We start from the raw sequence: 72,089 nt of genomic DNA, 5'->3' as shown, positions 1-72,089 counted from the left end.
AGGGGCTTTAAGACTGAATATAAGAAAGATTAAAGGGTGAGTTAAACAAACAACCCAAACCATAGTTTTTAACTTGCTTCTCTGTAGCCTTGCAGAAAGTTTTGCTTTTATTTGTTGAGGTTTTGCAATATCCGTCACTGGGATTTCTGCCTCCACCATAATACAATGGAGGTGCATGGGATTTAGCTTGTGGTGCTCACATAGCTGCTGTGTGGCGATAGTGTTTGCTGCATGTTAATAATCAGCTCAAAAAGATTCAACTTAGTGTTTGGACAGATTCAACTTTGGTCACTAAAGTAAATACAGGAGTGCAGCTTCCTTTGATTTTATTACTCTTGTGTTTTTCATTAGATCAAAACCTAATTAGATGCCTCTTTGTGAGTGCAACATTTGCCCATGTCAGACCTTGTCTGTAGATGTTGATCACTCATTATCTCTTCTTCTGACTGTCAGTACTTGAGTCAGTTTAGCCTTCAGCTCTATTATCAGGCTTATTACGCTTGTCTTTCAAAGAGGTAGCAGCGCTGGGATTAAAGCTGCGGTCTAGGCGAATACATTACATTTTCATATCAAGATAACAAGATTATTAATTTGTGATCATGAGATGACAGCAAGAAAAGTCATGCATACAAAATTTGCCAACTGAAACTGAACCTTGACAAATGCCTTCATACTTTACACATAGGTCAGCTTCATTTTAAAGTTGCATTCCCTAACTTTGTGTGGCACTCAAAAAGCTGAGAGGAGATTTATGCTAATGGTATTAAACTATAACTGGTAGTAAAGAAACCAAAAATGAGAACATTTAAATGTTTCCTCTGATGGACAGATGATGTACTGAAATGTTCATAAATACTCAGTCAGGAAAGTTCATACGTTGATGCATAAAACTGTTCTTTGCTTGTCATGTGTACTCACATCCTGGTTTCCATCCTGCATTGAGAGGTTCATTGTTGAAACTTCACATGATGCAGCGAGTCCATGTTCACTACACTCCCTTTGCCAATATTCATGAGAATATCTCATCTATGTTTTCTACCTGGACTGTACTCACAAGAAAAAGCGCAATATCTTTTGATGGTTAAATGCTTAAGATGACCTGTTTTATGTTTTCTTGACAGAGGCCTTTGATTCTTTATCTGCCAAGAACAGAGGTGGAAGTACCATAATGTTATTAGCACAGCAAAACCTCTTAAGGTGTACTCAGACAGAATGCAATGCAAATCTTATTTGGTGCAAATGACTTGAATTTGATTCCATGCTCGGAAATTTGTGTTCATCCTGAGGCCTTATTAATCAACTTCATAAAGAAACAGAGGTGAGAGAAAAAAGGCTGACTGACTCAGAGGACAATAACAGGAAGAAATGGAGTCCCTGATGAGTTCTGAGATCAGTCAGAGGCTGAGGTGTCACATGAATACACACAGGAACAGGATCTGTGCTTCCTACACAGCACTGTGACTGCTCTGGTCAAGGTCTCCAATGACCTACTGCTTGCAGCCAACACTTGCTTTCACTTCATCTTAATTCTCCTCCTGCTCAGCCTTTCACACAATAAACCATAATGTCTTAATCAGCAATCTGAAGAACTACTGAATGTTGGTACCAGTGATGTGGGGCTGGATTGGTTAATTTTTTTTCTCTGTAGTGCTTGGAGATGCCTCCTGCTTTTGTGCTCCTCTATTTTTTGGGGTCCCCCAAGGACATATGTTAGGTCCCCTCTTGTTTACCATGTACATGCTCTCCCTGTGCTAAATCATGCATGTAAGTCTGATTTCCATTGCTAAGCAGATGCCACCCAGTTGTATGTCCCGATAAAGCCTGGCACAGGGGATGCAGTGTCGTGTCCTGCATTACTGAATATAAACATGAGATCACATGGCTTGTCTGATTATGTTCAGAAGAGGCCTGCAGCCATAGGTGTGATTTTTGATTCAGAATTTAGATGTTCAGGTGACTAAAGTGATGCTGTTCTGTTTGCTCAGCTGTCACAGCAAAACGCTGCTGCCAAGATTTTAACTTTGTTAAGAGAAGTAACCACATTCCACCAATCCTGGCTGCCCTTCACTGCTTACTGCGATTTTTCTGCTTGTTTTTCAAGCCCTGGATGATTTGAGTCTTGCTTATTTGTGATTTGCTGTTTTGTGTTAACTGTAATTATTTAAATTATTTTTACCTTGTTTATGTGTTAGGTTCTGGATCTTATTGACTTTTATTATATTTTTTTAATGTAAAACACTTGTCTTGGTTTTTAAAGGTGCTATATAAAATACTCATGAAACATGCAGAAACATCCACCTCTGTCAGTGCCTGTTCAGGCAGTTTTCGTGAGAGCTGCCTCTGCATCCTGACGCTGATGTCTTTAATGTCAGCTCATGTTTTAACACAGAGTGGACGTGGTTTGTGAGTTCAATCCACATCACAAGGACCCTGTGTGGAACCCTCATATTTCAGAGTGTAGCTGGCATGAAGACATTTGTTTTCATTTTTGAGGGCAAGTGTAGGAGAATTAATGTCTGCACAGTGATAATGTAAGTATTTTACCACCACTGAAAGCATTTGAGACACAAAATTACAAAACATTCCAAAAATCTGTATCCCATGCATGCTGGAAACCACAATATCTGACTTTTATCAAATATATTTCGAGATAACAACAAGCTACAGTGTAAAGAACAGCCATTTATCTCAAAATTGGACATAAAACAACAGCAAGGCTCAATGGAAAAATGTAATTAAGTGCTTTGCTAAAAAACAAAGAGAACTATGACTGATACATGTCCACAAAGAAGTCTTCTCAGGGTCCGGTCCTCAATGTGAACATAGCCACGCAAAGTGGTAACATTAATATTGTATGTGCTTACATGTGCTAGTGTGGTGCAAAAATGATTTGTCTGGTTTAACCCTTAAACTAACATTTCACACACGTGAAAGTATAGTAACTGATTTTTTCGAGGATTTCCAGTTTTTAGCAGCGTTGTAACGGACTTCTACTCCACTTCATTTCAGAGGTGTATGTAGTTCTTCTTCTACATTTATTTAACAGCTACATTTTTCCAGTTACATTGCAGATTGATATTCTACATTCAAAACACATGATGATCACGTATGGTGCAATAAGTATGGTGCATTTTTATTTTTTGGGGCTGAGACTAAAGAATATTTTCATTGTCATGCAACCTGTTGGTTATTCTCTGAATTGATTAATAGTCTGATGGAGCAAATAGTGAAAGGAAAAGGAAAAAAAAAGAGAAGAAAATTGCATCACAAGGTGACATCCTCAAATGTCTTTTTTTTGTTTTGTTTATCAGACTAACTGTAATGTCATGACTGAATTTCAAAATTGCTGTTGATCAGTTTTCTGTTGATCAACTAATAAATGAATCAACCAGTTTTTTCGTTCGAGTTGAATTTACATTAAAATGCTACTTTGCTCTTTAATTATAAAAATTCTATACAATATATAATCTAAATATAATCTGAACTCTGACAGTGAGTACTTTTGTTCTAATACTTATAATTCTGAATTTTACCCATTCACTTTACTTTAAATGCAAGACTGCGTGCTGTTCATGTACAGAAGTATATTTTTACAATGTTACTTTTACTTAAACTACTTAAACAACCTGTTAGACAGTAGATTATTAGTAACTACTCACTGTATTATTTAAGGCTTTCATTATTTCTAGGCACACTTCTTTGTCACTTCTCTTTTTTAAAATGATTGTGCAACAGCTTTTCCTTAATTTTGTTAACTGCTTAATTGCTGCAACAATTTAAAACACCATCTAGATTTAGGTTTAATGACCCCCCATGAGGAAAAGGGATCCTTGCAGTGGGAACAGTAACAGGACTCAGAAAAGAAACACTGAATGGAGAAAATGAGCTAAAATAAACAGTTCACCACTTAAAAATGTACATCATTTGAGGATTGGCAGCATTGTTATTGTGTTCAGATTAACAGAACCCGGGTGCAGGATACACAGTACAAAGCATACAGTTATGATGGAAATATAAATATAACTTAATGTTTGATTATACAGTATTACAGAAGAGAGGATGGATGGATGATGATTGATGATGATGATGATTTCCTTAACTGGATGGCAAAGTTAAGGAAAAAAAAATGTTAATTTATGGAACATGTATGTGATTACAGATTTAAAGAATGGACAATGGATGCAATGTGTAGTTCTAAAGACATGTTAAAAATCTTAAAACTAGAAATTTTAAATATAAATGACTCACCTCACAAATACATTCAGTTCTAACATTAGATTTTCATCTAGAGACTATGATGCTCCCTTGTATTTAAAACTTCTTTTTCCTCCAAAAAGTTTAAACTGTCACCACAGACTATTTTAGCATCAGAACCCTGGAATCAGGCAGGACTTGCCTGATTGTGTAATCTGGCACCTTTACAGCCTGCAGTTTGCTGTTAGGCCATGTAGAGGGTTGCACTGTATTTGTTAACTCTACTGTCTTTAGCATGTTGCTGTGGGCTGCTGAGGTAATGCCTGACGTCCACGTGCCACAGTGAGGGCAAGTACGATCCCATCTGGGATTGGTAAATCTCTGCAGTTCCCCTGGAGACTTTCTGATCTTCCCTGATTACATGTGGCAGCCTCTGACCTGAACTGAAGACCCTGTCCTGACATGGAAGATTGACGATTATCGATGCAGAAACCTTTGTTAATTCAGCACACAAGGTTAGCGCTCTCTGTAGCCAGATAACTGCTTTAACCTCACCTACTCAATCTGATGAAATTAAGTTTGTTTGGGGGTGAAAATAAATCATTATCATGGATGTGAGGTCTGATTTTTTTATCCCCCAGAATACCAGTGTTGAACTTGTATTTTTCTGATGCTGCGTGTAATTCCAGATTTAGTCCAGGGTCTGTGGAAACTGGAGCTCCTGCTTTGATTGAGTGAATCACCTGCTGTGGAAATTATAAACACTGAGCAGGAATTTACATTAGGCACCCAGTGGAAAAGTGCACTGTGCTGATGGCTTTGTCTGAACGATGGAGTAATAAAATCTCTTTTGTATACAAGACATAATTCATCAAAGTATCTGCACTTCTTCACTCCGACTCTTTAAAAGCCATTTCATCCATCTTCAAATAGAGCTGGAAGGACCAAGTGTGATGATTTGAAAACATTTTAACTGCAAGGATACTGTGCTTTTGTGCTCAAGTGAAAATTGTTCACCTTAAATCTCTTTTTTTGTCTTAATGAAGAACCGTAATGCTGTGCAGGAAATCGCATAGACACCTTGAAATACCTTCAATTAAACTATGAATGATTGTAGTCAAAATTCTACTAAGATGAGGCACAGAGGAGCATAAAGGCTGTGGGACAGAGGAGTAAAGTTACCTGTTTTTGCTGTGTAGTCATGGAAGTCTGACAGAAACGTCTTGCTCATGCCAAAGTGACTTTGCATGTTAAAACACTTAAAAATAGCAGAATCATCAGTTCTTCTAAAATCTTGAGAGCAAAAGTAGCCCACAAAAAAGGGCAGACTGAGCTTTAACTTTCTAAATAACACTTAGAAGAAACAAAGGGACAAAACTATTCGGGGGATTTTATATATTATTAGTGTGCTCTACTACGTCTGCATGCTCTTATCTTGGCCATGAGTACCAAGCAGAGACCTTTGCCTTCCTGCCTGTGTCTCAACTCATAGCGGATCAGGCTACCAAGGGGAATTCCAAGTTTGTTTTGCTGGTTGAGTTAGCCAAAAGCAACTGGGCTGCTAAAGACACCCTGGCAGTGTACAGAGCAAAAGTGTTGCAAGGTCTATGTTGAAAATCAGCGTTGGAGTTTTCCTTCACAGCCTTGAAGGCTTTATATGCTTATGTGGGTTGTCTAGGAAAACAAAACTACGCATCATTTGAGATGGCTTTTATACATCACTGATTAATTTTGTTCAAACCAACCATTCAGGTGCAACAGGGCTGCAGCCAGGATTTTCCAAATACTGAGGTCATAAGGCAAAATGTTATCTTGTGACATGAAAGTCTAAATGTAATAATGTTAATTGTGGTGAGGAAACACAAAATTATTTGTATTTTATTTTATTTGGGCTTCCTTGTGGCCTTAACTCGTGTTCAGGTACTGGCTGTTCAGGTTTGGAGACCGTTGTTGTTTCTGTAAACTGTCTAATACAGGCTGCCATCCAGCTGCCATTCAACCACCTTACAACTCTGAACAAGCCCAGCTGATTCCTGATTGTGACTTATAGGTACCAGCTAGCCAGGTCAGAAGAAGACATAATACACGATAAGACATTGCTGGAGTTTTGGGAAGTTTTTTCCTCAAAATTTGCCCGAGGATAGCTAACATAATGAAAGGTATATTCCTCAATAAGCTAAACATCCCAACCAACTGGTAAGACAGCAAACACGCCTGCTCCAAAAGGGTCAACATAGCCTGATGGAGCGTTATTGTTTGCCTTTGTTTTTCTCACATGGTAATACTAACTGTAATGTCATGACTGAATTTCAAATGGAATTTCAAATTCAAACCCTGAAGGAGGAAGTACACACTTACTATCATTTTTTGTGTTGTATTCTCATTAATATGGGATACTTATTCAGGTGATTTTTCCAATGTATACCATGTGTAAAAACGTGGTTTTCTTCTCAACATTAGCTTGTATTTGTACGCTTGGATTTGATTTTGGTTCAGTTAAATCGCCCCTCCCTAACTGTGACAAAACAAGCAAGACTCTGATGTCAGTTACTTCCTGACAGTGACTACCTGACAGTGGTAGCATCCAAAAGCCAAGTATAAAGAGCAGAACACTGGCTCACCATGCTGGCTGTGTTAGTGTTAGCTAGCATGATAAGGGGCAGTAAACAGAACACATGAGCCCACCAATGACTGTGCAACATGTAGCTTAATAGGACATTAGAGGTGACAAACAGTAATGTTCGCCAAAATAAACAGCATGGCTAAGGCTATGTCCTGACACTCCACAGACACACAACAGATAGTCTGTTATAGTAGATCTGCCAGCTCAGCTACAGCACAGGCACTCACTGGTCAGTCAGTCTCCCCCATGCCCTCTGACCCTCTGTGTCACACACTGCCATGAGGCGTCCTACCGCTGTACTCACTCTTCTGTTGCATTTGTAAATGTGCTGAGAAGGAGTGTTCTAGCAGGATTTCAGGGTGTGGTTACCCTTTCAGTGCAACACAACCAGCCGTGTCATGTAGCGTCATGTCATTTGATGCCAGTAGCACACGCTGGATGTCCAATACACATAGAAGAAATAGTCAAGATTGGTAGTTATGGCCGAGGTTAGATATCAGATTTACTGGCTGGATTGGTTGGGAATAAAATGGAATTGAAATGTTTTTCTGGAGAGTTGATGTGTGATGACAGTGGGAAACAGGACAATGGTGTACTCTGACACGTGTCATCCAGAGGTAATCCAGCTAGTGTGCAGGTTTACATAGAAAATAATGAGTGCAGATGTTTTGACATGCATCATTTGCCACCCTTACTGAAAAAAGTAACAATATTTCCTTAACATGTAGCTCAGAAAATGCTTTTCTTTTTAACACAAGATCCACATACCCTCAATCAGCTGTCCTTTTCAGCTTTACCCCAACAACATATTCACAATACCAGCTTTTCTGCAACATCTGAATTAAAAATTCATTTGTTGATACTGAGCTGTTGATCCTAGTCCAGATCCAGGATTTAGCTTCACCATTAAGGCTCAGTCTGAGCACAAGCTACAGTTGCTGGGTGTAATTCTTCAGCAGCTACCCGGCCTCAAAGTAGCACAGACATTTAAATCTACACTTGCTGTCACTTTAAGTGCACTTGAGGCCTCATTTATTGCAGAGCACTTATAAACTTTCCCATTTCCAAAAGAAGAGGATGAAAAAAGTGTGCATCTATTGAGGATGTTAAGTGTAGTTTTCCATTTATCAGTTGCTGGGGAGCAGCCAGGCAGATGTGCGCAACATCGAGCCCAGCCAGACCAGACTTTCTCTGAGGACATTAGCATGCCACAGTGAGAGAGCACTCACATCCTTAAGAATTTCAGTGATGCATTTAATTGCTAATATGCTAACCATTTTAACCAGTTCAACTTTAGGATGGTTTTGTCTGACAGAAACAGAATTCCTCAATATCTTAAGGGCAAGCATGCAAGAGGAGGCTGAGCTCAACGTAAAAATTGTTTTGAAGATACATGACGACTGTGTCTTTCACTTAGAGGGGGTACTACCCAAGGTTTCCAGTGAGATGAAGACCAGGAAAACCCTCTGAAATGTATTTCTTGGGTAGTAAATGCCCAAGAAACAAATGGGGAAAGGTAAAGGTATAATAGGCAAAGTCTGCAAAGTCTGAGTGGATTAAACAGAGGGGAGGTGAGGCAGCATGTAGTACCTCCCTGCAGTGAGAGAACACATGGGTTTGGGTCTGCTAAATGTCAACATGAGTAAGTCATGTATCACTTTGTTTCCATGATTTCTACAATTAAATCATTAAGTGTCATTAAGGGACTTGTGTAATAGCTCTCTGATGCTGGTGGAGGAATGGAGAGAAATCCTGCTCCGAGCCTGCTGCTGACTGGAAACATCAAACTATATACCATACTTGTTGATCTGCAGGTTATTACAACATAATATCTCTGTAAAAAGCCACACACTCACTTCCATTGTGGTCTTTGCCCAAAACTGAGTGAAAATCTGAACTCTGCACAATCACTAGGGAAGTATGAAGTTTTACTGTAAATGTTGCGATGGTGAGAGGAAAAAAAGGAGGAAAAAGGGGTTTAATGTTCTGCATCCACTTTGGCAAAAGACTTGAGCGCTGCTGAGCCAGGTCAACATTTTGGAAAATGAAAGAGTCATTATGAGTGGAAACACTTGTATTTAGATCATTACTTCACACAGTAATTATTACATACAGAGCGTAATGAGTCATTGCAAGAAGATTAGCTTGTTAATCTCCAGGAAACTAAGGCCCTGGAGGACACCAAGCATGCAGAAAAACATCCAGAATTATCAAATAATGTTTCATGCTTGCTATTGTAAACACAGAGTAACTGATACCTGTTCTTTATAGAAAACAAAGCAGTGCAGAGGTGAAGGCCTTCGCTTCAGACTGCGCCAAAAGCTCTGGAGAACATTCACTAAAGAGGAAATGTAAGCTATGTTCCGTCCCAGCTAATTTTGACATTAAAGACACTAACTGGAAACATTACAAGCCCAGCAACACACTGAAGTGTTATGCCTCATAGCTCTAATGAATAGATGTGCAATAACTCCAACAGGCAGCTTTCAATTACATCCTATTGGAAACAAATGGCTTTTATTCCTCGGCATACCAGTGCAGAATTATACATGTCCATGCAAATACCTTGTGTACTTGCTGCTTGGGTAACAAATTGCCATATCATGTGTTACAATTACCTCCTCAGTTTGGCCAGTCAATACATCTTCCCAGTGAAATGGGTTGAGAGCTATGAATTATGGCCATATTTCAGTCTAAAAGAAACAAACCACTAATTGCGAAGTGGCCTCTCAGTAATTTCAACAGAGAGCCCAGAAAGGCACTCTAGCATTGGGGAAATCATTTACTGCTGCTCCTACTTTATTTTGGTTTCAAATAACAGACACTACTAATTTGGTGTGGGCCTGACCCCTGCCCCCCGCCCTCCTTCTCCCCCTCATGTCCCGTGGGGAAAACTCCAATCAGCCCACATCTCCACCAACTTTTTTTTTTCCCTTTCCTCTTCTTTTGCAAGCCCTCTCCGCTACCAGTGAACTGAAGGCCGCCTTTCTGAAATGTTTCTGCTAATTCCCATTTCCTTTATAATCACAAGCTTTCATGTGAGTGGCTGGCCGGGGCTGGCTGGGGAGGGGAGTGGTAATTACTCTGGGGTCCCAGGCATTAACCCGACCAGGTGTCACTGGATGGCCTGTTTACCTCAGTGATTAATGAATGGACTGCTAGTCTCTCTCTACCCCCACCCACTGCTCTTTTATTCAGCGTGGAGCGTGCCACTGAATCAATTTGCTCAGCAGTGACAGGTCTGAGCCACATCAGGCCTCTGAGGCCAGCCCGTCCACCCCGGCCCTTCTCTTCTTACTGGGCCAACTCATCTGTTAGCAGTGCTAAGCTAATTAGGACAGAGTTTCATGAATGGCAATGCAGACAGCGTGTGCCCTGAGATAACATTTGAGTAGGGCAGTTTGTTGCAGCAATGACAGATAATCTGTTGATTTACTAGCCCTTTGCCAAGTGAATTTTCTCAATAATAACTGAAACAAATAGTATGCAGATAATGATCAGAAGGAAATGCAAAGAAAAAAAGAAAAGACAAACCTGTATATAACATTTTCTAAACTATCTTGTTTTGTAGTGGCACAGTAAAAGCTTATAAGCCACTTGAGGTTCAGGATCCAGAGCTGCACCGGTAATAAGCCTCTACCTGGCTTGCATTAAAAGATTAACTTTTCATCATTTCCTTTTTTCCCCTGGTTGTACAATAGACGAGGCCAGACCTCACCTGGTGACTCTCTGTTGAAATAGTAAATATGTTTTACCATCTCGCAGGCTGCAGCAAAGCTGTTATCCACACTGTGATGAAAAGGGGTGTGAAAGCAGAACTGTGTCGTCCCCTCATGTCTGTCAAAGAGGATATGGAGGGAGAGGAGCGCGCAGGCTTTGTGTACACAGGTGATTACCTAATCAGCATGTCCTCTCTAAGAGGGGCCAGCGAGGGTTCACGTCACTCAGCCGGCACAAGTGAACCTCCCAAAGTCAAATACAGCCTCATTGCTATGATACTGACACAATAACACATGAGAGGGAGGAGGGCAGACACAAGCAGAGGTTATTTCCAACTAATGTGCAGCTTTCTTCTCAGTGGTGGAAGCAACTAATTATACTCCGTTCACTCTCATTACTGTGACTGAGTAGCTGTTTGTGCAACAGGTTTTGGGAGTATTTTTATATTTTAACAATGAAATCCTTTTTTCAGTGTTTTCAAATGTAACTGCCAGTGATGGAAGAAGGATTGAGATCTTCTATTTAATTCCTTTACTTTGCCAATTCTTCCCTTCGCTTTCTCCCTCCTTTCCTGTCCATCTCTAATCACTGTTCTATCATAAAAGAAAATGGGAAAAAAAAAAAAAAAAAGAAATACAGAACTGAAAAATGGTTTTGTTATTGGATTGCTATTATTGCATTAACAGTTTAGCAGCATGTTAATACTGCAGCTTGTCCAGGTAGAGCTCATTTGAACAACTTTATGTAGTAGTGATTATTTTCATCTTTAAGAAATCAGCATATGTTGGAAACTTGTTTTTAATTGTTTTACAGTTAAAATTGCAATATGAAAAGTAACTGTTTGCCATAGTTGTCAATAAGAAGTATTTTGTGGCAGGAGTCAGTTTAAGTCACTCCACTGTGAAAGCACTCAGACACAGACACATCTTCACACACACACTGGATCAGAAAATGTGACATTTATTTTTTGTGCCAAAAACAATATTTTCTACAAATTTACTATGAGATCAGGATGTGTTCTATACTACATATGGAGGATCATTAAATATGGAATTTTACATGCTGAAGCATATAAGCAAAAATGCACATTTCTGCATATTCTATCAACAGACAAACTTTTTTTTTAAATGTGTACAAGTGAGAAAATGATCAGGTGTGAGAGTAAGAGCTCCAGTTAATCAATGATAGTAGCAGGAAATGCTAGTTTAGATTGCAGCCACAAGAAAAAGAAATGACAATATGCAAAATCTATTGACATGTAGACATTTTCTCCTTTGTTGTGTCAAAGAATGAATAACGACAAACATCACAGCACTGAGCGTAGTAACAACACCTGTGTGTAGAAAATAGTCTCCTACTCAACCTCACGGCCTTGTCTGCTTGAACAGGACACTACATTATGTTTTTTTCTTCTTTCTTTTTTTTTTAAAAAAGAGTTTTTTCTGCACACCAATGATTGCATTTTTAGTTTCTTCTTCTTCTATCAAAAAAACCAAAACAAAACAAAAAACTGTAAGTAAAAATTTACTTCAGTGCTGCTGACCGATGAAGAAACACTTACAGGTGTCTATTCATCTAAGTTGTCACTTCTCACTTCAAACCTTATGAGGTGCATTCAAGTGAGTCACTGAGACGTGCTAATAAAATGATCCTGTTTGCTGTAATCTGTGCATGTCAGGGCAGACCACATTCCTACTAATGTATTCAGGCTCAACTGGCGTGCAATGACATCAGTGAACATTAAGACAGGCCATTAACAAAGCTGATGAGTTACAAACTGCTGCTGCTATTATCCCGGAGCTCTTAATGGATTGCATTTTGATTGTGTCAGCCAGCACTCGAGTGACCTTTTACATGACGGTTGAAGCTCTGCCGTACACTTCCAGCAGCTGTTTTTTCCACATTGTCTGTCAAAACAACATGGCTGAGTCAAGCGGAGGTGGGTATTCGGATGGAGTATTTGGAGGGATAAATTGTTGTGACTACCGCAGGTGGGGACATGGAGAGGGAGAGGCGTGACAAGTCAAGCTGTCACTGAGGAATGCTGCAATATAGAGGAGCGACGTATCCATGTTCACAGCACAGGTGTACTGGACACTCAGATGGATTAATACAGTGTTAATGAAACAAAAACATGTCAAATTAGCCCCAGCTCAAAATAGTGTTTTAACACCTGCAGTTTTCTCTGCTGTTCTCACTTGTATGTCAGTTTATGCTGCGCTTCACAGGCCGCGGGCAGGCCAGAGGAATTACACTATCATAACATCACTGTGAAATATTACATTTCGTTCCCGATGGCTGCAAAGCACAGAATTATAATTACAAAGCGATCGCAGTGGTGATTAGTATGGAAGACAAAACATATTGTTTCAGACGCAGAGTATGCATCATATCTGTGTGTGGTCTTGTGTTATTTTGTTTTATAAACTGGAGCCTGATATTTATTCCATGACAGATGCCTCTGTGACTAACAAAGCGACATTCTGCAGAAGATACTGAAGCATGAACAAAGCTGTGACTAGATTTGACTAAACTGGGGCTCTTAACACACATAGAAATACGTTTATTTTCACTGTGCTGTTCTTTTTGTTTAAAGAGGCAGTGTCCTTAATTAATGACTTTTGTTGAATACCCTCCTTTATCTAAGTGCACTAGCTGTGATGCTAATCCCTCAGGTGTTCGAGTTGAAGACGTGGAAAATGTCTCAGTTTATGACTTTGACAGATGGTGACAAATGTCTTATTGAAAGGTATGAATTTCTGATGAATTACGCCACGATCCATTCACTGAAACTTGATGATGCAGAGCCAAACCTGACTGGATTTATATGGAAATGCCGCTTCACCATCTTGAATGAACATTAACAACTTTCAAAATTGTAACAAGAAGGGCCTCATCTCTGTGGTGGAAACATTAGAGGGTTAATGAAAAGTTTTAATGAAAAAAAATGTCATTTTCTCACTACTGTCTCCTGTTTTCCTTTCCAGAGCCTCTCAGTGATTTTCCTTCATAAGACCCAATCTGTCACACTTGCAGAACTTTTGCATGCCATTTGGCAAAAATGTGAACTTCAACTGTATCTGCAGGCCATTACTCATGAAAGTGAACCTGAACTGCTCTGTCTGCAGTAATTGAGAAGCAACAGAGCATTGCACACAAATCAGTGGTTATTAATTCCAGTATGACAGGAAGAGGTGGTTGCTTTAAGAGCTGTGGCATCTCCTTGATACCCAGTCGTCACTTTTCACTCAAAATGCAAACTGCTCTTTGAAAAACGGGAAAAATGCAGTAACTGATCTGTTATGACCTGCTGAAAATAAAATGTTCTCTGGTGGAGGGTGTTCCTAAAATGCCATCTGACCAGCTGCATACCCTGTTGCCCACTATTGTTCTCTTTGCAACACAAAATGGAAATAACTAGCGAGCAATGCTGAACAGATGATCATGAAACCAAACCATCTGAGAAGTAATGTGTGGAAGTGATGTAGAATGCTAATGCCTCGTAATGTTAGCTCGTCACTCAGTGAGGCTGCAGAGGCTCTGTGAATGAATGGGACAATGTTAGTTCTCATAGTTCGACAGTCTTGGATTAGGCTACATGGGCTGTGTTCAAATTATTTTGAACAAATTGTGTTTTTAATTTGTTTGAATAAGAGCTTTTGAAAAACTGCCTTAAAGCCCTCAGAGGGAAGTTGCTGTGTACTGAGAAGCCCAGAGGCAGCTGGGAAATCATGATTCTTGTATACAAATGTGCAACTAGAGCAATCATCAGCCACCATCCATCAGGGGCTTCCTTTGTAGGTGCAGGTAGTTTGGCAGGAGGGTCATCGGTCAGAGTCTGGTTTACACCTCTCTCACTCTGTTCCAGGCAAGAGTGGGCTGACTGGAGGGGGTCATGGTATTGATCTGGGCCTTGGATGGGAGCCCTTGACCTGTGCCTCCATTTAAAAGCTATAAAGGAAGCCCTGCTCCAATCTAATGTTTTCCACCAAGGTACCAGAGGAGGCAGCGGACACCTGCACTATGTCACTCTGTTTAGATTGGGAGCTGAGGCTGATAGGACCAGCTGGACCTCTCTATCATTAGATCCAACAACGCTTACAATAACAGAGAAGAAGGCAACACAGAAACACATTAGATTTCGCCTTATTTATGGCATTTGATGACAAGAGCACGGCTCACAATCCAACTTGGACATTAGCTGGCTAAATTGATGCAAAGCACTTACGGAGCTCATCCAGCAGTCTAGTGTCGAGTGCGAAGATGCTTGTCTGCTGTAAATATTAGGTTTGAGGAACATTTTTAGCTTGTCAAAACAAAGCCCCGCAATTGCTTTTAACATCCTTAATCTTTGGATGATTGTTCAAAACAGATTCTTGACTCACTCTGCCTTACATCTGTTCAAACTGCTCCTCTCAGTCTTTGAACCACATGGCTGTAGAGGGAAACTAAACAGACTTTCAGTTAAACTTTCCATCCCCAATCTATGGTACTTTTAATAAAAATAATAAATGTATTGTATGCAGTAAAAATTACAGAAGTTATTGGATTACCTACATTACTTTGTTTATGAAAGTCATATGACTAAAATCTTTCCATAAATGCAAATTAGCAAAGTAAAACTATCACTTACAAATTATGAGAGAAACCTGAGTGAAGTTTCCTTCTTAATTCCCACAATGCATGGCCTGTTAACATATTCATTTCATTGTGTGACTTCTGGGACTTCTTGATCCTCCAAAGTAGTCTGATGATCGATCCTGATGAGACTAATCATAGAGCTTTATATTAATGTTTCAACTTATTAAAGAATCAAGGAGCCAAGTAATTTAATAATGATTAAAAGTTGAAGAGTTTAACCAAAGACTGCAGTACTGAAATCAATATTTTTTTTCCCCAGTAATTGAGGTCACCAAAACCATGTATGTTAAAGGGCTATACCAGTTTTTTTTGGGGGGGGGGGTTTGTTTGTTTGTTTTTGCATGTTTTAACAACTACAAATCATGTAGACTTTACATTGAAATGAACTAGTTTTACATTCAGCTTTTAGCGTTTAATTCTACTGTTTCAAGCCTCCATTGGTTTCCATTAAGAATCAAAATGCAGACTCAAGAGGTCATCTCTTGATGCCCCTTCTGAAGACACAGATCTGTAATAAGTGGTCACGCATTTATCATTTCATCCAATAATAATAATAATAAAAACCTCAATACAGCTGTGCACTGCAGTTTTTAGTAAGTATGACTCAAACAGGAGGAAATGAACATGTCAGCCAGTGCAACGGTAGCACTCACTGATTTGTTTTTAATGCAGCTTTATGGCCACAGAGGAATAAGATATATCATGTTTGATAGAAAATACTCACTAGGGGGATCAATTAATTGCCGGTTTTGGCTTTTTTCTGAGATTTGATGACATTAGGAGAAATGTGCGACATCACCAGACTTTTCCTTTAAGTTGTATAATCCAGTATAATGAACATGAAGTCTGCATTCATTTCTGTGATTGTTTAATTATTGTTGTGTGGCAAAGCAGTGCAGACATTTCCCATGGATCAGTGCATTGGTTGCATTGCCACACAAAAATTATGTAACTTTAACAAGAAATAAAGAATTTGATGTTCACTGTGGTAATTTACACCCTTGAATGATTTTATATTGTATAGAAATCAGTGGCTGCCTGGAATGGAAGGAAAAATATATCCACGTTTCTCAGAGTATTATGTTTTTCTGAGGCTGAGAGGCTTTCACTCACCATGCGTGTGTGTGTGTGTGTGTGTGTGTGTGTGTGTGTGTGTGTGTGTGTGTGTGTGTGTGTGTGTGAGTGTGTGTGTGTGTGAGTGTGTGTGTGGTGGGTCCCATTGCTAAATCTAAATTGCAGCTAATTAGTGGGTTGTTTTCTATGAAACTTTTCCTTAACTGTTTCCATAAACATTAACACCTACCAAAGTACTTACTTACTTATAATGGGACAGTTCTGCTGCCTGTAACCGCAAAATTTTTATGGTGTTGTTGTCGCTTGTCTGCAGTTATCATGAGGGACATGAACTTTTATTCTTAGCCAGCACACACTTTCATTCTAAAAGAAATTAGTGTTATGGCAGTCAGTTTTTGATGGCGCTCCCAGTGCAGGGGATGCAGGAGAGAAACAGAAAAGAGGGGAAAAGAGAGAAAATGCTGTGTGGCTGAGCAGCCTTGGGCAAGGTTAGCGGAAAGGCACCCATCTGGCAGTGCAAATTTTGACTGGCACATAGTTAAACAGTGATGCAGTTTGACAAATTTCAAACAGAGCTTATGAAAAGATAACATAAACACAATAGTCACTCTGGGCTCCGCGTCCACCTGTGTGTGTCACCCCAGAGTGTGAGTTAAAGGCCACTGTTAATGAGCAGAGCTGCTTCAAGCTCTTGGATTAAGGTCTTTGTAAAGTAAATCACTGTCAGATAAAGGCACAGTGTTTATAACGTACCATTAATATTTTGATCGGTATGTTTAAGAGAGCCAGCTCCTTAATGCACACTGTCCTGGCCTTTAATGGGATGGACTGGCATATCTGCCTGTGCCCCCCAGCGTGTTAACAGGTCATGAATCTTTTGCCAATTTAAGCACCATACTGTTCGACAATGTTTTTTTTTTGGCAGAGACATGAGTCCGTGTATGGCTCGCTGAGATATTCTTGGCGGCTGCAGTGTTATTTGGTTAATCTTATGGGTGGAGGTGGGAGGGCAGTGGGTAGAAGGGGAGGGATTAGGGACATTAATGATTGAAGACCCATCTTTGATGTGACTGGAGGAAAGTAACACTAGAATAATACAAAAATGTATCAGTTTGGCATCAGTGACTTTGGAACAAAACCACTTTTTTTCATGTGACATGCCATGAGGTTAAAACTCTTGAAATGTGGTTTGGCAGCAGAATTTTCAATATCCATTCATTCATTCCTGTAGCAAAAACATTATGCTTCTGCAGGAGTCACTTGAGCAGTACTAAATTAAAGAGCAGCTAACGTACTCATGTGTTACACTATAACAGGTGAGCTTTTCTAAACCTCTAATGCAGCACAGTCTTCAGCTGCAGCCACTCATGACTTTGTGTTTCTATTAAAATTATTTATGTCACCATTAAAGGCAATTGATTATTTGAGACCAATGAAAGCGTTAGTGCTGCAGCAAATCTATCCAAAATAGCAAATCATCATATGGGCTGGATACTCTGACAGAGCCAGAAATGCTTCAGCCAGAAGAATTGAAGAAATCCAGATCATTGCAAATTGGGATATACTTTTCCTGCTTTGTCCATCATTTCTATCAGTTATGAAAACATTGTACTTATTCAGTTCATTCTTGAGATCTGGAAGCATGCTGAAACATGCATGCAAAGTCCATATGGGCAAGAAACACGAACAGTGAGACGATCATACGGGCCAACAGTCAGATTCTTTAAACAGATTTATTTAGAGGTAAAACAAAATGAGCAACAATAATCCCTAGTGGAACAGGAAAACTGTATGCACAACTATGGCAAGTGTGGTATATCAGAGTTGAACAAGGAAGTTGCTCTGTACACTGTGATGTTTATGATAACATTATTGGAACTGATAGAAATGATGATCAAAACTACAAAAGTAAGACCGATACATTACATTAATTTCGTGTAAGCTAAAGGTGCTACATGTAGGACTTTAAAAACCTCTGACACTCATCTATGTACACAGCTTCTGTGTTTAAGTTTGCACTCACGTGATGCAGCATTGGAAAGTTAAGATTCTTGTGATTTGATTGATGCAAACCATTTCATGATACAATCACAACAGCAGGTACAATTAACAGCAGCAACAATCAAGCTGCTGATTCTAAAATTGAGGTAACTTTCTGATGAAGTCTGATAGCAATCCACCAATGGATAAAAATGGTGTGATTACAGTGGCAGAGGTCCAGACAATCCAATACTGTAAAACATTTTGTACAAAACACTATAATGATCCACAGAAAGATGTTTTATCATTTCAAATAAGCCAGCAATTTTGATTGACACCTCACTTGACCAATTAGGATGTTCCATTTCCAACAGCTGACAGCCAACATTGAAAGATGTTTAATTCTCTTCCGTTGTGTAAAGAATGAGCCAGTTTCAACCAGTTGGGCAGATGACTGGCACTGTGTATCACCAATGAAATTCCAAAAACAAGGAAATGGTGCTTTAGTGGGTAATTTTCAGCCAAATCAAGGAAGGAAAAGTGCAAATTTGGATACAACACAGGCCTAGAACTTATATACTAATATAAAGATATATTGCTTAAGATATATTGCTTAAATACAAGTATGGATACCAAAAATATGAATATAGATGGACTTAATAAATATAAGATTTTAAGGCTTAGATATAGCCCTCTGCAATAAAAACCTTCATACTTCTACTTCATGCTTCAATGTGTTCACACTTCATAGTGTTGTATTTCAAAAGTGTTGTAGTGTATTGTATATTAGATCTCAGTGCTGCCTTTGATACAGTTGATCATGACATACTTCCTGACAGACTGGAAAAGTGGGTGGGACTAACTGGCACTGTACTACACTGGTTCAAATCCTATCTACAAGATAGAGACAACTTTGTGTCAATTGGTGAGCATGTGTCTGAATGAAAAAAGATGATGTGTGGGGTGCCACACTTCTTTTCAATATTTACATGTTGCCCCTAGCTCAGATTATGGAGCATCATAATATTTCTTATCATACTTACGCAGATGATACACAACTTTATATTTCTTTGTCATCACATGACTACAGTCCCTTACTTTCACTGAATGAGTGTATTCATCAAATCAATGAGTGGATGTGCCAGAATTTTCTTCAGCTTAATGCAGATATAACAGAAGTGATTGTTTTTGGTCCCAAAAATGAGAGGTCAAAGATCAGTGCTCAACTTAACTCCAGGTCACTGACAACAACAGATAAAGCCAGAAATCTTGGTGTAATTATTGATTCGGACCTGAATTTTAACAACCATTTAAAGCTGATTACCAAATCAGCCTACTACCACTTGAAAAATATAACCAGAATCAAGGGATGTCTGTCCAAAGAAGACATGGAAAAACTGGTTCATGCATTAATTTTCAGTAGGTTGGACTATTGCAATGGAGTCTTTACTGGCCTAAACAAAAAATCAATTAGGCAACTACAGCTGATCCAAAATGCTGCTGCACGAGTCCAGAAAAATGGACCATATCACACCAGTCCTCAGATCACTACATTGGCTTCCTGTGAGTCAAAGAATAGACTTTTAAATCTTACTGTTGGTCTACAAAGCATTAAATGGTCTAGGACCAAAATATATTCTAGATTTATTGACTCCATATGAAGTATCCAGACCCCTCAGGTCATCAGGGACAGGTCTATTGTGTGTTCCCAGAATGAGAACCAAACAAAGTGAAGCAGCTTTCAGTTATTATGCTCCTCACCTGTGGAACATTCTCCCTGCACACCTGAGGTCTGCACCAACTGTCAGCTCATTTAAATCAGGGTTGAAAATATTATTATTTGCTACAGCTTTTACTTAAAGTAAATGTATTTGCTCAATGGTTTTAATCATTCTAAATGCTAAATTATTGTCTTTTACTGGCTTCTGTTTTTAATTTTCCTTTAATTGTATTTTATTTTTATTTTTCTATTCTCTTCTACTTTCTTTCTTTCTTTCTTTCTTTCTTTCTTTCTTTCTTTCTTTCTTTCTTTCTTTCTTTCTTTCTTTCTTCAAAATGTGTGATTTTAATGTATTTTTATGCTTCTGTAAAGCACTTTGAATTGCCTAGTGTATGAATTGTGCTATACAAATAAATTTGCCTTTGCCTTTAGTGTTGTATTTCCAAATCCTTTAGGTATGCTTTGGATGGGTGTTTTAGGCCAATTTTGCACAAATTAAACAGTGTTGCATCATTGTGTCAAATTTAGTCTCAAAATCAATTCATTCAAATGTAGTCACAGCAAATGAAAGCCATGCAGATGAACTTCTTTGCACTACTTTGAGCTATGACTGGACCTAAGGCAAGTGGCATGGACAGCATTGATCTTGCCACTGTAAATACACAAAGTCATGCATAAGGTGATGGGCACAGTCACTCCAGGTTTATTAAAACAGACCAAATCTCAGAGCAAGTCTGTTGTTTTTCCTGCTACAGAAAGAATGTTGGCTGCCAGGCATTTTTTCCAGCTTTACTAAACAGATAAACATGTTGGAAAATAATTTTTCCATCAGCATCATGATTGCTTCCACCAGCTGCCATTGCCAGAAACTAAAAACTAAAAAAAAAAACCTAAAAAAAAAAAAAAAAAAAAACCTCTGCTGGGAAAACAATGCTGTCTTTCTGTTTTGTGGCATAAATCAATTACCATTTGTACTGTAAAGAAAATTGGGGTGGTGGTTGTGCCTGCTCTTCTCTGTGATGTCTCCTTTGGGAGTCAACCCAAAAATAAATTCCGCACTTATTTATGGCTCAAAACAAGTGGTCCAGATTTAACAACAAAGCACCTCATTGGTCAGTGCGTCCAGAATGACACATATTCTGTAAGTGGTCATCCACACCTTGCTGTTTCCCAAAATAAAACCACATTTGAAAATGGGAAAGATCATGGTTTGGATCAAAATGAGTGTTTCATTAACTATTATTGTAACCATGACATACAAGATCATGGTTACAATAATAGCAACTTGGTCAAGATTCAGATCATGGTTTTTGTTAAGGAGTTGATGTTGACTGCTGGAAGGAAATGGGACACATACAGTGGTCTCCTGTTGTTGACCAATCTAACGTCCTCCCTCTGCGGACTCTTTGGCTCTATAACATCGTCACATGACTTCCTCATTTGCTCCTGTCATAATTCTTATGGCCACTAGATGGCTTTGTCACTTGAACATGATGTTTTTGTGCATTTGCTGAAATGACTGATTGTCTTGCTTTTCTTTGGAGGACAGCCTCACTAAATGAGATGTACAGAAGAATAGATCCTAAAACTTGGACAGATAGGAGGATGGATAGGAGACGAGGACCTCCAGTTTAGTCCAAGTCGTGTCCAACATGTTTTCCATGCACATCTTTTACATCCATGTTAAGGAATCTCTTCCACGTATCTTGCCACTAGTCTTGGCTATACAATGGTGATTATAACTGTCACCTCTTGTTACTGTCTCCAAGGCTATCATAGAATTACTTACAGTTCCTGTGCCAGGAGTTTCTGATTGTTTTTACTGAAATCCACATAAGGCCTGTGAGGAAACTTCCCCAGTGATTCCAGAGCCATGTGAGACACATCTGGGAGATTACTATGGCTGTGTCTTCCAGTCGTCAAGCACCGAGGGCCTTCTGCTATTTTAATCCACACTGTATATTCCAACAGCCTGCAATCAAACCAAATGAGAGAGGATTGGACATACAACAGACGGTTGTAAAATTAAAAGCAATTGCCGGAAATTGGGGAGTATGATTGTTTTGTGTGTCTTGTTCAAATAAATATCCAGACAACATGGATTCTGAAACTGCATTGATACACATTCTTTAAGGATGTAACTCGTGCTTTATATTCCATTTAATATTCAGAAACTTATTGTCCTGACATATTGTAACACCAGAGCTCAAACAAAATTTGAAAAACATGACTGTAGCTTTCAAAAATAGCACACCAATTTTGTGCTTCCTTCATCATATTTTGTCTTTAATATTAGTTTAATTAATTAACAGTACCTCATAACTGTCATAATATCATAAAAGGTAAAAACATTCCTTGTATTTGTTTGAGATTGGGGTACGGGGAATCATTTGTCCATTCACACATCATTCCAACAACACATTTATCATCATCATGGTCGTCCATTGTTAGTGAGGAAAAACATGAAAGAGAAAAACAAACAGCGTCAAGAGATCAGTGTGAACAATCTTTCACTGCACATTCCTGTAATGCTAAAAGACATTCAGACACCAAAAAAAAGTTTCTGTTTTTGCCCTGGGTTTTGACTCTCAGGCTACATACAGACTGCTCTGTGTCTGAAATCAATATTTATCATATTGTGCAGTACATTTACTATCTGCCTTTTTATTTGTGCATCTGACTTCTGAGTGTGAAAATTCATCCACTGTGTAGTGGCCCTCAAAATTCCACAATGGAATGAAAAAAAACTATGGCCCATGTCATGTGCACAAATTTGTGCTAAAAATCCCACAATGCAAAGCTCCAAATTTTATAGAAGTGGAAATTACTGCTGTGTGACTCTACACCTGTGATGATGCAAAAATAATGATGATTACTAAATGTAAGAAATCTCAATTCACTGCTCACTATAGAACAGACTATGTAGTGTTTATTATACTAGTATGACTAGAAGAGAAAAGCAGGGATTGGTTTCAGACTGGGTGAGAGTTCTTAACATCATGTGCAGCCCAGAAGGAATACCTGCAGACAGTATTCAGCATTAAAAAGGATTCCCCGCCTTTGCCATAATTAACATGTATTACTATAACCTATAATTCTATTTACTGTTAATATTCTCCCAAAAAGACATTATGAACATCAGTTGAAGATGGCACAGAGTAAAGCACGGCAATTTGTAGCAAAGACAGAAATACATTATTTTTGACATAATGTAAACCTACACTGTTGTCAGAAGAGTCAGTCTCACATCCATGAAATATCTTAAAGTTGTGCACTGGTATTGGCTGATGTTAGAGACTGCTAAGAATTCTTTGTTTTAATGTTAATGTTGATTGGCTCATTAGCTGAAATTTAAATATCAGATTTTTATTCATTTTTTCAATTTTGTTGTGGTGGGCTGTGTTGCTCTTTTTGTGATGCCTCTCCGGAGGTCACCTGTCAGTCAAACAAATAGGAGACATTGCACACAAACAGAAAACACTGTCCTGAGATTACCTGTTCAATAATACAATCCAATGAAATATTTACCATCTGCACTTTTTTGTTGACATGAAGAAGAACACTCTTTATCTACTGCATAAATTAAAACATGTCATATCAAGATTAAGGTACATGTGTGGACTAACACAAACAGGGAAACCCTAGAAGTACCCAGGTAAGGCCTAAATGCTGCTTGTTCTCCTCACTCTGCAGTTTCAGTGAAGGAAAACTTCAGTTTCTTACAATCCAGACCTCAGCAGATAATTTGATCAGTGCAATATTAATATTACTAATAGAAGCAACTGCCAGAAGTACAAAAAAAAGAAAACCATAATTTTTCATCACTGATCAACAGCTGTAACCCTTAATACATCTAAAGTAGTGTACATTTCCAGAAACCTCAACATTGTGAAGTAAGAGAACATCATTAAATTTCCATTTCGAGGACCTGAATTCATATTCAGGACTTACTGTTTTCAGCCAATGTTGAAGTCTGGAGACCCAAATCCATGCTGAAATGAGACATTATGTCCTTTGGATGCAAACTGAACAATCAATTAAAGTGCGGTTGCAGCTTCTCAAATGTGTGAATTTTTTCCATTTGATATCATAGTAAATAGAATATCTGTTGGTGTTGGACCAAAACAAGCAACTTGATGAAACTCTGGCCTCTTGGAAGTTGTTAAGGACAGTTGCAGTCGAAACTCAAACTGCATTAAAGAGACTTAATATCTATATTGTCAGGGCCGCATGGAACAGTAACTGATTTCAGAACTAGAAAATAACCCTTCAGAGGATCAAGTGGTGCTTTGAAGCAGCTTCTTTAAGGGCTGCTGCAGATCCACCTGTTTGTACTGAGCACACCAACCTCAGCTACTAATACTTAAGATAATAACATAACCTCAGATAATAATTTCTGCTATGTTCTGCTTGGCTCTGTGAGTCACCATGAACGATAAGAATCAGGAGTCAAAAGTGCAGTAGCTCTAAAGGCTCTAATGTTTTCTCACAGTGTTTCTTTGCTGTTTCCGTTTCTTGAGTTTCATCTGTTTTCATAATCTGTATCACTTAAGACAGAGTGCCTTTACAAGGCCACTGCTTCGACCACTTAGCCGGTCCAGAAATGCGCACGATCATCAGCTACATCTTAATGAGAAGCAAAATATGAACGTAAAGCACATCAACAATGAATTATGAGGAACTCTAATGAGAAATGAGGCTGTTTCCACACAGTCGTGCCATGATAAGATGCCTGTAGTGAAGGGTCTGTCCAAACAGCTCTTGGAAAGCAGCGTGAAGAGGGCATGACAAACTGTCATGACGTTTGTATTTTGTTTAAAGTCAGTGTTGGGAAGAGGGCCTCAGAGAAATGTTGGGGGAAACTATTCAACAGTTCAAACCATTAAGCATTTAACTGGCTTTTCATGAGGGGAAGTGTTTTAGGAAATATGTTTAAGAAGTGAAAGATTTGGTTGTGTTCTGAAGAGTAAACTGCAGAGGAACCTTTCAAAATAACAATGAAAGACTGGGGAAATTCTTTAGCCATGCACCATGGGTAACATAAGTCTTGAAGTTGTTACCAAAGATAGATTGCTGCCTTGTCATGTCTTTCTTTTGAAAAGCCCTGTAAAGAGCAATTGACTTTCAAGCTGGATTTTGAAAGGGAAGGGGTTTTGTGCTGTAATTGCTATATAATGAGGGTTTCACTGACCTCCTGCCACATCTTGGCCATGTTTTTTTATTTACTCATCTAGCAAAAGGCAACGACTCCGTTAAGCAGATGGAAAAAATATGTCTCTCCAGCTCCTGCAGGAATTTGATTTCTCCCAACAGCTGTCTTGCTTTATACAAGCATGAAGTCAGGGAATCGCCCATCTCAAATCAATCACGCCGGCTGACGTTTCCTGCAAACTCTGCTCACAGAACTAACTGGAGGGGTGATGGGCTGAGAGGGGAGCATCATCACGGCGGAGGAGCTGACGGCCTGATGTGCTCTTGTTTATGTCCTCTAATGCATTCCCCCATTAGCTGCACGACTGAGAGCTGTGATCTGAGCCACAGGAAATCACCTGACACCTGCAGGAGGAAACTTTACTTTAACACGACTCCATTAGGTCTGAAAATGATTCTGTGTGCATGATGATGGACCAGTTTGCTACTATCAAAAATGTATATTTTGTTTTACTGAGGGTGGAAGGCAGCACTACCATGACTATATATTTTCAGTCTTTTACAACAAGAGAAAGTCTGACAGTGCTGTGTCTAGAAAAATAAAAGTCTAAGATTGTTGCATTTAAGCAGTTCATTTGTATTGCTATGTGTGAAAATACATAAAGACTATGGAATAGATTTTTTTTTTTCTCAGCCTATTGGTCTTTCCTGGGAAAATCTATCCAAGGTGCACAGGAAGCAGTGTGTTTGGAAATAACCCTGCATATGATTAGGAGTTGAAACTTGGGATTTCCTTCTTCAGACTAGGAAAAAAGAATAGTGGAATATAAGATCTTTCAAATGATTCTGACGCAATAAGTTCTGAAACAAATGGAAATGAAACAAACCTGGTCAACATCGCGGCGGTCTGTGCCATTGTCTCAGTGTCCGCAGGTCAGGTCCCGTGTCTTTTTGATGCCACCAGTTGATGTGTTTTTATTCGCTCAGACTTTTAGATATTCCATAAACAAAAAGCTAGACAAAAAATGAACAGCAGTTGGACTGTGAGCAGTTTCACTGAAACTACTGTCTACCGAACAAACCGCTCCGTTAAGATGAGTGAGAAAATATCTTTTCTGTTGCTGACAGCTTGCATGATCGCTGGCTGTATGATTGTTTTGTGTTGTCTACTTTGCCCTCAGCTGATTGCCATGCAACCCCCCGTCTAGCATTTCCATCACAAATATACTGAACAATGCTGTTAGTGTGTTCCTCATCAGAACACATTGTGTGTATGCTTGAGGCCTAACAAACGTGCTGAATGCATGTCCATCCACATAAAACATTTTCAAAGACAGTTTTTTTTAATATATCAAATCTTGCATTGATAACATCCTTGCTCTTCCTCCCTGCCATTGCTGGTACATTGCAGTATATCTTGGCATGTTACCGCCTCCTGGAGATCAGTGGAATGCAAATCAGAAGGAACGTGTACTGCTTCGCCTGCATGTGTGTGTGTGTGTGTCCTCATGCATGTGCACGCGACAAACAAAACTGGAACCCACTTGCAGAAAAAGTTCTGTTGTGCTACTACAGGTCAAAAACTCCAAAGAGTCCCTTTATTTTTAAAAATGCCACTTTTTAACTCTGTGAGCACAAACTACTTTTCACCAGTCAACAGTAGCAGTGGTATGTTAGAGTCACATGTCAAACCTATGTATCTGCATGGCTAAAAAAAACTGTCATCATGAGACATTAAAAAAGAAATCTATGTCATAATGTTGAGTGCAATATGGGACAGAAAAGTGATTTATGAGAAATGTCATGCACTGATGTGTGTGTGTGTGTGTGTGTGTGTGTGTGTGTGTGTGTGTATATATATATATACACACACACACACACAGTACACACACACACACACACACACACATACATATATATATATATATATATATATATGTATGTGAGATCAATAAGCGGCTGCTTATATGTACATATATATATGTACATACATACATACATATATATATATATATATATAGAGAGAGAGAGAGAGAGAGAGAGAGAGAGAGAGAGAGAGAGAGAGAGAGAGAGAGAGAGAGAGGCCATTGATCATGGACAACCCATCCACCCCTGCGCGAGACAGTAGGGGGCTTAAGCCTTCAGTAACAGACTACTGCATCCAGTGTTTAAGCAAGAACTCTACTGCAGGTCCTTCATCCCTACAGCTGTCAGACTGTTTAACTCCTGCATCATGTAATGTAGCACTGTGTTGATGCTCTTGCCCATTTCTACATCATAAACCTTTTTGCACTATTGTTATCAGTGCTAATATATGCCCACATTATCCGCTATATCTGATGCAATTTCTAATTTGTTGTATTTTTTTTCAACTGTGCAACAGTTAGTGCAAAACGCTGTATTTATTATCCATATTGACAACAGTATTTTTATAAAATGTACATATTGTACATACGTATACATAGACCCCTGCAAGTCAATGTTTCTTTCTACGCAACAGCATTTCTCAAGTACAACATATGACGTTGGTAGTTTTTTCATGAGAATATTGGCAATATTATCTTTATGGGCATTTTGCATATTCATAATCTGTATATAATGTACATAGTTGATTTTTTATTCTATATCCTGTATACTTTTTATCTTGACCTGTCTGTGCCACTGTTTTTGCTGTTTTTGTTTTCTCAATACTTGCTGGCTGTAACGACTTAATTTCCCCAGACTGGGATTAATAAAGATTTATGTTATCTTATCTTATATATACATATATATCACATGGATTGGATCATGATAATCGTAGCAGTGCAATCACTTTCATATTTCCTCTTAGCCAAATTTGCATACGTATCTGATACAGTAGGTCAAGCAGGGGTATATTTTTTGGGGGAAAGAAAAAAACAAACAAAAACAAAACATATATAAATAATATCCTGAGAAAAATAATTTTCCCTCAGATAGATATGGCAGCTTGAATGTTCATTCTGGTCATTCTGAATTAAAAAACGGGACGCTGAAGTCTGAGTACACATAGAAAAAAGTATTTATTTAAACTGCAGGCTGGGTGAGTGCCCACTCACTGGCACAAGCTGTTGTAGAGAGTGAAACAGTGAGGACTTTATTCCCTGACACTTCAAACTGCAAATGTTGCTCTGTGGTTCACTTCATGTCCCCCTCAAAGTGCTGAGAGCTCAGCCTCATAATGAATGGGAGTCACACTGAGCTATTTCTAAAGTCTAGAGCCTTTGAACTCGTCTTGGTAATGTGACTGCCGATGATTGCCACGATAATTAATTATTTTGCAAAATTGAGAATTACTCTGGAAATGAATCATCAAATTATTTTTTGTTTACAGTGCGTATTTACACCATGACTGACGGGTCATGTTCTGAAGAGAAGTGTTGGTAAATGATACCTCACCATGACTTATGAGGACTCTAATTGGTTGGCAGCGAGTCCACCGCCCTTCATACTTTGAGGTTTTTTTAGTCTTCTAGTCTAGTCTCAGATATTAAAAAGCTCAGAACACCATATTAAAATATATATATATATATAAAACCCCTTACTCAGCTTTTTTTCCCCCTTTTTTTTAACCAGTACACATACTGCCATTTGGATTTTATTTGTACAGGTTTTGAGGTATCAGTCTCTGAGTTTCACTCTGCATTAGAACTATATTCTACAGAGGATACAGTCCCTACTAGCACTGTGGATAATCCAGTAATGAAAACACTGTTTCTGAAGAGAAATAATCCTGTCGTTTTTAAATGCCACTTTCCACTGGCTGGAGGATAATGCCAGGGGGTCCTGAGGTGAAAACAAGCTGCTGGGCCCTGGTTAACCCCCCGTTCCTCATTCTGTGTTTCTATATGGCACATAAAAAACACAAAAACCCACTGTTAAGCAGCCATCATCAGATTTTTTTTTTTTTTTTTTTTACAGTATTTGGAATAGTGTTTGTGCCCCCTGATGTGCAATATTCACTCTTGTTTTAGCTGTTTTCTCCACCAGCTTCTGATGGAGATAAAAGGCTCCTTAGCATAAATGCTCCCCTTTCTTCTCCAGCAAGTCAGTAACCGTGCCTCTCTGCTGTCTGCCGTGGGGCTGCTCATGTACAATAGTTTTATCTGAGCTTTTTCACTGAAAACAGCTGCCTGCTGATGGTTGATGAGAGTGTGGGAGTGAACCAAATCAGCAAAGTTGTGGGCCATAAAATCAAAACATTGAGCTGACACAAGATCACTCAGTCGAGCTGAGGGGAACTGCACGGTCACTTGATCATTTTCTGTGGCTTCATTTCAAGTGACTTCTTTCACATTACATGCAGTTAATGGTTATTTATAGAAATACTGATTAGTGCAATTTTAAGGACCTTACCATGTCAATTGATACTGACCCAATAAGTTCCCAATAAACTACCACAAACCAGTCAACATACAGTAATCTGGAATCTTTTGAGGCCCTGAGACATTTTCCCACCTGTCTGACTGGGAAACAAACGATTGGCACAACAAAACAGGAATCCAGTAATCTTGGGGGAGAGGCAGAAATTGTACGGTTGGTTATCTCCAAATCTGATTAAATCAAAACTGTACCTCTAGAGGCAAGTGAGATAATATGTTTTCATAATATGGATGAATTTAAACTTTAATTTTCAGATGTTCTGGTGACCTCAGGATAACACTGATTTAGCTTTAAAACGATATTATACAATTATTTCAGATTTTGCAAATCATGCCCAATCACATCAACTGTATCTCTATTGCTGATAGCCTTATAATGACACACTCATTTTGTCAAGCAGTTGTCTCTTGAGTCCTCTCCTTTGATTGGACTCAGCCATGTTGTTCTGTACCTTTGTGTTGTCTTGGCTACTTCTGAAATGCTTCTCCTCTGTTGTTTACCGCCCAAGGCCCCTGCTTGCATTTCCATCAGAAGCATATTGAACAATGATAACATACTTCCCCTCAACATCAACATCATTCAGTTAGAATTATCTCCTTGAGCAGAATTTATAACAGCCTCATAAAAAAGGCATGTTGTCAGGGAACGTCCAGTGAAAACAAAGAGAAGAATGGCAGAGCTAATGTGGAGCTGGGCCTGCACAGAGTTGGGTTTCAGTCTAATTGGGATCATACGCCGCATGTGCAGTTTTGGCACATACGTTAGATTAATCAGGGGCTCTTTAATCGTGGAGAAATTCTCCTGTGCGTGGTTGGGCGGACGCTGGACCCCCCCAGATCCCCAGCCTGGGCTCTGTCTAAGCACAGACCTTTTGACTCCATAAACACCCGCTCTCAAAAATTGGGGTCAACCTCTCATTGCTTGCACCAGAGCGCTATCATGCCACCACAAAGGGTCCCCTTAATGATTAAATTGCATCGAGTATGGATGTTCTGAATCTGCAGATTCCTGGCGGTTGACTCTTCCTCCTGATTGTAATTTATGTCGGAAGTCATTGCCGTCCAACACTCGGCCTGTTCAAAGCCCAGGAGAGAGGATGTGCACGTGGATAGAGCCTGCATCATCCAGCCTGCTGCAGCTTTAATCTGCACTGTGAAGCAAAGGCGACCTCACACATTCACCTTGTACCATTGACAAATTGACAACGGTAATAAATGCATTTCTAAAATGTGCTCATGTTTTTCTTTCTTATTGCTGGGACTCTTTTGCCAACCTCAGCTCTGTTGTTTATGTTAACTTGTCTTTAATCTGCATATGATTAAGTCTTGACATAAATTTGACATTCTGGGCAAGGACTGATTAGCCATTTGCTTAGATGATGATGATGATGGTGTGTGTGTGTGTGTGTGTGTGCGTGTGTGTGCGTGTGTGTGCGTGCGTGTGCGTGTGTGTGCGTGCGTGTGCGTGCGTGTGTGTGTGGTGGGGACTTGCAGATGTCCATCCTTAGGTGAAACTGGGAGCTGTCATGCTGGACCACCACATAAAGGAGAGGAGAGACCTCTTTGGAAAAACACACTCACACACACACACACACACACACACACACACACACAAATATATATATATATATTTATGTGTGTGTGTGTGGTGATTAATTTCTTATTATAGTTTGTTAAGCTTCAGAGGTGTCACCACATTTCATCTGGATGAATCTAATATAATAAACTAGGTTTCATAATATAGACAACAGCATGATTTCATCCATGCAATAATTTAAAATGTGCAGCTTTTTCATTATAAGAATTCCATACTTTACAGTATATATTGTTTTGTCTTTAAATGATAATGACGCTGATGTAAGTGTTGAACCTCAGTGATGAAAGCACGTCTTTGAAACTTAAAATGCTGGTGTTCATATATCCTTTTATGCATATACAAAAATGCCTGTGTAGGATGGATTCAAGAAAAAAATAAGCAAACACCCAGTAAAAAACTGTAAGTATAATGTGTGTGGATACAACTTTTCAAACACAAATTGTGTGTTTTAAGCCTTAACTGGGAGCTTCAGACCTTTAATTTTGCTGTTTAAGACACATTTGCTTTGAAGTGAATGATCTCTGCGCTCTAGCTTTGTTCTTTTGTTTACAGCACTTTATACATGCTGACATGAGCACTGATGTTTGCCACATTATGACGCAGCCGCTTATTGATCTCAAACACTTGCAGCTTCAAGGACAACACCTTAACCTCAAGATCATCAGGCCCAAAATGAAGCTTGTGGAAAACAGACAGGAGTACAGAGATGAGAGATGTTCAACTGCACAATCTTAGACATTCAAATAATTTAATCCTTTTATTTCCAGGCGGTGACTCTACTGAATTGCAGTTTTGGAGATGTTTTCTGATGCAAAACATATTTTCCAGACGGCACGTTGGGCTGATCTGATTGAAAGAGGTGATTGGTGATTAAGGCAGATGTAATGTCATTTTCCTGCTCTGAACACACGGATGTTTTTCAGATCATTTCAACCATCAGTATCTCTTGATTTGGCCTGATTTGTCATAATAAATAGGATTATTTTGTTTACAAAGCAGGTCTGTGGATAAAATGTTTGTTTTATTGAGAGTAGATGGGTTCTCAAATATTGGTCTTATCATCATTATTTAGTATTTTAAGTATTTGTATTTTTTTTTTTGTTTGTTTCACCTGCACTGTCCCACACAAGCTTTAACACCTCTCTGACTGTTTTATTACAATTACAATAGTCATTCACTTCATTGTTTTATTATTCGATTTTTGACGTATATCATGAACTACAGGACGGATGCACAGATGTGCAGGTGTGTGTGCGTGCGTGCGTGTGCGTGCGTGTGTTGTTGTGAGGCAGACTGAAGACAGAAACGTGAACATTTTTCTCGATCAGTGTGATAGATTTCAGATTTTTGGTAAATTATACAACAACCTTTCAGAATATTAATATTAACGAGTTTGCCTGCAAAAATACAACCAACTCTAACTGTTTGGTTTTCATCCCACTTTAATGGAAGAGCTTGTGAGATTTGTTGTTCGATCCTCAGCTTATCTGCTTTGTTCATTTAACGTTACACAATCGATTGGGCGTTTTATGGTTGAATGAAAAGTATGACTAAGCCGATGAAATGACTGCTTCTCATGTGATCGCCTGTTTTCGGCCTGTTTTAAACGTGAAAACCCGTTTTACTAATCTGCAGAGAAGACGCACATGTTTTGCGCTGTGAGCGCAGAGAGCAAAAGGAATACTGAACGTAACATTTGTTTGTCTTTCATCAGAAAGCTGAGTGTCAGGCCCATCGGCGCGTGCGGGACTGGATTAAAAACGCTGTTCTGCGTTTTATTTACAGAGAAAGAAAAGTTCACCACCTGCAACAGTCTCTCAGTGTCCCACGCTGAGGACTTTATCCTACTTAATGATATTGTTTAAATAACTAGGCCTGTAATGTGCCTGTAGTGGGTTTGTACTGAGCTTATTTAAATTGTATTATCTGCGCCTACACTGACTTATGTTGTCTAGACAGTACTTTAGAAGGATGAGTCCTACAGTGGCTTATAATGCTATCAAAATCCCAGGGAAAAAATAAAGCAGACTATAATATAGAAATATTACCATGACATGCTTAAAAAGACAACACAGTCTGAAATACTCATTTTAAATAACTTTCCGTACGGCAGACGCATTTGAGTCCCTGTTAAGTTTAAAAACTAAGCCAGAAACCAAATTCTCCAATAACCAATATTACACAAGCCAGTGAGAGAGTGTGGCTGCTCTATATTTCAGCAGAGTGTCTTTAATGAGTCAAACGTCATCATGTTAAAATGATTGAACGGCGTCTATTAAAGCTCACTTGTTGTCTGTTGGACATTCAGGCCGGAGACTGCAGTATCAGCGCTCTGTGCTGCACACACACACACACACACACACACACACACACACACACACACACACACACACACACACACACACACACACACACACACACACGGAACTCACTATCTGCATTAAAAGGATGGAGTTCGACATTTTCCCTCATTTAAGGACACATAGGTTGGTTAAAATGGACTGCAAAGAGTAGCCACGTACGCAAATCGCTTCATTTTAATTTCAGCTTTCATTGAAAAGAGAGCCCTCTTCCATATGTCCCTGCTTTTTTTCACTGAGCCTGAACGCTTCAGCGCCGTCGTTTCTCATGTCTCCATCGATATCCCTGAAAAACTCCGCGTCTGAACGGAAAGCCGCTTCAAAAGACAGCCTGCAGGCTTGAACAGGCTGCCAGTATCCAGCAGATGCCTGGAGAAATGTTCTAGCCATTGCTCAGAGAAATACCAATTCTGTGCGATACAAGATCAGAAAATCAAACGATAAAATAAAGGAGGGGGTTTCATGTCACTGCTGAGGGACGAACGCATCCCAGCAGGAATATACTGTAACACAGCGATCTGTCCTGCAAGCAAACACGACTCCAGTTTATACAATCAGAACATGTGTTCTAAATATATGAAAAAGCGAAGCTGTGAACATAATACCATTTAGGCTCCGCCGTAATAACACATACTCACTTACATTAAAATACTTGGCAGCTTTGGCTCTTCTAAAAGTTTGGATTCAATAAATCTCGCATTGCCACACCTCAGGTAAATATTCAGCATGTTGCACAAAATGAAACCTTTTTTTTTTTTTTTTTTTTTTTTAGAATCATAGAAAAGAAATTAAGAGAAAAATCCTTTTCTCCGTGTTTCATCACTTGCATCATGACTTGCTTTGTTTCAGGCAGTGTAATGAACAGTAGTACCGACACACGTGTGGGTGCACATCCTAACAAGAACCGCATGTCTCTGCCAAATCACCCGCCGATAACATTCAATCAGGATATCCCAAAGTTATGTTTGATTGCTGGCCTACATCACTTCATACAGCGAGACACGTCAGGACCCTCAAAGACATGGTCTTGAGATGGTATGTAACCATATTAGGCCCAGAGCCATGAGAGCAAGATGTGACTGATAAGCCGCCATCATCTTCATCATCATCATCATTATCATCATCATCATCAGCAGCAGCAGCAGCAGCAGCAGCATGTACATAGCGTATTTAAACCTTATCATGAGCCCATGCTTTTATAATAAACAGAAAACAGTATTAGTGAAAATATATTTAATAATTAAACATAGCATAGGTACACAAAGGAACGCAGAACAGTCGAGTGAGTGGATCCATAGAATATAAATGGTGGACCTACTGCAAAGGTTTGAGTTCCCTCCTCAACAGCGGTCAGTTCACCATGAGGGAGTGCATGGTGGGGCTACGACAACAGCTGTTGGAGGATGTTGGCTTGTACAGTTCAGGTTTCTGCGCGCTCCGCGAGTCTATGGAGGATGCACAACATGATCCAGCTTCCGAAGCATCAGCACTTCCTCTCCGCGCCGTTTTGGAGCGTGGCCCCATCCAAAAGATCCGCACAGAGCTGCTGCGGACAGTCATGTATATGTGCGGGCCGCGCGGGGTCATTCCTCCTGAGTGCTGTCTAAGTGGGAGCTCGAACCTTCGGACGGGGGGTTGGCGTCAGTGGCGGATCTTTCTTGTTCGGAGAGCTGCTCGCTGCTGGGGATGGAGTTCTTCTTTGGTCGGCCTTTTGGTTTCGTCGGTGACTCCAGGCCTCCTCCCTGCAACACCTGCAGGGTGAACATGAGCAGAGGTTTGAACAAAATGAAGGGTGACCGACCTCTGCTCAGAGACGACCCATCACACCACCACAGACAAAACCAGGCATCTTATTTACGCAGTTCTTGTGTCTAAATACTCAACCAAATTCACATTATATAAACCGTTTCTTATAAGTCTAAAAAAAGGTGGGCTATTCCTGCAAATAGCTAGTGAACGGAGTAACACGGGCCTTTAGTCTGGATTCTTCATCTAATTTGGTCTTTGTGCATGCAGCATGCAGGCAGCTAATCCATCCCACCATCATCTGTTCAAATAATACAAAGCAAAAATATTTGCTGTCCTTTCTTCTTATTGTTTATATTGTTGCTGTCGGCCTAACCTTGTATAAAATAACAACTACCACATCATCATCATCATCATCATCATCATCATCATCATCATCATCATCATCAGAGTTCTCTTAATCAGCCACCAAGCTTACTTACAATTTTCTTCCATTTCATCCTTCTGTTCTGGTACCATGTTTTCACTTGCAGCTGACTGAGACCCAAAGACTCAGCGAGATCTATTCTGTGAGGAACAGCATGAAGAAAATCAAACATTTTAATATACAGTTCAGGATTTATTTAATTTTTTAAAGTGTCTTTTTTTTTTTGTTTTTTAGTGTGCGCAAATGATTAAAGATTGTCAGCTGCTTCGAATAATTCAGTGCAATAAATTATAACATTCAAGTCAGTTAAGTATTAATTCATAGGGGACTATAATTTCTAGGTGACTTTCAGTCAATATTGAAAAAATACGCAGATTTAAATAAAATGCAGCCTTTATTTTCTGGTCGAAATGCCTGATAAACAGACTCCAAACTCCACCTGTCAGGCGTTGACAGATACTTCTGCTTCTCGAAGCGTTTCTCCAGGCCCATCAGCTGCAGCTCGGTGAACACGGTGCGGCTTCGGCGGCCCTTCTTGGTCTTGCTGCCTCCGTCGGCTCCGTGCTCCAGCTTCCCGCGGAGGTGCAGGTCCAGCGGCAAGTGGTGAGACGCCGCGCCGATCTGCATGCCCGGAGCCGCGGACAGCAGCGGGGAGCCGAGCGGAGAGCCCAGCGAGCAGGACAGGGGGGATATGGGGAACTTGAGGAGGCTCGTCTGGTCGGCTTTTAGCACTAAGGGGACAGAGGACACACACACACACACACACACACACACACACACACACACACACACACACACACACGGAGGTTTTAGAGAGGTGTTTTTAGTTCACATAGGAACACGAGAGCAGCGGGGATCAACAGTACATGAGCTCCCAGCCAATGTTTGATCCCAGGTGTGATTATAGGATATGCACCAATACTGGCTCCTCAGGTCAGAGTTCAGGAGTCTGTTGGATGCACAATTTCACAACTGCAGCTGACAGAATGAACATGCAGTTAGGCTCCACATGATACCAAACAACAACAACAACAACAACAACAACAACAACAACAACAACAACAACAACAACAACAACAACGGGACCGCCTAGACCGAGTAAGATGTTGGTATTGTAATGTCATTATTCTAATTATGTTTTGTATTTGTATGTATTTCTGTTTGCGTCTTTAATTCAAATAGGGCTGGTAATGTGAGTCATTAAACAAATCAAAACATGTGATGTGCAGTACCGGGCCCTACTCACACAGACTGGAATATATTAAAAATAGGCTCATCTTCAGGTAAACAAGTGAAATTACAGTTGATAATCAGAAAAACTATTTGAGCGGGTGCTCTGGTCATTAACAAGCGCGCAATATCACAGTTTGAAGGTTTAAACGCGCTTTGGACACATAAAGCATTACAATGGAATAGAGATTGTTTCTGCTCTGGGATGAGAGTAAATACTGTAACTTCGCTAAATCATATGGGATTTTTTCTTTTTATCCGAGGAGCGCTGGGCCTGCACTGCTGAGCCTGAAGGGAGGCCAAATTTTACACACGCAAATTAAAAACGTACAAATATTACATTGGCATATTTTTAACATGTTTTTCTTAACACTTATTAAAACACATCGACTACTACTGCACAGTTGAATTGAATCTATAGCTATTTCACATTAGGAGACATTTACTCCTAATGTCACTTATATCCACTTTTACTGAATTACTGCGCATCATTAGATTCTAAAAAACAACCCTGCGTCTGAAGGGACGGGATCCAAGTACGCACTCACTGTGATGTTTGCGATGAAATATAATCCTAAATTCATATCTATGTTGCCATTAATAATAACAGTCCTCTATATTATTATCTTTTATCTTTCTACAGTTTTTCCAGCACGAGACCACTGACATCCACCCGAGCGTCTTTTTACATCAGCCTCTCTTACCCAGTTGGTTCGGGAAAGGCCGGGCGGACAGGAGAGCATGTACCCCGAATTTAAGGAGCTCTCCGGCCGGAGCCGACACTTTGTGCTCTGGGTGATCAGTCAGGATCTCCTCTATCATGAAACTCCTGTAGCGATGAGTTCTGTGGTCGGGATGAACTTCCGGAGGATAGTAATGCGACCCCATGTCCAAAGGATGCTGCATAATCTGGCCGTGCGGTCACCTGAACAAACACCAAGCGCGTACCCCGATTATCACTCCTTAGTGGCCCAAGACAGCTGTCATATTCCCTCTGCAGTGCGTCTATAGTCCGGAGATCAAGAGATCAAAGTTATCCTCAGGTTCTGGATCACACAAATTATCAAACGCAGGTAGCCGACTTCTCTGCGCGCCTGTGCGTCCTCTGCGGGCTTTACGCGTTACTCCTGCCCAGGTTGACTTCTTTTTGGAGAGAAAATCTGGAAGCGAGAGCGAACCTTCAACCAAAAACTCCCGAGCTCGGCCGAGTTCATGCCCACCGTGAGTGTGTGTGTGAGTGTGTATGTGTCTGTGTGTGAACCACAGAGGTATGAGCTATTTGTCAGCAGCTGAGCGCGTCACCTTGGCAGTGAGTTGAGGAATAAGCTTTGGGTTTTATGAGTCTCGTCGTAGCTCCACCTCTTCACAGGGTTTGTCTGCTCGGTGCCTTCATGGAGTCAAAGTAACATGCAAAGCCGCACATGTTGTGCATGGATTTATATGCAAAAGGGAGGAAAATAAGGATCTGAAAGGACGGACATTTTAAATATCCTGCAGGTGACGTTGGGAGCCAGACGATGATGATGATGTGAAGCCGTTAATGCAACAAATGAAGTTCTGGTTAACAGGAAAGTTGCAATTATAACATGATACATAGATCTGTGCAAATAGGTTTTCATGCTTGTGTGAAGATTTGATTCTATCAGGACATTAAATGCTTAATGCACGCATTAGCTAAGTTGTATTTGCATATTGAAGCCAGTAATTTCACAGGAATTTACATTAAGCGGACATATGATCAAGAAATCAAACTAGCAGTTTTTATTGTGCTGTTTTGCCGGATTATACAAGACTAAATGATGGTGTGATGAGGTAATTATTGCCTAAATGTTGTATGACGCAACGTCAAACCTCAACTGACGGTGTCGGTGCGCTGCAGTCTGTCAGTCCCAGTGAAGCCACCGAGGCAGCTCAAAGGGAAATATTTCATTCTAGAGGTCAAAAAACCCACGCCAGTGCACCTCTGAGATTTTTTTCTCCTTTGACTATTTGGCTCAAAATTGCTTAATATCTCCCACAGCATATTTTTAGCATGTCTCAGGGCTGCTTTGAGAGAAGGTCTGGCCCTCTAAAATCAACTCTGGAGCGGAATACCTCAGAGAACATTTGAATGCATCACGGATGGTGGTCTATTTCGATTCTTTACTTTTTCAGTTTTGCGTGATTATTTTCTTTAAAATATGTTACAGTGTACAGCAGACTGTATGGGAGCAGGAACTGCTGTGACACCGCTTCGGCCATAGCATACATGGTTTTGTATGCTATGTAAATGAATGAATACTCGAAAGAACGTGTAGGCCATTGGGCCAGGAGGTGTAACATGAAGTCAGGTTTCTGAGGAGAGCAAAAACAAATTAGAAGTTTAAATCCAATTATTCACTTTTCATATCGAAATGAGATGTCCTTAGTGCTATATTTGCAAATGATAAATTATCATTCCTGTGAATCATTATCAATGAGGCGTATTCTGTGGAACACACTGGAAAAGGTCTGTCTGTTCATTTGCAGCCTTGAAGATGTTCTTTCCATCTCACATGCAGCCTGCCAAGGCAACCAAACACTCTGGAGCAAGTAGTGAGGTACAATTATGGATTTACTCAAGCTGCTCAACATGATGCCCCACAAGTGTGTGGTCATCAGCAGCTGAATGAACATTGTTGGAATATATCTTCCTCTGGTGGTCACTTGCAAGATTGCAAGGGGAGATCCCTGCCAGAGGATGGTCGGTACCATGTCTATATAAATGAATGTATTCCCAAATGACAACAGCACCATATCAGGTTTCACAGAATAAAGCTATTACCTTTTTTATTGGAACAAACAGGCCTCTCTGTCAGTGCTTTCCCTCTCACCATACTGGGAGCCCCAGAGGTGACTGCCTGCCACTTCAACTGCTTCTTTCATTTAGGCCATAACCCTTGTGATCTACCGCCTGGAGCCAATGCCAGCACTGCATCTAAATACTTCTGCACTCTACAGTATGAACAGCAGACTGTGTACATTTTATCAGAACCACTAGCTTCATTGCTGAAATATAGTAACATTCCCGATATCTTTGACATTACTGTTCAAAAGTGTGGGAATGTCTGCCTCTAAAGCTTGATTTGATAGAGGACTTTCAATGGTCTTCCATTCCAAGGTTGTAGAAAGTCCTCTTTATGTATATATGTTATTTTGTATGAAGGGTTTGCAAAATAGTAATGTTTTGGACATGGAGAACAAAACACTGTACTATGGTTCCAGATTGAAAGTGCAGAAAGAGACAGAAGAGGCAGAAAGAACCTCTGAGCAACAGTTTAATAAGAATATAAGAAATCACCAGTCTTTAGTAAAATAAACTGGAAGCTTAGAGCATGAAAATCTGTTCAGATTTCAATCGTTTCCTGTTTCAATTGAGTGCGCACTAATGCCTAGAAAAAGCTGGACTTAACAGGCGTGTTGCTTCAGCAGAGCTATTCTTAAAACTTCAGCACAGAAATAGAAGGTTAGTCTTGGGTTAGCACTATTGGAATTGGATAACTGCACATCAACTGAACATAATGGACTGACGATTCACAGTTTAAACATAATCAGTCTAACCACTGAGCAGACTGCAGAAGGCCCAAAGAAAGACGGGCTCCCACAATGTTTAGAGCCCAGTTGCATCATAGTGGTTCTATAATGATCAGGTTAACTTGTGCTTTTCTGGACAGGAAAACAAATTCAAATTGAATCGTAATGGTTACAACACTATTGTTCTGTCATGCATCACTTTGAGGAAAACAACTAAATGGAAATTTGAATCGTTTATTCTTCTTTAAGGGCAAAAACTATTTCAACTGTAAATAATACATTTGGTTTGTGATTTAGACTGTTTGTACCTATGTTTAAATAACCATTAGTGAGGGAAAGAAGAAAAACACCAAAATAATGGGTGATCCCAAACTTTTGAATGGTTGTGTACATTAAACACATTTTACAGAAGCTTACTCAATTTGGTTGTATATATATTTTTGTTTATTTGTATAATGTTATGTGTTTAGCATTTTTTGTTACCTCTGTATCGTTTGCCTGCTTACAGTGTAGCAATGGGAGTGTAATAAACTGTAACTAATTGAAGCACAGGAGCTCATTGTTGTCATTGGAACAGCATAGCATGTGTGATAATATCATCTGAACTCAAAGCATCTTTCTCCTAAAACTTTTAACCACATCTCACAGTCTTTATCAACAAACTAACTTCCATGCCAGTGTTGCATTAACAAGAAACAATCTAATCCAAATGCTATATGTCAATATTTAACTACATAAAAGACACCAAAAAATCCAATTCAAGTACACTTATGGATACGATTATGGATGATCATGCTGTAATTGTACACTGAGCTCAAAAGTAGCCATAATATCTGTTTGTCATCAGACTTTATATACTATATTTGCACTGCAGCCTATGTTTTGCACCAAGAAAGAATTTATTTAACAACTGATGTTACTGGGAACAGTCTTTTCTCATTCTGACATCGATAGTTCAAGGTTTTAAAGTGTTTTGTAGGCAGAAATGTTCAGATGGTTGGTGGATGGATGGATGGATGGATGGATGGATGGATGGATGGATGGATGGATGGATGGATGATAATATGCAGTTATTGATATTGTTCAGATATTGCAGAAATGCATTCATCAATCAAATATTAGCAGTTTTTAATGTTATATTTTCTGCCCTTCTGAGATTCTGGTTCAACATCACCATCTACATAAACAGCCACTAGGCTGCACCAGAGGACTTCAGAGGAAGAGAGAGCAGACCCCTTTCTCTCTCTCTGGGATCTTTATTGTGTCTGTTAGTGGTTCAGCCTTAAAGATCGGTGAAAAAATAATCTCTAAAAGTCATTTATGGAGGAATTCAACCATACCTATGAACACGTACAAACACAAGGCAAGGAAACTGTGCTGCACCTTCACGTGGTAACAGAGGCCTATTCCATGTGTCAGGATGGCAATGGACAATTGTACATGAGAGCAAAGAACCAGTGGCATTAAACTGCCATTGAGCAAAAAAGAGAAAGAGATAAGGTTTTTATAAACTGCAATTTTATAGATGCAGTCCGTGAAAGAATCTTTAATCACCACAATATTTTCAAAGTATGGATTACTGGCATTTTAAATGACACTACTATTACTACTGCTAATACTACAAACGAGTGCAAAAGAAAATATACATGTAAAAACTGTCAAAACAAAAATGAAGAATTGCTACAGAGCTGTGTGCCAGAAAATAGTGTGAATATATGAATACAGATTTTCACCATCAGAGACCAGAGAAAATCTTGTCTTCAGTGTCCTGTGGGGGGAAAAAAAATGAAAAAAAGTACCATAATTCATACAAAAAACTAGCAGCAGGCGTATTATTCGACACATTGTTAAAATGAATGCACCCACACTATCACTATACGATGATTCATGCCCTGCCTGTGCGCTGTGTGCGATCACGTGACGCAATTGTACCATTCTACATGACAACATGTCAGGTTGCTAAGTTAGCTAGTAAGCTAGCTGTACTTAGTTGACCAAATGATGTGGCTAGAGGAAAATCCCGGTTTACTGCGTGCCAGCGATGAAACAGCTATGGCTTTAGAGCGATGAATTGACTGTGTCAGATTTTGTACAGACAGCCCCGGACTCAGACGACAGGGAAACGGTAAGTTAGGCCTTTCCTAGCCACCATGCTAGCTTCAGCTAATACAGTGCAGTAAGCTAATTAGCTAGCGTTAAGTCTTCAGCTTGCAGCATCAGCACCAGACACACCACGTCAGGGCTAATGTTACGGACACAAGAAGTTCACTTGGCGTTGGTCTGTCCTCGTCAAAAGAAACCTTGTGATTTTCAAACTCGGCAGTAAAACTAAAGCAGTGTCAGTAAGCTTTAAACTAATTTACTTGTGACTTAAGCGTTACGTGAGTTTAATAAGAGAGCTGGCGTTAGTGCACCAAGTAAGACAGACAGCTGCTTTTCAGCTGTTCAAGTGTCCACACGTTGCTTTGTATCTGCTGGCACGCGGTGAGAGATATCTACTCCACTGTAGACACCGCCACATCTTCAGGAGACATCACTGACACTCACATAAGGGAGTGATTATGAACACACCTTAGATTAAAAATCCTTTGGTTTGCCAGGCGATGGAGTCTCATCTGTGCATCATTACCTTCCTTTGCACTGAGTAGAATCCACAACTGAAACAGTTTCACTCACAACTTTGCACTATTTTGCAGACATTTTGCAGAAAAGTCCTGTACACACATGATTAAGCTACCAGCCCTGACTTGACCATTTAACGGACATAAAGATGTGGTTTTAGAGGAAACGTTTTAACAAAACATTCTTGGATATTTATTTTTTTTTTTAAGGACACAGCTCTGATTCTGATATTTACTGCTCTCATGAAGCCTGCTCAAGAGTTTTATTTCATTTTGAATTTTCTGGTCTCATCAGACCCTTTCCCCTCAGCTGGTTGCTGCTTGTGTGAGGTCTGATGCTATCAGCTGGTGCTGGGAGCTGTGAGGCCTAGTCCACATGTACTCGGGTATTTCTTAAAAAAAAAAAGAGAAGATTTTTTTCTATGCTTTTTGGCCCTTTGTAAACCTGCAAACTCTGTTTCAGGTCACTTGAAAACAGACATTTCAGAAAAGTACCTCAAGGGTGAAGAATTTCTGATTTCCAGCGGCCTGTAGACAGGGGAAACTGTGACGATGTCACCATACTTGGACTAGTAAGATTTCAAAGTGTTTTTTCCATTCACCCATTCCAAGCATCAACCAGTCACACACACTTACGCCGATGGCACAGCATGGGAATCAATTTGGGGTCAGCATCTTGCCCAAGGATACTTTGACAGGTAGCCTGCTGAGGGCAGGGATCGACTCTCTGACCTTCTGATAGGTGGATCACTGTTCTACCTCTCGAGCCACAGGAGGTACTCTGTATCTCGTGGTCCAGGCTTGGAGGAGGATTTTGTTAATAACACTGACAGGCAGCAATGCTGCAGCGCTGTGAAGGCTCTGTGTTCTGCTGGCTTGCCTGTGGTCTCATCAGGATCCCTGGCTCAGACACATTGTCATAGATTAAACGTGGTGTAAGGAGCACTGTCTCGTTGGCCATATTTCTTTATTAGCACACTGAGTGGAAATGACTCTCACATCCCACACTCATTAGCAGCATCTCTGAAAGATATGTCAGCCTTCACACCACCTCTCATGCCCACCAACACACCGGCTTCCCAGTGGAATGAGCTTATGGAGCCACCAAAAAAGTGTTTTGGTTAGTTAGTAAGTGATTGAGTGAAGAGATTTATTTGCGGTCTATGTTAGCTCAGTTTCATATCAGTATTAATATTTGATGCACACACGTCACCTTTGTCATGAAGAACACCTTCTCATTCACCAGCTCATTATCAAGAGCTTCCTATAAACAATGCCAAGTGGTGTCGGGCTCCATCAGGACAGTCTGCTGAACTGATTGGATATCCTGCTTTCCGGCTGTAATGTTGGAGACACTTCAGCCAGTGTCATACTAGGTTTTGGTGCCATATTAGTTTGTGACAAGACGTGTGGATTACAGTGTAAAAGAAGTCCAAAAACAGCTGTGGATGGAAACAGGCTCTAACTTTACAGCATCAATTATTCATAGATGACAGGAGCTTTACTCTTAACCAGGAGTGGCACTGTGACCTAAGTGTGACCTGTTTTTGAAGTTGCAGTTTGTCATCTTTTTATAGAGAAATAATGATAAACAGATAAAACACTAGCAAAGCTATAATAGAATAAAGTGTATTTTTCAGACATTGGCCCTTAAATAATGAAAACCATTGTTCTTGTATTAAATATTTTCTATATGCAAAAATACTTATGTACAGGTGGTTTGATTGACCTTGAAATTCTTCATTTTTAATATAAATTAGTAAAATGTTCAGTTTCAAAATCAGTCAGAAATGTTATTGTGGTAGTTATTCAAATATGTATTTTGTTGAACAAATTTTTTTTTCCCCAGAAGACTATTTGACGTTACAGTATGAAGGTGTGAATAATGTGTTTCATTGAGCAGCTTCACTTTTGGATCCTGGTGTTGTGAATGCTGGCTCACTGTCACTCTGTCTTATCTTACTGGGACCCTTGAGTAGGACAGAAACATGGTTCATGTCACTCGTAAACCTCTGTACTGACAAATACCTCTTTAAAATGAGATTTGTAGACAGTTTCTGCACATCATATTTTGCGTTGCATAAATATAAGAATTTCTTGTTGAAGAAAATAAAAATAATGTGTTCAAATAACTAACTACTAGTGCTGTCAAAAATATTGCGTTATTAACGCGTTAACACAAATCAATTTTAACGGCGTCATTTTTTTAGCGCGAGATTAACGCTCTTTGTGACCTAGTGAACTTGTAGTTTTTTATAAGCTGTGGCCACTGCTAGTAACGTTACAAAAACTACAGGATCCGGTTGTAAACCGGAAACAAAACAATAGGCACGCCCCACGCATGTGTTTGGTCTGCTCGCTAGCTGTGAAAGAATAGGCTACCAGTTTGTGTGGATGTCTTGAAACTTTAGAAAGGAAAGTTTAAGCCATGGTAAATTCAAGGGACATTTAGAATAGATAAAAATGTGCGATTAAGTTGTGATTAATCACGAGTTAACTATGACATTCACAAGATTAATCGTGATTAAATATTTTAAGCGATTGACAGCACTACGAACTACACATAGTAACATTACCAAAAACATTGGCAAAGTGAGTGCACTGCTCTAAAGAATACATCATATAAGAGGGGAAAATCAGTTAACAAGTGAAACTTTACCTTATATGACTCCTTGCTCTTTGATTAAACATTCTAATTGACTTTATCAAAGAGGAAGGAAAAAGCAAAGGTCAATGAATCATTAGCCCATCAAAAAGTCAGCATGTGAAGTACAAGGACCTCGCTCAATTGTTAATGGAACACAGTGATGCAGGGAGCTGAAAAGGTGCAGAGTTTCACTCCAGCAACTCCAGTTAGCACAAGAGAGGAGGCACATTAGAGCTTTGGGTGTAACGTGAGAAACGGTTGGTTCCCTGAGTTAAACTGACACTCGGGGATGTCTGTGTGTGACAACGCGGATATCAAGATACATAAATCAGATGTGCAAGTCAAGAAGTATTGCTCTGAGGCTGCACAATAGCAGGTGGATACGTTCACTTGAATAATTGATGTGTGACATCAGACTGATAAAATAGGAGGATTGCGCCTAAATTCTCATATGCAGTTTAACGTATTTGATGAAGTTGCAGCAGAGTGTGATGATGCCATGGCACTCATCTTGAAGCCTGTCTGTTTGGCCTGCTCAGGCACTGCTGAAGTCAGTGCGGTTTGTAACTCAGCACGTTGGATCTTGGGTTTGTGGTTGTAGCTGTTGTCCCCAGGCCACACCCACCCTCTCCCAGAGGTGCCGTGGTCAGACTGACACACGAGCTGCCGGCATGGTGGCTCAGTTTGCACATTTGCCTCACTCCCCTGGGTTATCTTGCCAGGCAACGCCGCTCACGCTCCTCATATCTCATTTGTGTGTGCGCCTTGTGACTGTTAAAGCTTCTGCTTGTAAGCTGTTTTTTCATCTGCCTTTGACACACAATGTTTATTCACACCTTTCAGCCCCTGCCATGGCAGCTGGTGTCAGCATACTGAGTGACTTGTCTTACTCCATGAGCGGAGCTCGCAGTGGAGAGATCAGCGCAGAGATGGAGACAGGTAGGCGACACGAACACAATGCAAGAAAAACTGCCACATTTATTTCTCTTCATTTAGACTGCAGATTTAAAATTATTTTGACTGGGTCAAGCTTTATATATCATGTTGAAATTAGGAATTTGCAGTCAGTCCGACAAAACTTTTGGTTAGGCTCATAGGCTGGCAGTTTGCAGGCCAGCTTTAGCATCAAGACAAAACTTTCAGGTTAAACAGACATAAGTGATTTATTTGTGATGAGTAGTTATTTATATAGCTGTATGGTAGGTTTACTACGAATCTGAGTGCAAAGTCCACAACATGGATAAAGTGTATTTCAGAGGTCAGCAGGTCTGCTATCTGACAAGGATTGTTGCCAAAGTATGTGAAGAGAGCTAACATCTATCCACTCCACTTCCATCATTAAAACATGAACACCATTATGTTTTTAGTATTGATGCTGGCGGTTATTTGTGTTTTGTGCATGAGACATCTGTCATCATGGATGTGGCCAATAGTATGGCCAGGGAACAGTCATGTCTCTTCAAAAGACATAAATGTTTCAGTGTTGGCTAACCTGATTGGTATTTACGAGTGTATTTTTTTTGCATTTCTTTGTATCTTTTCAGTAATGAATGTGTTTACGACACAATCTGAGTTGGAGATCTTCATAGTCAGAATTCGCCCATATCACTGCCATCAGGGAAAGGTTAAGATAGGTTTGGTGTGGATCTCTGACAGTCTGTCTTCTCTGGAGCCAGTTTCCTGGGTTGATGTTTAAAGTTAATTATGTAACTAAATAAAGAGCATCTGATCATCATCACTGCCTGTTAACTACACAGCAGCCTAAAAAAAAAAATGTAACAGTAGGAGTATAAGTGAGTCAACTGATTCTGACCTAAAATGAATGAATAGGTGTGTCAGACCCTGTTACATGATGAAAGTGTTATTTGTGGAAAATGTTTTAATCGTAATTGCAGAAGAAAAGTAGTGTTCCTTTGGTTCTGATTGTAACACTGAATATTAAGTCAGGTCAATGAAAACCTGCTCACACGAAGAAAAGAGGAGAACTGGTGAATTTGGTTAATGTTCAGTGTGCTTTATTTTGTGGCCAAATCGTTCGATGTCATGCTCTCTGCTGCTGCTGCCCTCCCTTATCTTTGCCGTTTGTCAGTCCGCCTGCTGCTCTCACACACTGACAGCCTCGAGGCAGCAGTATCATCTCACCTTTTGGCTTCAGTTTGATGGAGGACTAGCTGCTCAATTGTTGAGAGGGCTTCAAGCACAATGTCTGTATATTACAATATTACAGTTACATAGTCCAGTCTTAAAACAATGGATACATCTTCTTCCATTGTTACAGCTCTTCTGGAATTAATATTCAGGTATACAAAATGTGTTTATTTATGTAATTACTATTGACAGTAGTTGCAGACAATACAAGTGAAATAAATTTGCTCCAAGTGCATCAAACAATCCAGTTCCTTTGTATTATTTTGGCCTGTGATAACTTTCAATCATATGTTGTTATAATGATTGTTAGCATTTTCTACAATAAAATATGAATTTATCAAATGTAAAAACAATGAAAAAGTTTTTTTTATTTGATGAAAATAATGGGACAAACTTTGAAAAAGATGTAATGTTAACACAATTCATTGTGTTATTTAGTCAAATGTCTCATCCAAAAGCTGTCCAAAGCAGAAAAGGTGTGTTCGTGTGTTCGCTGTGTGTTAACCAGATGTACGGCCTTGTAAGCAAGCGAGTACACCATTTTCCTCTTTCATTTATAAGCCGCCTCCCTCAGATCTGTGTGTGTGTGTGTGTGTGTGTGTGTGTGTGTGTGTGTGTGTGTGTGTGTGTGTGTGAGTACTTTGTGTGTGCAACATTCACCTCCATCTACCTCCCACTGACGACTTTGGAGATGGTTGCCATGGTGACACTTCAAATGCTGCTGATGAACTAATAGGTTGCATTTGCCTCTCTTTGCCAACGGGTGATTGTTGAGTGATGATTCACTGTGGGCACAGAGCTGTTGAACCAGCAGTCCTTGTTAGTACAGTGATGCTCACAGTGCAGGCAGCAGCTCAGCCCGCGCTGTAAGATGCCACTACACCGAGGACGGCACTCCATAGCCGGGGAGGTGACGGGCGCCGTGAAGAGGCACAACCGCAGGCACTCGGCCTCGGACATCCTGCTGAAGGTCCTGCAGCGCAGACGCAGCTCTGCCCTGGAGATCCTCTCCACCTCCTCCCACAGAGTCATGGTGGCTGTCAGCATGAACCAGCCTCAGCCTCCCACTGAACGCAAGACCAGGAGATGTAATCATGCTTAAGAAATAACTAGTGTTTTGCATTTTGGAGTTTGATAATGAGCTCAGCTGCAAGGAAAGCCTGCACTAAGCCCTGAAGAGTATTGTCATATTGTTCTTGTGCTTCTTTTTTTGTTTTTTCCCTGCAGCCAATGCCAGGGTCCCAACAGCAAAGTACACGAAGATGGGGGAGACCCTGAGGCATGTCATCCCTGGTCACATGCAGTGCTCCATGGCCTGTGGAGGGAAAGCCTGTAAATATGAGAACCCCTCTCGCTGGAGTGATGAGGAGCAAGCCGTTAGAGGACTCTACTCGTCCTGGTATGTTAGTCAGTCTTACTGCCTTTTATGCAGCCATCAGTGTTAGTGCTGTGCTCAGTCAGCACGGGTCACTGACGTCCATATTAGTCGTTACACAAAAAGTCAATACTTTTGTCCTGGTTTTTGCTTTGCACTGTGATCTGATTTTCAAATAGCATCACTGAACAAGTGAGATCTTTTTGTTTCACTGTGTGTGTGTTTGGGTCTTTGGATATCTTTTTTTCAGGCCCCTTTGTATCTTGAGCTCTTTAAAGTTGTGTTTAACCGTGCTAAACAGTCCTAATTCAACATTTATTTTCTATGATTTTGCTGTATCTATCATCTCCCCCTAACTTGTCATATTTTTCATGTACAGGATTACTGACAACTTGCTAGCTATGGCAAGGCCTTCTACTGAAATCATAGAGAAATATAATCTAATTGAACAGTTCCAAAGGTACAGTAGTCTCCTTCTTTCACACCTCATTTGAATTTAAATGTCTGATTTATTTGATTCTTTATTAACACTGAGATTAACAGCGAAATAGTGATTGATTGGTGAATGTTTGCGCCTCATGCAGTGCTGTCACATGCTGTCACTGTGCTGTGATCTGTGTGTTGCGTTGACTTGTTGTGGTGTACTGTGTGGATTACTCTGACATGGAGCTGTTGTGTGCTCAGGTGTGGTTTGAAGACGGTCATCAACCTGCAGCGGCCAGGCGAACATGCCAGCTGTGGCAACGCGCTGGAGCAGGAGAGCGGTTTCACTTATCGACCGGAAACCTTCATGGAGGCAGGCAGTGAGTCTCTATATCCACCCTCACCAGCACATGCTGGAAACCTCCTAACACAAGCCAATCAAATATGTAGTTGTAGATACGTAATGGGAGGAAAAAACTAAATCCTGAATATAATCCATGAAATACACATTAGATGATGGATGTATGTGTTCTGAAAAGGATGGTGATGTGAAGGATTTAATGTAATCATAGGGCTGTGCTCACATTATTTTCTATTGGACAAGAAGCTTATGCATTTATTGGGCTGGGGAAAAAAGCCCACACCCACACAAATCACTTGATTGAACTGTGAGCAACCTGATAAAAGATCAAGTAAAGGCTCGTACATGCCTGGTCTTTTTAATTGTATGAGTTGAAATCAAAGGCTCAAGTGGCAAGAATGGCTAAGTTTAACATAGAGGACGGAGCCTGAGAGTTTCCACAGGATGCTTATTGAGGTACTTACTGTGTTCCTGTATGTCTTTTGGAGAGACTGATGCATTTCCATCTTTCCAACATCCATCTGGAATGTGTCTTTGATGAAACCTTCACACTGAGCTGTTATGAGACGTGGTAGCTGTCTGATCCGTCCACCACTCATGAAGTAAAAATGGGATCAACATAGTCAATGTTGTAAATTACATTTTAAAAGTCGTAATGAATCAACATCGTCAGTTTTTTCCTTGTGTTGATTAAAGAGGCCCAGAATAATGCTACAAAAGCTTCAGTCATTCTCCTTATGTAATATTAAATTACATCCAGACAGTGACACAATGATATGACCCAAATATCAAGCTCATGTTACAGCAAAAATAGATGACCTTGTCCAATCATGTCCTGTAGGTGACGTACATGGAAAAGCTACTTCTTTGTCCAAACTCTATACAGTCATTTCTTTCTTGTCTTGCATACATAATGACAGCAAAGCCCTGTTTAAGATACCACTGGCCCTTTTCAAACCATTGTTGTATGAAGTTTTGTTTCAGCCTCTGATGACACTGTGACCTCTGTGTTTACATTATACATTGCTCTCTGATTGGATGCACCTGGTGATGTTTCCTACCATGACACTTATATTAGTGAGAGCCTTAGACGTAGCAATCACTGCTCAGAATGTGGTGAGCACTTAATACAGATTGTAAACTACATCGTAGATGAATTTATGAATCAGTGCTGCAACCAATCCCTGATGAAGAGAAGAGCTCTTTCCACATTTGTAGTACGAGATGTAGATGACTGAATGACTAGAAAGTAAGATAAGATAAGATGTTATTAATCCCCTGTAGGGGAAATTAGGGTGTTACAGGCAGCAGCGATAGTATCAAGAATATAAAAGGAGACATAGAAAGGAATAAAATACAAAAAAAAAGAAAGAAATGGAAGAGAAGTCGTCTCTTTGGAGCACATTAAGTCATTAAGTCTGTGTCTGTTCAGATGTAGAGCAGATACAGATGATGTAATACACAGAATGAGTAGCAGTTACTACTTGAGAGACTGAGGTAGATTTAACGTTCTCCTGGAGCCACTGTTTGTGTTTTGCCTACATCCGGAATGTGATATGGTGCCTAGTAACCAAGTATTCACAGAGGGATTCGGCACGTGTTATGACTTTGGATGTTGGCAATCTTGATTTCTCTTCCTAACAAGCTCTCCTGAGATCTTTTCCCATGTCACCTCATCAAAGCATCAGCTGCATTTTGAATAGTGCTACGTTTCATTTGACACTCAGTATGAAGCCTCCAGGACAAACACCGGCTTGTTATCTTGCTGAAGGTCTTCATGCACAGTCCTTCACTCTCCAGTTTAGACATGTACCCCTTTATATACACGTGATAACAATTTAGCATGTCAGTCTTATGTCTCCTGTCACAGGAGACATGTACATGTACATGTTACGAGGACAATCTGACACAGAGTGCAGTGAATGCTGTCGGATTAATATAAGGTAAAACATGCTAATAGAGAGATAAAATTCCACTGTCTAAAATCACTGCAATATTTTTATTACATATCATTATTCTTAGTTACAAAGAAAATACGATCTGTTCCATAAACCAGGAAATAAAGTGAAAGAGCCTATTTGATGATGTTGACTACATTCTTATCATATAGGTTAATTTTTTCAAGCTGTTTTTCACCTGACGCTGGGTAAGAACAGATTCATAAATTCCCTCATACAACCACAGTAAAGATGCTGAAAAGTTGAGTGTAATAAACATTAAAGCAGTGATGTGGCATGTGTGAAAAAAGTTGTAGAAAATCTCTGAATTCTTCTGGCTTTTGTACATTTCAGTTTATTACTACAACTTTGGGTGGAAGGATTATGGAGTGGCATCTCTGACAACAATCCTTGACATGGTGAAAGTCATGTCCTTTGCTGTCCAAGAGGGGAAGCTAGCTGTCCACTGCCATGCCGGTCTTGGAAGAACAGGTTTGTAACAGCAGCAGATTGGAAGTGTTTAAATGCTAATTTCTGCTTGTAAAATATCATTCTTGTATTTCAACATGCAGGTGTGTTGTTGGCTTGTTACTTGGTTTTCACATCCCGGATGAACGCTGACCAAGCCATCCTGTTTGTGCGAGCCAAGAGACCCAACTCCATCCAGACCAGAGGCCAGCTCCTGTGTGTCAGGGAGTTCGCTCAGTTCCTGGTTCCTCTGCGAAGCGTCTTCTCCTGTGCAGAACCCAAAGCGAGTGCTGTCACCTTGTCCCAGTACCTCACCCGGCAGCGCCACCTGCTGCACGGCTATGAGGCTCGACAGATGAAGAATGTGCCAAAGATCGTCCAGCTGGTGTGCAGGCTCCTCGTCGACATTGCAGCTAACAGACAGGTGGTGATCGAGGAGGAGTGGCTAGAGATCCCCGACCTCACTGCAGAGGTGGAGAAGACCGTGTCCCAGCAGGCTCTTCAGCAGCTCGGGAAAGAGATGAGAGGGAAAGGGATTCCTGTTCCACCTTGTTCATCTCATCCTCTCAGCCCTGCTGCTCTGCAGTCCAGGCCTCTTCATGATCAACCTCTCGCCAGTGATAATGAGCTTGACCCCCTGTGGAGGCAGCAGAATGCAGAAAGCCCTCTTAGATCCTCCCTGTTCAACAACAGGAGGCTCAGTTGCAGTGATTCTGCCCTTCACAAACTTGGACCACGGCAGCACCATTCAGGAAATCTGAAGAGCAACAAACCAATCAGCTGGGGGATCAGACATTCCCTGTCTCACAGCAGCCTTACAGCCTGTCTCCCTCCCACATTTTATGACCTCTCTCCTCAGGACATTATCAGCAGCATTCAGGACCCCAGTACAGAAGCACAGCAGGACATGGGATCCACCTTTTTAAAAAAGAGGCTACACAGGGGCCATCAGAGTTGGTCTTTAGATCTGTCTGAGCAGGGAGGAAAATTCCACTGTCATGCCACACTGCCAGCCTTATCAACCAAGAGCAAACTGGAAACCAGTAAGGAGCAGCCGGATGTGGATGTGTCAGTGGGTGGAGCAGACAGAGGGGACGTCGAAGAGGTTCCTTTCATCGCTCTCCAGTCTGAGTTCTCCCCAGAGAACAGATGCCTGATGGTGGCCAAAGCTCTGGCCATGGACCTGACAGACAGGGATCTCGCCTCCAAGGTGTCACTGTGGCAGGTAGAGTGCTCCAAAAGATACTCTTAGATATAGTAACGTGTCGCAGTACAAAACCTGTCTGTCTCTGCTATTATTCGGGACACAGGTCTGGACTAGTATCATGCCTATCTGCATTCTTAAGACATGGCCATTATAATGTGGTCATGTACCTGGAGTCTCAGCTAGTTGCCTGGCAACCTCGCTTTGATGACATGTCTTCAGGAAGTCACTGCGGTCCATCACAAAATAGTTCAAAACATAATCTGTAAATCTCCAATGCATTAGATTTATGCTTCTGTTTTTGTACAGATTAAACACAGTGCGTACAATATGTGAAGTAGTGAGCTTTGGGAGTGATGGCAAGAGGAAAACTTGACCTTTGGACAGGCCGTCTGTGTTCCTGTGTCCAGTCTTTATGCTAAGCTAAGATAACCAGTTGGTGGTTCTTGCTTCATGTCATATAACGGAGTGCTTTTCATCTTATCTAGCTCTCTGAAAGAAAGCAAATAATCTTATTTCCCAAAATTGTGAACTGTTCCTTTAATGTCAATAAATCATCACTACATAACTGTTGAGATATTGAGGAGGCTGCCGGCGTCTGCATGTCATCTTACTTGGTGTGCCGCCACATCAGATGTCATGTCATGCCTCTTCAGGGACTTTTTAAGAGACAGCTGTGGTCCAGCCGTCCCAGCCTTGTCAGGGCAATGTCTCAGGAATGCCTAGAAAGAATTTCTTCAAATTTGACACAAATGTTCACTTGGACTCCTGGATGAACTGATTACATTTGGTGGTCAAAGGTCACTGTGACCTCACAGAACACATTTTTGGCCATAACTCAAGAATTCATGTTGATTATGACAAAATTTCACACAAATGTCTCACAGGATAAAATGATGAAGTAATGACATTTTCTATTCAAAAGGTCAAAGGTCACCTTCACTGTGACATCATGAGATTCTGCAGAAACACTTTCCAGTTCATTATTCAACACCATACCTCAGGAACAGAGGGGGAGACTGTGACCATGTTTCACTTTTGGTCAGATACTGAGTTGGTGACACTAATCTTGGGTGTTCACCTTCAAACTGTGCTGAGAGTTTAGATCTTCTGTGCTGTTGGGTTGAAGATGTGTGTGAAGCACCCAAGTTTGACAGTTTGTAGCTTCTTTGCAGCAGCATCCATACTTGAAGCATTGCAGTCCACCACAAGCTGATTGGTTCTGCTGATACTGAGCTTCAGGTGATTGTTGTTGCACCATGTGATGAAGCTGTCTATCAGTCCTCTGTACTCCTCTGGAAAATGAGTCTCTACGTGAAGACAGCATGTTTCTCACTGGAAATGATTCACTGGAATCATAAATGTCAATATACTGATAAGTTCCACTTCTCCAAAAAAGTACAACAGGATGTTTGAGAAATGTGGTGTTAGGAGACACTAATACTGATAGCATGAGATACAGAAGAGCTCTAATCATCATCTCCATTATACTTCTGATAATAATGGTGAAAATGTAACATCCAGTGCTGCACACGCCCCCTTTCACACCTCAAGATGTAATTCCTGGAAATCAGCATCCTGTTGTGCTGGATTTAAGCCTTCAGTGTGACTGGCACAGCAGAGTTCACACTGTACCACATAAATGCAGAGCTACTGTTTACTGGTGAACTCTCATTTAAGGATTTTGAAAGTCCCAACCATCAACACACACCCTTAATTGACTGCTGTGAACTGCATACCAGACAGGCCGCTAACATTTTTAGTCCCTGCTTTAAACCTGCATGTTTTGCCTCGCACCCCTTCACTGTGCTCATTGTTGTGATGTGCAGACAGAGCTGAACTCCAGAGAAGGAGCGTGGGAGAGGCTGTGCATGGAGAGAGATCCTCTGGTCCTGTCCAGTCTCATGTGGTCGTGGCTGGAGCAGCTGAAGGATCCAGTCATCAGCAGTGAGGACATAAAAGGCCTCAGTGAGAAGAATGTAAACCCACAGAGCGCCCTCGACTCACTGGAAAAGGTAGGTGGGTTAAATATCTTCCACAGCATCAGTGTCTGAAGCAAACAATGACAACAGACACTCTACACACAGCTCAGTTTCAGACAGCTGCTCAGCTCAGTGTTCAGTAACACTCTAAACCTGATTATGGTACAGATTTTGTCCTTTTATCCTGGTTGTTCTCAGAATATATGTCTTGGGCAGCCTCCACTGACAGCCTGTTCTGGAGAGATACACTTCCATTTCTGCAGATTTCTACTGTTTCAGATGTCTGTTTCAACTTCAGTCTGCATGCAACGTATTATTATTCTAGTATCTGATTTAGCATTTCATATCATTTAGTTTGTCACTGGACTGCCTTTCGTCCATATGATTTATGTGATACTGGCATTGCCTTTGAAAGAACTCTGAAAATGTAAGTGTGAGACGTGTTGTCATGTTAACTGATCGTCCGTCCCTCTCCTTCGCACTGGCAGGGCCACAGACTCACTTTGCTGTGCATCCTCGACTGTGCTGCTCATCTCCTGCCAGTGCCTGAAGAAGTGGAGACTTGTTTTCTCAACCAAACAATAAAAGTGTTTACTAAGGTGAGTATTACCATTAGGTGCATGTTGAATATGTTAAGATGTGTGTTTTGCATTCATGAAGTGGTGTCCTCTGTTCTCTCCAGATTGACCCTGCCTCAGGGAAGACTGACTCTTTGTACACGACCCTGAAAGAAATCCTGACTCCCATTCTTCATGAGCTGTGTGACAAAGCTGTGGAGGAGGATGAAGACTCCTGATCCAGCCTCGACAAGAGCAGCCTGACGCAGGGGAGGTTCAGAAATGGGGTTCCGCTCTCAATTTTGGGCATTACTGCTGAGATCTGCCAATCTTTAGTCTTGAAGATATTTGGAGACCGTGTCATTTGAAGGTTTAGCATTTCATTTTTCTCAAAAGCTCTTAATAGACTCTAAGCACTGCCATTCTCTGTGTTAATGTGCCACTGTGCTCAGTTTGAACTCATTTATTTTGTCATCTGTTTTACTGTAATGGTTGTGAGGGACTAGATGTTGCTCTTATGTGTTAGTTGGTAGGAAAATGACTGAGAGACGTTCTCATGGTGTTAATGGAATGTTATTTTAATCTATAACTCGGCTGTCAAAGCTGTTTTTTTTTTGGTGGGGGGGTCTTATTTAAACCAAAATATGTTTTTACACTGTGCAGATGCTACAATGTGTCTTATTTATTCAGATCTTATTTGAAATGCAGCAGTTGGTTTAATAACTATAACCTGATGATGAATTGAAAGGTTGCTTTGTTCATGTAGAATGTAAGGTGTTTGCAAACTGTGGCTATTGTTATGGCAATGCAAATTCAACAGGCCACAGTGCTTTTGCTTTTCCAATCAATATTATGTCCTTAATACTGCGCTGCGTGCACCAAAAACCTCTCACTGTACTGTTCTGTTGTACATGCATGTGTAAAACATCAATCTGCCTCCACTGTTGCATTTCACAAAATGTTTTCTGCCTCAACTCAAATGGCCTCAGTCAGGACTCTGTGTCATGCTGCTGTGTGTGTGTGTGTGTGTGTGTGTGTGTGTGTGTGTGTGTGTGTGTGTGTGTGTGTGTGTGTGTGTGTGTCTGTAGCCGTTGAGATGAGTCAGTGGCCTCTCTCCTCATACATGTCTCGTTTATGGATGTAATGCACAGTAGATCTGCAGACGCACTGAATGTGGAACACTGATGGTAATAACGATGTGAAGGATGTGAGACATTGTACTGTGTTGAATTTTCAACAAGCACTATTTTTTTCATTGTTACAATGGGCTACTTCTTACAGAATTAAACACGACTTACTGCAAGCTGTGTGAACAGTGTGAGTCTGTTCATGGATGGATCTTACCAGCAGTTCAACATCCACCTGAAAAAGGAAAGGAAAGTGTGCCTCCTGGTGTTGTCTAAGTGTTATAACATCAAACTCATTTCATGCCAAAAAGGTATTCATCATTGGATGTCAAACGTGTGCTGTTTTACAAATAAATGTCATCTTCAGACCTTAACTCCTAACACTGTATTTGCACATTATTATGCCTGATACATTGGTGGCACGGTGGCTCTGTGGTAACACTGCCACCCCGGTTCGAATCCCGCTGTGGGCGCTGGTGGCGTGTCCTCCACCATGCCTTCAGTGCGTGTGTGGAGAAGTTTGCATGTTCTCCCCGTGCTCACCCGGGGTATCCTCCGTAAAAAAATACACCCACTGTAAACACGCAAGAAGATCACCACCTGACCAATGGTGACAAAGAGAGTTGGGTCCTCGGGCGCTGCTGTTGGATGTCAGCTGGCAGCCTGCCGCGCAGGAAGGACGACCAGGATGTGTCAAATGCGGAGGAATTCATTTCACGGGAAGCATGTAGTGTGCAACATGATATGTGATGTGATAGTAAACACTACGATTCTTCTTCTTCTACATGCAGGCATGCAGTTATGTGAATTCAACTTGATTTGGATCTTATGAACGTGAACGTTGTGTGATTCACATTTTAGAGCATCACCCCTTAAGTAATTAGCTAACATCAGTCATTGTTCCTTAATGTCACAGCATGATGATCTGGTGTTTTTATGAAACAGGTCCCTTTGTGAGCTTATTAGACTCTGACCACGCTTGATGTACAGCATATGACCATATTAATGAAAATATTGATATACGAAAGTTAAACAGTGAAACTGCTGGTTGATCAATTGAAACTGCAGCATTTACGAATATTCAAGAACAAGCAATAGTATACACACACTAAACTACCAGTATGTATCAGTGTGCTAATGAACACTGATGGCCAACAGATGCATGCTGACAGCTGACATACTGTGTATCCTGACACTGTTATGTCTATGATCTAACATTGGTTAATAACATCAGCTGGCTGATTCATCTGTATCCCTGTACTGAATTCAAGCGTTTTTCTTCAAGCTTTGGAACTTTGGGCATTTACTTTTTATCATCCTGTCCCCTACTCCTATGACATTGCATTTTCAGTGTGACTTATCATTTTAAACCCGTTGACTAATTGTAACAGGATTTAATTTTTGAACAACAAACAGGAGGTTCTGGGGAAAACCCCTTTTACAAAGGGGGAGACAGTCAAACATCTTGTCATTCACTACAGGAAATATCAAAGAAATTAATTTGTAATGAGATGAACTTGATTTTTGTTTTGTGTCAGAAAATCAAGCAGATAACTTGAAAATCAATGTGAATGTTCTGCACATGAATTTACTCCACATTTATTTATGAAATAAATATCAATACATTGTGATATGAGTTATTGCTGTAGTCCCCACCCCGAAACAGGAGGGGGAAGTAATGCGCACTATGAGCCCCATACAAAATGCGCCAACAAACCACGAAGAAGAATCAGTCACAGGGTGGAGGAGCGTTTCGACATGGCAGACAGGTGGGTAGACTGTAGTAATCATTCATTTTTGTTTAAATGCATGTACCTTAATGTTGCCACATGTATTCTTTGAAAGACTTAACAACAACACCTGGTATTATTTTGTAGCGGATGAGAAGGCTACTGCACTTTATACCGACGTTTGCTTGTCTGGACAGCCATGCGGGAACGTGCTGCGAGCTAGCTTTTAGCTCGATGGGACTAGCTAGCGAGTTGTAAGGAATGGCTAACCAGCCTAGCTGTTATAGCGTGATGGAACAGATGGAGCACTAGATATGTTTTAATCTGCTACATTTTGTAGAACTTTCCCATGGATGAAAATATCCAAATACGATGTTAGAATTTTTAAATGCCCAGTCACGTTGGCTAATTATTAGAACTAGCTAGCTTGCTAGCGTCCATTGCCTGCTGAAGGAGTGTCGGTCCATTCCCAGTGTTAGGTAGAAATGCTGAATTTCTGTCTAACGTTAAGTGTCGCTTAATTCCTTAAAATCTCTTCGATTAAAAAACAATCCAATTATCAACATAATAGAGTAACTCTGTATGAAAACGAGTTTTCATGTTTTTCTGGGATGGTGTTGGGTCCGACGTGGTTCCGTATGCGTTCACGCGTAGTGTTCGCCTAACAGAAGCAGTGATGGTCTGAGTTAGTCACCGTGTAAAAACATTTTCTTGTTATAATGTATAGTGTCATATGATGGTGTAATGTAGTGATCACCACGGCTGTTGCCTCGAGAGAAAACGATATATGTTCAGGTGTTCACCAAGACAAGCCCAATGTAACCAGCTGTTTTAGGTCAACCCAAAAATCAATGTTATTAGGATGCTGACGTAATTAATCAGTAGGTGGCTGGAAGCAAATGAAAACCCCGAGCAGCTAACGCGACACATTTACATTTTGTGCTAGTGAGATAAAATCAAGCTCGGCGTGATCTGTCAATTTCTGTAGGTGGCTGTGATGTATTGCTCCCTTAGGCTATCACATTTGCTTCAGCAGATATGAGATGCGAGTCGAGAATCACCAGTAACATGTTTGTGAATGTGTGACGAATCTGGTGACAGATGCAGACCACAACTGCTGCTGTTCAGCGAACACAACACGTGCACGTACGGGAACTGGTTAGTATGAAAACCAGCTGGGATATAACGCCGGCACTGGGCAGACAGCAGTTTCATGATGTGAAGCGTTGCCTCCTTCCAAGTGGACAATGAGTAACATCCATGTTTGCTTGGAGATTAAAGGAGATTTGGGTGTAGACGGGCTTCAAGCGATGAGGTGCATATGACATTGGAGAAGGTACTGTAGGCAGCTGTAAATGACCCTGTCTGATCTGGTTTTGACAAAAGTGAATTGTGGAGCAGGCTTCTCTCTGAGACTCAATAGTATTGGCTGGTTGGGTCACTCTTTAAGCATAATTTCATCTTCATTATCAAGTTACATATTTCTCAAGCAACTAGAATTTGCTTTACTCCCAAAGCAATCACTCCACTAAAATGATGTATCAGCTCATTACTGCACACTGCAGCTGATATCAGTGAGTTATTTAATTCATTCATCGAGCTAAAAAAAACATTTTCTTACATCGGGTTGTCAAATGAGCCTTTTCTGCTTGACCTTGTTATATGTCATTGTAAATTCAATATCGTCAGGTTTAAGACTGTCAGACAAACCCAGTAATTTCTTGAGGAACTTAAATGTGTATGAAAAAAATAACCCATCCAGATCCACAGCTTTGGTCCTCAAGCTATCACCTGTTCAGTTGAATCGGACAGATCCAAACACATTTCATCTGATTGTCAGTGTAGTTACTAGTTACTATGACGCTTTAAGCATAACCTTGCTTGTTAAATTTATGACCCTTGATGTGTGATGGACCACCACTGCTAGTTTTCCCTGAAGCTTAACAAGTGAAATATAATATTTAAAAAAAATGTAATGTCATGGCCCGACATTGCAGAGGCCCTCTTTATTTTGGGGAAGGTGGGGCGTCTCCACTGTACTGCTGCAGGAAACCCTGATGTATTTTAGTCCAAATACAATGCACCTAAAACTTCAAAGATAAAACAAGTGAAGGGAAGGCTGCTCTTTGATATGAATTTGTTGGCAGCAAGATCATTGCCCCAGATTAAGGCAGTATATACAGTAGACATTCATCAAATGTTGAAACCAGTTGTCTCCAACTTTACACCATTAACACTGGGTACACATTTAATTTCTGTTCAATAATGGGAGTGGACAACTGAGGCAAACAGAACATTTCATCTGGATGTGCGGCGTGCATATCGCAGCCCGGTAGTGCCACGCTGGCAGTTGCTGTCCATGGTCCTGAACTTCAGATGAACGATATGGTTTCTCAGATTGGCCTCATCGTCAGCTGTCTGTTTTTTCTGTTGTCCAGTGGAGGAACGATGCATACGATCGTGCTGAGGTGCCCAGAGAGTAAGAGTCAGTCGCACGGAAGATAACATTTATTGTCTTGTTTTGTTATATTCCCCTCAAGCATGAATGTCTGCCACAGACAAGGAGTCACTGTCTCTGTCCTTCTCATGAAACAGTATCTTGTTAACCTGACAAACTGCATCACAGCTCTCTTGGAAGCAGTCTGAGACTCGGACTGGACATCATCCAAGGTGTTTGATGCTTGTGCTAATTCCGTACTCTGTTTGGTACTGCTACTGAAACGGTGCCCTTTTTCAAACATCACTTCACTCTACAATTTTATCTACTGTAAAATAAATAATCTGTTTACACAAGAACAAATCAGTTGTCAGAAAGAAGCGTCATTATCCAGAAACTCAGCTGTTCTCATCTTTTTAACTGGACTGAAAGTAAGCTGGTAAACACTGAACACGGTTGAAATACCCTGCTCGGTTTATTCCTGTTAAGAACCGGCCTCAAGTATAATTATTGATGTAGGACCTAACTTCTCACCACCCATGTGACTTTTTCTCCACAGTCTGAGGTGTTGGCCGTCAGCCCATGTCAGCAGGTCTGAATTCAGCTGGTGGCTTTCCTTGGTTCGTGGAGTCTCGTCATCATTAGATCTGCCTGTCGTCTGTCACTGCAGAAAGCCGCTTTGTTTGCGCTGTGGGATGAGGTAGTAGGTTGTATAGTTTTAGGGTCACACCCGCACTGGGAGATAACTATTCAACCTACTGTCTTTCTCAAAGTGCCAAACACACGTCTCAGTGGAGCCTCTGTCTTCTGAAGGCCAGTCCTCTGACATCAGTGTTGGCATATATAAAAGCTGTTTTACCCCACTTGCTCACACAGTGTGAGGTAGTAGATTGTATAGTTGTAGGGTAGTGATTTTGCCCTGTTTGGGAGATAACTATACAATCTATTGCCTTCCCTGAGGGGTGGCATGTCTTCGGTTTTATTTCTATTAACTGGTATTCATACATTATTTCATCAAAGAGAGCTCTGTAGACCATTCTCACTGAACGTTGTTGTTGTTGTTGTTGTTTGTTTTTGCTCACAGAGTTGATTCTGAGCAGCAGTGATTTTGTTTGCTGCTTTTTCATTTGCTCCTTATTTTGGTGGTCAATCGGAAACTGCTTTATAAATGTAAATAAAAATTCATTGGTGAAATTGTCTTTTGCCTTAGTTTTGTGGGTGTAAACATGAAACTTGAGCTTTAATATGGGGAACTTTTCTGGAATAAGGGTTGATCAGCATGGTACTAAACTCTACTGTCCTGTGCTTTTTAGATAAACTAAAGGTGTGGACAAAAAACACAGCAGCAGCACAAATAACATCCTCCAAATGATTGTGCAGTTGAACAAACGCCTCTAAAACATCTGAAATTCAAATTGAACATAATGAAGGGAGGGTTCACTGCAGGACTTGAATTTTCAGCTTGGTGTACCTGTTACACTGCAAATGCACGTGCGTGTGTTGTAGCACATGAAAGAGGTCATTTTAAATGGAAGTAGGTGGTATACTGTGGAAAAATGCTCAGGGAAATAGCTTTTTTTTCCCCACCAAACACACCACCACCCAGCACATTGGGCCTTGTGTCCAGTGAGAAACCAAAAGTGAAAGATGTTTTGTTAAACTCCACCAAACTGTGACAGTGTCACAACATTAAGCGCTTGTTAGACGAGGCAGGAGAGCTCTGCCGTCGCTGGGATGGGAACATGAGCAGAGAACAGCTGGCAGGAGTGTACATGTGGAGTCAGCTGAAAGTCTGCGTCTCATACAGATGTTCTGTGGTGCCTTGTACGTCTGTATGAGACACACTGACAAAGAGTCTATCTGACGCTCTGGAAATGAGAGCAGGATGGAATTTATTAGAATTTTACAGGCTTGCATCATGAAGCATTATAACTAAATAGTGTTGTAAGAAGTACATTTACCCCTGAGATCTAGTGGAGTGAGAACATGGAACGTTAAAGTGGAAGGATGTCAAAATGTACTCGCAGGCCCTGCAGAGCATCCTGCACGCCCACACAAGTGTTCTCACTTACTGTGACTGGTCTGACCTTTGCTCTGCTCACCTCTAATAACAAGTGTGATAAATACATGTTTGTCGCACAGAGAGCACCACAGGCCGGAAAGTGTTGGACATGTCCGTCAAGCTCAGTCTGAGCCGCATGTATTAATCTCACATTAGAGTCCTGGCTGCTTCCTCTGGAGCTCAGCTGGCTTCATCGGGCACGCTGAGAACTTGAAGACAACCGGGGATCAACTGACACCCCGAACAGGCTGATTCAGCCATTCACTTTTCAACATGATGATGGTAGCTACACGGCCGTGTCAGCAGATGGCGCTATAGTCCTTCAACTCAAACCATCTTCCCTCCAGTGAAGACCACCATGAAGTCTGTGAATCACCGAAGAAATAATAATGAAAAAAAACAGAAAACAGAACTAAAAATTAAAAAAATTCTGATCTGAGGCCGACTGTTAGTTGCTGTTAGGTGTTATTACTCCATCTGTTTGGTCACTCACTGTGATTTCAATACGCGTGTTAAACAAACGAAGTATTTTATGACTCAAATCCCCCCCCCACCTGCCTTCTAATATTTTTCATTTATTAAATATAGAACATTAGATAGATAGATAGATAGATAGATAGATAGATAGATAGATAGATAGATAGATAGATAGATAGATAGATAGATAGATAGATAGATAGATAGATAGATAGTGAGGCGGTGGGAGGGGCGTTTATTGTTGGAAACTAAATAAAAAGGTGGCAGTTGGTCGTCTGTCAGACATGAAGTGATGTCCAGCGTGAGGACAGGGAGAGGACATGTGAAGAGGTCTGGCCGGCTTCTTGTGTCAGCTGTTCCCAGGTCTGCAGCGGTGAACGTGTGTCAGACAGAAGGACAGATGAGCTGAGCGTGTACCTGCAGGCTGAGAGTGTTTGAGCGGCTCAGAGGCAGATCCTCTGCAGAACACGCCCTGATAGGAAAGGTAGACTCACAGAGAGAGACACAGACGCACACACACATACACACACACACACACACACACACACACACACACACACACACACACACACACACTCTCAGCCTGATCACTAACGGAGCCGAACGTCTTACCTGAAAACAACAGCCCCAATGCTCCAGCACAGGCTCACACCACCGGACACCTACCAAATGAAATCAGGACGAGTGCATTTCCACAAACTTTGGTTTGCCCCGAGGAGCTTTGGTCCCGTCTGCAGCCCGGAACACCTGGACACCCTGCGGGACTCGCTCGACAAATAAGGCTGGTTGTTGCAGCAGCAGAGCGTTAATACACCGGCTGGGCTGAGCACCATGAGTAGGAAGACACGGCGCTGGATTTTCCATTTTTTCCTGTGCCTTGGAATAGTGTATTTGAAAATCGGGTGAGTTTGTGGGGATGTCCCGCTGGTTAATTAAGATTAGAAAATGAAAGCATTTTTTTTAGACAATGCACAACAATGCTTTAAGCCATGACAGACTTTTTAAGGACAGTAGAAAAACGAGGGGCCCCCAATGTGAGGTGAAGGGTCCTTTCTGGCTGTACCTCCTGCGAATGAGGTAGCTATAGTTAGATTAATTGTGGAATGCCATCAGACCACATGCAGTTATTGTACATACGTGATAAGTCAGAACAGTGTCTGTTTTCTCATATGAAGGTCCCCATTAAGCTCTGTCTTAACCCCCTTCAGAACTTCCATAGGAGAATGCCATATTTTAACTTTTCACCTTCACCGCAGGGGTCTGTCATCGGTGGTCGCGCTGGGAGCGAGCATCATCTGTAATAAAATCCCCGGCCTGGCCCCCCGTCAGCGGACTATCTGTCAGAGCCGACCCGACGCGATCATAGTGATCGGAGAAGGAGTTCAGATGGGGATCAATGAGTGTCAGTTTCAGTTCAGGCACGGACGCTGGAACTGCTCGGCCCTGGGGGAGAGGACCGTGTTCGGGAAAGAGCTCAGAGTGGGTATGTCGCTCTTTGATTTCATTTCAACTCAAACGGTTCCTATTAAAAAATAAAATAAAATAAAATAAAAATTAGTGGTTCTTTGTGCAGTCCCAGAATTTTATGATGCATTAGTTTAGTCCTATTTCCCTATTTCAGTCTATAGGGTGATGGGGTTAAAGTCTTTTTGTTGCAATTTCTCATATGACAAGCATACAAATGTTCCTAAGGTCTTTACAGTTAAAGTGCAGCTGAGTATCACTCAAAAGTTACGACTGTTGTTGTTTTTGAAGGTAAGAAAGCTCCTAAATGCTGTTTGGACTGAGAGCTCCACTTCATCACTGAGTTTTTCTCCTAAAGTGTTATAAAAGACGCTGTTGGAACATGTCAGCATGCCTTGATCTTCATAGTTACAGTGTTCACAAGGTTTGTTTTTAACTAATAAAATAGTTATTACTGAGAAATAAGCTGGTTCATTTTTAAATTGCTGTATTGTCGTATACCAGCAGCTTGATAACTGTTTGTTGCTTGCACACAGTGGTATGTTGTCTTTAGTGTTTGCGCTGTCCAAGCAAGCATTTAGGAAGTCATAAAAAAGGTTCTGAAATTGCTACAATTTCTCCAAAAATAGTCCAGAAAGGCATTCCTCTGAGGTGCTCGACCTCTGACACTTTGACTAATGTCTGAAGCTCAGACTCTCTGCATCTGCTCGTGGTGGGAAAATAAGGCGCATATTTGATCCTGTATGTGGAATAAGGCTCGAGGCGATGCTTGCTTGCTCCAAAGACAGGACTGCGGAAATAAGTGGAGAATCATATTTAACGCACTGGTATTCCACTGTCTTGTCCTTTAAGTTCACCCTGTCATCTCAGAGACAGATGCAGAGCTTGGGTGTCATTTTTCACGCCAAGTGTCATTAAGGATTATAGCTCACATCTTGTTTGAGCCTTTAATTTATGCTGATTGCTGCACTGTACATGACGGCCTTATATTATATTATATTGCCTGAGATGGTTGTAGTATTAGCTGCAGCAAATATGAGTACTGTCTGAATGAGTCTTCCAACCCTCATTTAAAAGCTGCAAGATGTATAATTTGATGTGCGAATGATATAGGTTAGTATAAACAGTGATAAAGCTTCCTGTCGTGACATTTCATGAAGTGCTCTGTGATTGTAATGGTTCAGAAAAGATGGCATCTTTTGTCTGATTATTTCAGTGTGTTTTTATCATGAATGCATGCTGTAATTCTCTTCTATTGTTATTTCATATTGTGTAACATGCAGACCTGCATGCTTTTTATCTGCTCTCAGCTCAACCACCTTCATGTATGTTCATAAAATACTTTTCCCCCAAAAGCTTCAAGTTCAGACAAGTACTTTCTGCTAGGTTTACAAATTTACCTCCAGGTTCTGCAGCTTTGGCAGGGGACGCTTTAAGTAGAATGATTTTAGACCACTGCTTCAGGCAAGAGCTATGCTTCTTACGAATATCATCAGATCTGAAAAAAAAAAAAAAAAAAAAAAAAGCTCATGTCAGTATTGCGGAATTCAAATTTTATCCAAATGTAGATGAGAATCAGGCTGAGTTCCAGGAGACAGGAGGTCAGCTCGAGCGCCGCTCGGGTCCAGCTGCCCTGCGCAGAGTCTGTCTGAATCCATTGTTTTGTTTCAGCAGACTGGAACACTGATAACTGACAGAATACATCAGTTTGGGATTGTTGTTGGCAGTGATGCAGCAATGTACAGTATATTGGCATTAGGATCAAGTATCCTCCCCACCCACTGAGTTGGCTACTTGCAGTAACTCTCTGTGGGTACTGACTGTACTGGCTGTAAAGACAGATTGGAGAGTTGTTTTATATCTGAGCTTCACGTATTTGATGCCAGGATGCTTCTGTGTTTGATACTTTGCACTTTGCATGACTGCAAAGAGCCACATCCACTTGTTCCAGCAAAGCTCAACAGTTGAGCGTTTCAGTGTTTGAAGGAGAACCATGGTGTCCAGTGTCTTTACTTCTCTATGGCACTTTAATTGTTAAAGATTACGACTTGATTGCAGTTTTTTTGCAATGCTTGTTCATTTTTTGGATGCTCTCCTAGTGTGCTCCAACAGGAATTATCTCCATTTTAATTGAAAAACGCAGTTGACCTGAAGCACTCAGATTTATGGAGTGGAAATCCATCCATGTAGGGAGGCTCTGCATGCCTCTCAGCCTCACCTCCACAGGATGGATCCCAGTGTGACGGCAGCTGGGACAAGGGCCAGAAATGATACCTTAACTTTTGATGTTTTATCTCCCACTGAATGGTCTCAAACAAACATCCTAACCAATCAAAGGTACTCAGCAGATTGACTGTTAATTGGTGATTGTGTGAAGTGATACTCTTAGATTGACGGACTAGTCAGGATCCTGTGGGTTCTTCATGCTAACCTTTAACTAAGACAATGAAACTGACCCGCTTCTCAAGAATTAGTTTCCCTCCATTCCAAACTGCTATATTATATTTTCCGCAAGATTCGGTTCATCCTGAAGTTTATCTCTTTTTAAATGTTACTTGATTAATGAATTGGACTTGGCTTGGCTCGAGTATTTTATGATTTGGTTTGAGGCAGCTATGCCAGGTATGTAAGGAGGCTTGACAGTGCCTGAAATAGTGAATCCTGTTGTCAGCAATTGTGGTTAAAAATGTCTTCTCTTTATTGCAGGCAGTAAGGAGGCTGCGTTCACCTACGCTATCATCGCTGCCGGAGTCGCCCATGCTGTCACTGCAGCCTGCACCCAGGGGAGCCTGAGCGGCTGCGGCTGTGACAAGGAGAAGCAGGGCTTCTACAACCAGGAGGAGGGCTGGAAGTGGGGCGGATGCTCTGCTGACGTCCACTATGGCCTGGGTTTCTCTAAGGTGTTTGTGGACGCCCGAGAGATCAAGCAGAATGCCAGGACTCTCATGAATTTACATAACAATGAAGTGGGACGCAAGGTATGTTTGTTACTCTGTCATCAATCTTTTCAGTTTGTTTTAGTAGAGACAAAAATAATCTTCAAGAAGAGAAAATCTACATCCTGTGCTGCATGGAACTCCTGGGATCAGGTTTAAGGTAACATGAGGCCAGCAACTACTGTATCACTGAAAACAGAGTTGGCAACCTGCCTTGACTGACTGATTGTGGTTGGTCACAGAAACACAGAATTTTATGACAAAAATACTTTTCTCAATGTGGATTGGTTGCATCATGGCTGACACCACATCCAGCATATCAGATCAGTGAATCCCTTGCTGACATGTCGTTTTAGCAAACACATTCACACATACAGCCAAGCCAGAGTCTTCAGTCCAAGTCAGGCAGCTCTGAATGCTGTCGAGAAATGAAAGGCTGATGTTGAACATTACAGCAGGTCTGAGACTGGCTGCAGTCACTTGGTACGATGGCACAGTGAGAGTTCATGAATGGTCAGAAATATCGTAAAATAAGGAGCCACTGAGGACAAAGTGTGGTCAGATGCTGCAGCCATTTAGAGAACACAAGTAGAGTTCAGATGTAACTGACAGGATGCACAGTGAGCCGGACCCAGGACTATAACCCTATGAGAGTGCATTAGCCAGACTCTGATGTTGTTTACCAGTGGACAGACGCAGGGAGCCAAATGACAGATCAATAGAAACTGCAGGACCATCCACAAAATGGCCCCACAAGACAGCAGTCTGTTGGAAAAGCTGCAGCAGGCACATGATAGATCAGTGCAGGTCTGAGGTAAATTTCTAAAAATACTGCACTAATACCTGAAAAGTGTTTCGACTTGTTTTAAAGGTTAATGAAAGTATATCTGGAGCTCTTGCTTCCTCAGGATTAATTAGAAGTAGATTAATAGCAGAGCTTCTCTTAGCGTTCTATAGCAAATAAAGGTTAATATTAAAGGAGTAGTTCATCATATTGAGAAATGCACTCACTTGTTTTCTTTATGAGGGTTAGTTGAGCAGCTTGTTGCCACTGTCATGTCTGTAAGCTACTAGACAGTTAGCTTAGCTTAGCATAAAGACTGGAAACAGCCCAACGCTGGCTGAGAAGTTTGTAATCTTATGAAAGGATATCTTAACATCACAGTCATAGAGACAAAATGTATCTAACAGCTAAATTCCAGTTATATGAGCATGTCAGTTTCCCCATTGTGCTTTTAGAATATAGTGTGTCAGCTGATGCTGGAAGTGATTTCCATGCTGTAAACACAGAGCTATCAGTACCTGCAGTGCCCTCTGTAATGCTAGATGTTCAGATGTTTCTCTTTGAAAACATCTTTTGTTTTTCTCTTTGTGGAAACATGCACTGCTTTTCATTGGAAAGATATACAAGAAGATGTGTATTTCGAGGGCTATGCATGTAAAAACCGAGAGCTGAGAAGTGAATATGCTCAGATAGATTTCACGTCAGTGTCATCGTGTCAAGTTTTGGTCCCATTCATGGAGCAAGAGGAGTACTTTCATCTCTGGACCAGGCCTCATATTTGAGGTCTGGCATCAGTCAGAATGTGATACAGTGTGTGAATCTCTTAATATACACTTACTAAACTGATACCTCTGTAATTATTGTAGTAAGGCTTTCATGTTAAATTGGAGATGATGTCAGTGTATGTTTTGAGTACCAACCTTCAAATATCTTGAGAAGAATAAACAATAGTGTAAAATGTGCCATGGGCGGCTTACAGGGGTTCTGTTAGACAAACAATAGCAGCTTCTTTGGCATTTCACTTCACTGAACTTAGTGAATTAAATGTTTGTCAGGTCTCGGGGGCATGACCACGCTAAGCTGTATGCATCCAAGGCTTTTGACAATTACCCCACGAGACTCCAGAGAGTCTGAGGCCACATCAGAGTGGAATAATTAAAAAGCAGGGTGAGGCTTCTCTAATGCCAGTGAGGGTTCCCGCTCAGTGAGGAGGAAGGAGGGTAAGCTGATGTCATTCAGATCCAGGCACACAGAGAACACCCCGGCTGCTTCGCCAAACACATCGACAGGCTCCCACTCTCACCCTGAAAAGGCCTTCCGCCGCTGCCAGTCTGCTACAAACACCTCGATGTGGTGACAGAACAAACTGTCTCTGCAGTCACCACAAGAACTCATAAATGAACCCAGCTTCTGCCTCAATTCATCACCTTTACACGTCCTTTTTATTCTACCCACAGAAAGGTTTGTGGTCACACTGGCTGTTTTTCTATTACTGTTGCCCTCAATAAAACAGCTAGTCAAGACGCTGCGCATCCATGAAAACGAAAACCAGACTGAGAGGGGAAGAGGGGGACAAAGGATGCTTTAAACTTTGACTCTAAAGTGTCTGCAGACATGCACAATATTTAGGGCTCTTAAATTTTGTTTACTTTAAAAAAAATTGACGTTAAAATACCTTTTGCAGCACAGATCCATTGTTGATTTATTTATTTATATGTTTTCCCCCCATTTATTCAGTAAATAAATGACACTGAATCAGTGCTAATTGTATTTCTGTTGCAGGATACACAAAAACCTTAAGCAGAATGGGTTTGTAAAATTTGGGTGAAATCAGTTGTAAGTCCACACCTCGGTTTGTAACGCTCACAGGTGGCAGTAGGTCATATTTCTGCTATAGAACATGTGGGACATGCATGAAGTTAGAGTCCATGTTTTTGTACGAGTGTGTTTCTACCATGAGTGTGTTGTGAGCCTCAACCTGTCTTGTAAAAGAATGGCACATACATAGCTACTAGCCATAGGGTGACATACTGTAGCAGCTCTGGAATGCTTCCATTCATTTGGAATGCTAGAAAACTTTTGTCTCAACCTGTTGAACTATTCATGCAATATGTTAGACTGAGTATTTCTGTGAACTCGTACGGTTCTTCCCTGCTCATTATGGACAAACTGTAAGAGATAGTGTGAATTGTCAGAACTTCTTGACTTTTACCTTTTGATGGTGGAGGACATGTTAGATCTACAACTTTGCTTAGGCACAGCTGTGGTGAAGGTGTGGCAGACATTTTGATGATAAGAATAAATGATGTAAATATGACTGATATCAGTCAGGCAGCTGTTACTCTTTGAAACTTTGAAACCTCCCTTCACCTGAACTCTTCCACCATGTTGCAGGTCCTAGAGAAGGGCATGCGCCTGGAGTGCAAGTGTCACGGTGTGTCGGGCTCCTGTACCACCAAGACATGCTGGACAACGCTCCCCAAGTTCCGTCAGCTGGGATACATCCTCAAGGACAAGTACAACCAGGCGGTGCACGTGGAGCCGGTACGAGCCAGCCGCAACAAACGCCCCGCCTTCCTGAAGATCAAGAAACCCCACTCCTACCGCAAGCCCATGGACACTGAGCTGGTCTACCTCGAAAGGTCGCCTAACTACTGCGAGGCCGATCCTTTGACCGGCAGCATGGGAACACAAGGTCGCCTCTGCAACAAGACGGCTCAGCAGCCCAACAGCTGTGACCTGATGTGTTGTGGTCGAGGATATAACACACACCAATACTCCCGCGTCTGGCAGTGCAACTGCAAGTTCCTGTGGTGCTGCTACGTCAAATGCAACACCTGCAGTGAGAGGACAGAGGTGTACACCTGTAAATAGAAATATTTATTGGACGCATATTGAGACACACAGCTAGACTGGACTGTGTATGAATGTGTG

At 40.8% G+C, this 72,089-nt stretch overlaps 3 protein-coding genes across 5 annotated transcripts in view; 2 read left to right on the top strand and 1 right to left on the bottom strand.

Annotated features, from left to right (window-relative positions):
- Nucleotides 1–34,762: 34,762 nt before the first annotated feature.
- barx1 (BARX homeobox 1) lies at nucleotides 34,763–38,003 on the bottom strand. Its single transcript, XM_070959479.1, has 4 exons — nucleotides 37,568–38,003; nucleotides 36,073–36,364; nucleotides 35,689–35,773; nucleotides 34,763–35,211 (listed from the first exon to the last, which is right to left on the bottom strand). Exons 1-4 carry the CDS (start codon nucleotides 37,767–37,769, stop codon nucleotides 35,044–35,046), a joined length of 747 nt encoding a protein of 248 aa, XP_070815580.1. The 5' UTR covers nucleotides 37,770–38,003; the 3' UTR covers nucleotides 34,763–35,043.
- A 4,327-nt stretch (nucleotides 38,004–42,330) lies between these two features.
- Nucleotides 42,331–57,644, top strand: ptpdc1a (protein tyrosine phosphatase domain containing 1a). Of its 3 annotated transcripts, none has more exons than XM_070959590.1 (10): nucleotides 42,331–42,540; nucleotides 46,527–46,622; nucleotides 49,059–49,230; nucleotides 49,586–49,666; nucleotides 49,891–50,009; nucleotides 52,282–52,419; nucleotides 52,500–53,620; nucleotides 55,429–55,614; nucleotides 56,070–56,180; nucleotides 56,264–57,644. In XM_070959590.1, exons 2-10 carry the CDS (start codon nucleotides 46,535–46,537, stop codon nucleotides 56,375–56,377), a joined length of 2,130 nt encoding a protein of 709 aa, XP_070815691.1. In that variant the 5' UTR covers nucleotides 42,331–42,540; nucleotides 46,527–46,534; the 3' UTR covers nucleotides 56,378–57,644. The 3 variants fall into 3 exon arrangements, with proteins under 3 accessions (XP_070815691.1, XP_070815692.1, XP_070815690.1); XM_070959591.1 differs by lacking the exon at nucleotides 42,331–42,540 and adding an exon at nucleotides 43,293–43,608 and having other exon boundaries at nucleotides 56,264–57,637; XM_070959589.1 differs by lacking the exons at nucleotides 42,331–42,540; nucleotides 46,527–46,622 and adding an exon at nucleotides 48,595–48,919.
- Nucleotides 57,645–64,251: 6,607 nt separating this feature from the next.
- wnt7aa (wingless-type MMTV integration site family, member 7Aa) overlaps nucleotides 64,252–72,089 on the top strand; it is a 10,111-nt gene continuing 2,273 nt past the window's right edge. The window contains exons 1-4 of the mRNA XM_070958555.1: nucleotides 64,252–64,873; nucleotides 65,228–65,454; nucleotides 68,142–68,413; nucleotides 71,550–72,089. The exon at nucleotides 71,550–72,089 is cut by the window's right edge and continues 2,273 nt beyond it. Coding sequence (XP_070814656.1) covers nucleotides 64,803–64,873; nucleotides 65,228–65,454; nucleotides 68,142–68,413; nucleotides 71,550–72,029 — 1,050 coding nt within the window. The 5' untranslated portion in view covers nucleotides 64,252–64,802 and the 3' untranslated portion in view covers nucleotides 72,030–72,089. The remainder of the gene's footprint in view (nucleotides 64,874–65,227; nucleotides 65,455–68,141; nucleotides 68,414–71,549) is intronic.

Source organism: Chaetodon trifascialis, chromosome 3 (genome assembly GCF_039877785.1).
Source record: "Chaetodon trifascialis isolate fChaTrf1 chromosome 3, fChaTrf1.hap1, whole genome shotgun sequence".
Classification (NCBI taxonomy): domain Eukaryota; kingdom Metazoa; phylum Chordata; class Actinopteri; order Chaetodontiformes; family Chaetodontidae; genus Chaetodon; species Chaetodon trifascialis.
Note: the sequence above shows the minus strand (reverse complement) of the source record. Positions and strands in the feature narration are given on the sequence as shown.

Bases quoted from the DNA above. Each gene is read 5' to 3' on its own strand.
- barx1 (XM_070959479.1), bottom strand. From the start codon at position 37,769: ATGCAGCATCCTTTGGACATGGGGTCGCATTACTATCCTCCGGAAGTT. The intron at 36,365-37,567 runs GTAAGAGAGGCT...CTGTCCCCTTAG, and splicing joins GCCTTTCCCGAACCAACTGG to TGCTAAAAGCCGACCAGACG. The intron at 35,774-36,072 runs GTGGAGTTTGGA...TGTTCCTCACAG, and splicing joins TATCTGTCAACGCCTGACAG to AATAGATCTCGCTGAGTCTT.
- ptpdc1a (XM_070959589.1), top strand. From the start codon at position 48,703: ATGCCACTACACCGAGGACGGCACTCCATAGCCGGGGAGGTGACGGGC. The intron at 53,621-55,428 runs GTAGAGTGCTCC...TGTGATGTGCAG, and splicing joins CCAAGGTGTCACTGTGGCAG to ACAGAGCTGAACTCCAGAGA. The intron at 55,615-56,069 runs GTAGGTGGGTTA...TCGCACTGGCAG, and splicing joins CCCTCGACTCACTGGAAAAG to GGCCACAGACTCACTTTGCT.